At 37.0% G+C, this 56260-nt stretch overlaps 3 protein-coding genes and 1 long non-coding RNA gene across 9 annotated transcripts; 1 reads left to right on the plus strand and 3 right to left on the minus strand.

Annotated features, from left to right (window-relative positions):
* Window positions 1-14107: 14107 nt before the first annotated feature.
* Window positions 14108-20519, minus strand: LOC130718530 (phosphoribosylaminoimidazole carboxylase, chloroplastic). Of its 4 annotated transcripts, XM_057569126.1 has the most exons (16): window positions 20019-20519; window positions 19629-19844; window positions 19417-19528; window positions 19174-19236; window positions 18947-19085; window positions 18690-18745; window positions 18290-18363; window positions 17985-18132; window positions 17653-17826; window positions 17065-17152; window positions 16832-16948; window positions 16246-16343; window positions 16039-16156; window positions 15867-15961; window positions 14814-14920; window positions 14108-14663 (listed from the first exon to the last, which is right to left on the minus strand). In XM_057569126.1, the coding sequence occupies exons 1-16, from the start codon at window positions 20219-20221 to the stop codon at window positions 14567-14569; spliced, it is 1905 nt and encodes a 634-aa protein (XP_057425109.1). In that variant the 5' UTR covers window positions 20222-20519; the 3' UTR covers window positions 14108-14566. The 4 variants fall into 4 exon arrangements, with proteins under 4 accessions (XP_057425109.1, XP_057425110.1, XP_057425111.1 ...); XM_057569127.1 differs by lacking the exons at window positions 19417-19528; window positions 19629-19844; window positions 20019-20519 and having other exon boundaries at window positions 19178-19236; XM_057569128.1 differs by lacking the exons at window positions 19417-19528; window positions 19629-19844; window positions 20019-20519 and having other exon boundaries at window positions 18928-19085.
* A 2993-nt stretch (window positions 20520-23512) lies between these two features.
* On the plus strand, window positions 23513-24961 carry LOC130720143 (uncharacterized). Its single transcript, XM_057570759.1, has one exon. It carries the CDS (start codon window positions 23527-23529, stop codon window positions 24817-24819), a length of 1293 nt encoding a protein of 430 aa, XP_057426742.1. The 5' UTR covers window positions 23513-23526; the 3' UTR covers window positions 24820-24961.
* An 873-nt stretch (window positions 24962-25834) lies between these two features.
* LOC130720612 (auxin-induced in root cultures protein 12) lies at window positions 25835-26720 on the minus strand. The gene has a single exon (XM_057571279.1). The coding sequence runs from the start codon at window positions 26673-26675 to the stop codon at window positions 25932-25934; it is 744 nt and encodes a 247-aa protein (XP_057427262.1). The 5' UTR covers window positions 26676-26720; the 3' UTR covers window positions 25835-25931.
* Window positions 26721-31158: 4438 nt separating this feature from the next.
* LOC130718455 (uncharacterized) lies at window positions 31159-33068 on the minus strand. 3 transcript variants are annotated; one of them, XR_009012635.1, is made up of 4 exons: window positions 32732-33068; window positions 32468-32607; window positions 32182-32279; window positions 31159-31542 (listed from the first exon to the last, which is right to left on the minus strand). It is a non-coding gene; the product is annotated as an uncharacterized LOC130718455 (long non-coding RNA). The 3 variants fall into 3 exon arrangements; XR_009012637.1 differs by lacking the exon at window positions 31159-31542 and adding an exon at window positions 31578-31596; XR_009012636.1 differs by lacking the exon at window positions 31159-31542 and adding an exon at window positions 32062-32084.
* Window positions 33069-56260: the final 23192 nt, after the last annotated feature.

A 56260-nucleotide genomic window follows, 5' to 3' on the forward strand; every position in this document is an offset into this window, starting at 1 on the left:
GACCACGAAATTTTCAGGATCACTTCCATTTTTTTCCTCCCTAAAACATTCATAGGAGGCTGGGCTTCATGGAGGAGAGGTCCTTGGGTCTAGGATTGAAAGATTGAAGCTCCGGAGCGTGGCGGCGACCGCCGAAGGACCGTGACAACCTCTCGGAGGCGATGGAAAGCTTGGGAAAGCTTCCATCGCCGTAGATCCTTCGTCGTTCTTCTGGGTTTCATCTCTTCTTCCTTATCCCTTGTACATGTTGTTTCTATTTTTGTATTTAGATTATTGAAACTTGATTCTTTGATTTGTTATAAACTCTTTTCATGAATGTAAATGATAATCTTTCATGTATGGTGTTTCTTTCTATGCTTCATGCTTCTAACCAATCAATTGATAATCAAAAGAGTTCACTAATTTATAAATAGATCGGAAGGTTGATATGAATTAGTGTATGCTTAGTTCAATGAAGGTAGAACACCTATGTCTTAGGTCACAATTTGTGTGTTAAAGTTTTGCTTTATGTGCTTCAAGTATCAGTGATTTGCGTTAGATTTTCGAGGACTAGCATGAGATCGGGAGATAAATGCAGGTCCGGTTCAAGAGAGAAACCACTCACTGAACCAATTGTCTTAAGGTGAGAATATCTTAGGTAAGAGCAATAGTAGATTTCCACGTGACAGGTGGGGTTCTGAGTTCTAACAGGAGTTTCCGGGTGAGAACGGAGATTCGCAAGCCTAGGATACCTTGTATTAGGATAGATTGGTCATTGGGAATGTCTTTGAGAGAGAACTTGAGTTATATTATTCCTTTTGGGTTTTCTAGATGGTAAGGGATTACGTCTAGGAATTCCAACTGATAGATTCACCTAGGCTAGGGATAGTTAGGTGGATAGCTCTCGACATCATAAGTGAAATGAACCATTACATAAGTGTTTGAGTTGAAAACAATCAAAGGACTAGGTGACGACATATCTAAATACATTTTCTTCTTTGTTACCTCAGTAAACCTTCTTTTACTGTTTTCTTTTATATTCAAAATCACAAAAACAATTTATCAAACATCTTTGTATCCGCTCAGATCAATGTTTAACTGGTGGAACTAATGTTCACACAATCCTTGAGGACGATAAACCCGTATCTGCTTTGCTATGATTGAATCATAAGGGTTTAGTTCCAAAGCAGTACTAACAAGGAAAAAACCTTTATCAAGTTCACAGCTAGATGCCCCTCTCGGTTACACTTGAAGCATCTCCGTCCAATCACTGAGCATTTGTTAGCAAAATGCCCAAACTTTCTGCAACGAAAACATGTCACTCCTTTGTCACCAACTGGCTTCCCCCCCAGTATCAGCAGTCGTCGGTTTGTACTCTCTTGAGATAAGATTTCTTCCCTCGGAACGCTGATATGGTCCCCACTTATGGTAGCTCTTCCTTCCGTTGTAGCCTTGGTAACCTGACCTCATTGGTCCCCCAGCTCCAGTTCGGTTCATTCCTCTTTGTTGATACATTGCTGTCGCCATCAGTCGTTGATGATGCTCACGTGTAGCCTCCGCCATCCGGTTAAGATCCACCATCCTATATCCCATCGAACGTCCGATTAGTACTAACCATACGGTAGCACTAGACAAACCACTCAATCCGATTGAGTAGTAACGCAAGCAATTAGAGCGAAAATCGCTCTGCAGACAATCAATTTTCACTCTTTGCAGAGTCACACAACCTAGCACAGAAGACTTATTCCCCAAAGACTCCCAAAAGACTCGACTAAGCTTTGATACCACAATGTAACACCCCGATTTCCAGGTGTCACTTTAATAACCAAAAATAAACTTTACGCGGAAAACAGGTAATTTTTTTTTTTTGATTGTTTCCTTTTAATAAAAGCAATAAAGAAATAAAGACAAAGCCCAACAACTAAACTAACCGATAAACAACATATACAAAGGTACAGCCTCTGCTGCACTATCCCGTCACGCGCACACGCAGTGACTCCAAGGTAGCGTGCCCGTAGGCGAATATATACAAACCAGAACTGTACGCAAAAGCATCAAATATACCACTATCCAAGAGAAAGTCGGCCTCAAAATGGCCTCAACCCAAGACCCCTATAGTCCGACAGACTCTCTGTGATCCTCAGCAAGAGAACCACACAAAAAGCCATATATCGGGAACCTACCCGGTCCCAAAAGTAAGACGAATCAGAGCTATGACAGTGACAACCAACTCAAAAGACTCTAACCACCCATATCCCACACTACTATTATCGACTCTCCCTCGATCAGCCATGAAGTCCGGGTCCTCGTCGAAAGCTTCAGTAATAGACATTTCGCTCCGGGTCTTTCCCGCACAACGAATCATCACGAACCGGCTGACAGACGCCTGGCAGCAGGCCGACCGCCCAAACACAAACATACAAACAAAGCCAAGGTGCTAGGGTCAACTTACATAATACAATAGATATACAATCAACATGCGATAAAGGGGGTATATATATATGTTGTATATATACATATAAGTTATGTATTGTATCAACTCCCTAATACAATTCAATCATCAAAACACATAACGATGTTTATCAACATCAAATCATCAATATCTCAACAGATATAGTTAGAGTGCATGATATGTCAATGCAACGTCAATAAAGAAGGTTCCGGAAGAAATAGGCTGGGCACGATCGAGTCGGTCCTAGCACTAGCATTGTGCCGACCATAACCCTCGGGTGTCACTTACAACCTTGACATAGTCGGATCAGTCCTAACCCTGCGGGTCGACTTTTCCCTCCAACGAATGCCCGAGTTACCCGAAGGCATGCTGTACCCGAAGGTATATACTGTACCCGAAGGTATATAGATATACTATACCCGAAGGTATATACTGTACCCGAAGGTATATAGATATACTGTACCCGAAGGTATATACTGTACCCGAAGGTATATAGATATACTGTACCCGAAGGTATATGTCGATTCGGCGACAAAAGACAATTATTTATGAAAGGAGTGCGATCACCCTTGATGACTTCTTGAGTCATCTGACTCATCAAATCTCGATGGTCAAAAACTGCTCCGACCCAAACTCAAAACAACCCAAGAGTTAGTGTCGGTCAATACAACACAACTCCACCAACAAGATTACACGAGGGTCTAGTGTCGGTCAATACAACACAGCCCAAACAACAAGAGCACTAGGTGTCGGTCAATACAACACGGCTCCACAACACTCCCCAAGAGTACTAACGTACTCGGTGACTTTCAATCATCACCATAGCTCACCTTAGTAGCTTTCCCAATTCCGATAACTCTCCAAACCCACAACAAAGGTCGACTTTTCCCCGCCTTTCGTAAATATTTTTCCCCTTCAGTTCTCCTATGCTTAAACGTTAATAAAAATGATTTCAATTCAAATTAGTCAAATTATGAGTTTATTTCTCAAAGTCTAAGTTTCCCAAGTCTTTATTTTTCGAAAGCTCTATCATTCTAAGTTTCCGAAAATCAACCACCCAAAATACATTTCCCGGGGAAAGTCTAGGAATTCCAACGAATCCCAACAAATGGCTAAGTCTCAAACCCCACATTCGGACTTGCCTAGGGTTGTTCATCCAACCCGAAATGTCAAAGATCACCAGGTCAATGAACCTCCACTCCGAAGTTGCGTCAAAACGCTCAATTCAACACATCATCAATATCATAAGTTATGAAAACAATCATAACAATAAATCATCATCATAAACAACATCAGATAAAGCATAAGTCGAATTTATCGACGCCTATCATGCAATCATAGCTAAATATAGCAAGTTGCCCTAACCTCGAGCTGTTCCAGCTTCGCAAACAAAGTTCTCCTCAAACAATTGCTCTGAGTATTCCAAAGTTCCTTCAACTGAACCTCGGAGGAAAACAAAGCAGAAACCAAACAAAATCGATTAGTTCGATCGCAAAACAATACATAAACGATAGACAAAGCATTAAAGCTTCAGAATACGACAATCGGGTACGAAAGGACAAGTTTTCGAAAACGAAAAACTCCCCCCCCCTTAGGAAATAGCCCACGGCCATAAGGAGAAAAGGGCTTCGGCTATTTTTCTTCGATCAAATCAATTCACAAGGTAGTTTTAGGGTAAAACTAAGGCAAAGAAACTGTCAGAACAATTTTCGGACAATCGGGCCGAAATACAACTATCCAGGGGCATTTTGGTCCAAAATAAAGGCTCAAAACTTCAAAGTTATCAGTTCTGAAAACAAATTTGACAGCAATGATCCTCATGACATCCGTGACAACAAATCCTAAAGGCACGAAGTCAGATTAAGTCTTTTCGACAATAAAGTTTCGAAATGTGAGACAAAAAGGGTTTTGAAACAGTTTTTCAGATCCTGGACAACTGGATCACAATCAGCGTTTACTGACAGAGATTTTAGACTCAGGGGAACGTAAGGAACATAACCCAACCAAGAAATCGAAGAAATCGAACCATTTTAGAAAAAGCTCAAAACTGTGAGCACAGAAACGACTTTAGAAACGCAACAGAAACAACAATCAGAGGTAGGAATCGTGTTAGTTACCTCGATACCTAGAAGTAGGGACGAACTGCGCGAAGATTGGTCAAGTTTTCGCGAAAATCTCCTCCCCCCTTGCTCTCCACGAAATTCAGCCACAATAGGAAGAAAATGAAGGAATTTTTGCTTTTTGAGCTATTTATAGGCAGGCGAAATCGCGGGAAAATGAAAATTTCGCGATTCCGATTTTTGCAGCACGATCATCGTGGAATTCTAAAAGAGATTCTGGCGTCAGAATTCCAGAACTCAAAACAAATATCTAAGATTTAGGAAAAACGATATCCAAAACGCCAAAAGCGGTGTAAGTTAGTCTGTCCCGAAAAACTACTTTTTGCTGTGATGCTCAGACGACAAAACTTCCAACAGAAGAAAGATTGGAAATGTCGAAACAAGTCTGGCATCGCAGACGGAATCTTCGTTAGAAGTCCCGAATAGAAAAAGTCTTCCTCCTTCGCTCAAAACTAAGGTTTCGAAGCAAAGAAATTAGCGTCGGCGGACATCCGAAAAGTAAATACTATCGTGCGTACAGTCCAGAGTTCCGAAATGAAATGCTGGTCGAAGGAAAAATAAAGAGAATCTTTAAATTTTCCAAGAATTCGAAATATCGCCTAAACATTGCTTTAAAAGCGAAATTAGCCTATTCTGGACATGCTCGCCATAAGGCAGGTGTGCAGACGACTCGCACTAGCTCCGAAAGAAACAACGCCACATTCCTCGAGCAATTCCTGAACTTTCTTCTTCATTAATCTTTCTCAAATATCAAACTCCTGTCACACTTACACTGATTCCACGCGTGAGTCGGAAATTAACTTGTTCCGAAAATCCGGGTCTTACACCCACACTACAGATGGAAAGAAAACAGGAACAAAACAGGGTAGAAAAGTCTTAAAATCACAAATCACAATTCAATCACGCAACGAAGGTAGCAGCAGCCCCGTAGAAGCTTTCCAACGCCCCCACAATGTCCATGATATCGCCACCCACACCAAAACTGAAACCAGAGACAACGACCCAAGCACACCCGATCACTCCTAATCTAAGAAACAGTAGCCAAGCAATCAGCATGGTGATAGAGGTAGGATGAAATGGAACCTCAGATGAGAATGGTGGGGTAAATGGGTAATATGAGTAATGGATATTTTTGTAAATTAACATTTTAATCCTAATCAATCTCAGCTGTTCAATTTTAAAATTAATATATCTAATGGCTACTATTCAACTGCACCACCATGGGACAGTTGGAAACTGTCCCACCGAAGCCAAAACCCGATTTCAACCTAGAGTTTGCAACATTCACGTAAGATAAAGTATGTTGTTTATCACTTCAATTATAGGAGTGAAGAACTTCTGCCATGTCTCTTATAGTGGTCATCCTTTCATTTATATTATTTTTCTTCACTATCTTTTTAACTTGCAAGGTGACATTTCAATTTCTTAGTCAAAATACAAAATATACTCACAAGATTGGGTTACATAGCATGCACTTTTACCATACTAAGTAAAAGAAAACAAAAGTGTTTTTTTTTAAGAAACAAATATTAAAATGAAGGCTAAAAAGCATTTTTGGCCCCTGATGTTTCAAGTTTGTGCAAATTCTGCCCCTACTCTATTTTTGTCGATGTTTCTACCCCTCATGTTTTCAAACAGTGCATCGTCTACCCCTCATGTTTTCAAACAGTGCACCGTCTACCCCTCCGTGAGGGGTAGACGGTGCACTGTTTGAAAACATGAGGGGTGGAAACATCGACAAAAATAGATAGGGGCAGAATGTGCACAAACTTAAAACATCAGGGGCCAAAAATGCTTTTTAGCCGTAATTAAAGTTAAAATAACAAGCGAAACATATTATTTTTCAAAAGGCACGGTCTTGTGCTACAAAATGTTGATGCCCTAGCTATTATCTTATGCTTTGTTTGTTGGGAGAGAAATAAGTGAGAAGGAGGGAGGGGAAAGAGAGATGGAGTGTGGAGAGTAGAACTAAGTCAACTAACCTTGTTTGGTAGATGTATTAAGTGTGACTAAGTCTCACATTGGAAGATAAAAATAACTTTGAGCGGTTTATAAGTGTGACAACTCATAAACCCAATGTCTTAAGGTTTTTTGTGAAAGATGTGGTGTCTAGTCCACTTGTGGTTTGCTCTTTAAAGCTCATTGTGAAGTTTTATCCCCAAATTTTAAACCATATCCTTTGTTTGGTCCAATAGTGGTATCAGAGCCGATACCTCTGAGGTTCCACTTGAGTACAAGCTCAGCTTTCGTTCGAGATAAACTTACATGTGAGGTAAAGATTGTTGTGATATCAAGTGTGAGTAAATACCACATTGGAAGATAAAAATAACTTTGAGCACTTTATAAGTGTGAGGACTCATAAACCTAATACCTTAAAGTTTCTGATGAAAATATAGTGTCTGATCCACTTGTAATTTGCTCTTTAAAGCTTAATGTGAAATTTTATCCCCAAATTTTAAATCATCTCTTTTCTTTAACCCTTTATTTGGCCCAACAAAGAGGAGAGGAGAGATTGAGAAAAAAATGGTGGGCCCTCCCAACTTTTTAAGATCTCCTCAAATTGGAGAGACTGTCCCTTGAGTATATTTTTCTTCTTCTCATTTCTGCCCCTGTTATTGGGGGTTGCAACTTGCAACTACCAGAAATTGCAACAAACTGCTAGGAAATGCACTCAATTGCATAATAAACAAGTTTTAAAATTTATTTTATTTCTCATATTTTTTCCTACTCATCTTCTCTTCTCTACCTCTCTCCTCTATCTCTCTTATAAACCAAACATGCCATGTACCTAACTGCTCAATTTGTGTCTACTATAAATCTCTTTGTGCAGCATCATCAGGTCTTTATTTAGCTACTGATGAAAAATAAATGTTGAAGAGAATGAAAAATAAATGTTGATCACGTTAATGAGCAATGAGATGCAATAGGTCTCTCACATATTAATGATTGATGATGACGTTGTGTAAGAGATTCCACATTTGGAAGAAAATGTGAGGAGGACGTGGGTCTCACACTTATCAATGTATACGTGATGATGACGCCGGAATTGAACTCGAGATTCCCAGTCTTTCTTCCACACATCGCATCACGCACTCCTCCCTAGTCATCCCTCCTTCCCGCTAATTAACCTTGACCTTCGTGCAATTTTTTTTCAAAACTTTTTCCTAGCAATTTCCTTTTACTTTCTTTGACCCCTTCTACATTTTTAAGCTTAATTAATTAAAACAGAATAATTATATCTTCACAATTCATTTTTTAGGTGTGGAGAGGTGGAAGAAGAGAGATAGAAAGAAATGAAAAATAAAGTAAAGATGTGATAAATGATTTAATTGATAGAGAAAAGAGAAATAAATAAAAAAAAAGTGAAAAAAAAGTAAAAAGATGTGTATAAATATCATTGTTCGATTAAAAAATATTTGATGAATACCTAAATGATATAAACACATCAATACATCATATGAGATAAGAAATGAAAATAGATAATAATATCTATATGTTAAGTATGTAGTTGACAATACTATTTGAATTAATCTTTGTGGACACTTACTTCAAAAAAAAAATTTGTTAACACTTTACACTCAGCATTTTTAGATGGGTAGCATATTAAATTTAACGAGAGTCACTCGATCTAGTGTATAGACGTATAGTGTATGTTTGGTTTTTGTGTATTCAAATTTTTAAAATCACAAAAGGAAAAACAAACATGTATTTAACCAACAATAAAATAAAAGATGTAATTTTAATAAGTTGATATAGTGAAGCAAGATAGCGTCTCATATCTTTATTGTAAGTCTTCTTTGAGCAACAATTTTCTCTACATTGAGACACTATCATCTTGGGTGATGTATAAGGTGCAATAGTTGATAGGTCTTGCACCCATGTCATACATGTCAGGGCCAATGGGATGACAACACCTGTCATGGTGGAGAATGAGAAACCTGGATGACCTGTTAAATGGATTGTTTAATTTTTTAAATTTTAATTTGATAATGACACTAAAGCCCCTTATTGTGTGCCTCATCCTTTCTCCCCCAACCTTCTTTGATCTCTTCACCTGCAACTCCGACCAACCACCTCGCGGCTGCCTTAGGATTCTGGCGCGGTGGTCATGTTTCCTCCTCTTCTTTTTGTATTTTCACTCACCCCTTTTCTTTGTTATCCATCAACACAACATTGTATATATCATATTTATGAAACCAAAGGACAAAAGAATATTGAGTTGTAACACATCATTGGATCTGGGATTTTTTTTTTTGTAAGATTACAAGAGACGGATTGCAAACTTTAACCACAACATTATCATTGAAGTCATTTAATTTAACTGGATCAAATCAAGCTGGACAAACCATCAAAATAAAAAAACAGCACACTTAGCACAGAAACAAAAACTCAGAGCAAAAACCCAGAAACCAAAGGTAAACCAAATCGCAGATCTGTGTGCTTTTGGCCAACGGATTTTCAGATTCGGGATGAGCAAGTAGGTCATCCAAATCACACATCACCAAATTGCAGAACCCATAACATAGCCGCACAAGAAGGAATTGCAAGAAACAAATCCAGGGGAAGCAGATCGAACAGATCCAGCAAAAGTATGGTCGAAACCTAAAAATTGAAGGTTTGGTCATGAACTCCATTTATTCTTCTGGTTTCGCAGTGGTTGTCGAAGGGATGCAAGGATCTAGATTATGCGTTTTTCCTGCGCCTGCGATGCGTTTTTTCGGCGTCGATCGCGGTGGTGCAAAGCTACAATCTGTGTTCCTACCTTTCCAGTCTAGGCTGGTGGCTTTGCAAGTTGGGGATGGAAAGGGAAGGGGGAGTGAGCTGGTGATGGAGCCTGAGGAGGGAGAGAAAGGAGATCTGGGTTGTTGCAGAGAGAGAAAGAATGATTTGAAGGGTGTTTTTCGTAATCTTCTATTTTTTATTTTTTTTTAGCAACAGGTCACCTTACCCACTATTATGGGTTATTTCTACTCTTGCATGGTGCAAGACCTAAGGCACACTTGCACCCTAACAGCCACCATCATCTTGCCCTACTTTTTAAACAATAATGTTTTGTTCACCAATCAGTTTCACCTTCACCTTGGAAGGTAGTAAAGAAATTAATGAGAGAGAAATAAGTGATATGATATGTGATGTAATAGGAAATGCAAAGAGAGATAGAAAGAAAAAATGGGATTAAGAAGTGAGGTGTGTATAAATCATTACTTTTTTTTAAATAAAAAGATGTACTCCCTCCGTTCCTAATTATAAAACCTAGTTTCAAAATTTTCATGTTCCTAAATATAAGACCTCTTACAATAATCTAGCAAAAAGTTTTTTACTCTTCCATATTTACCCCTCACATTAATTGTATGTTTTCAATTCCAAAGTTACCATCTACCATTAATTACTACTTATCCAACTAACTATGACTTTTGGTATAAATGCAATGATTATTAGTGAGAGAAAATGACAAAGGATAAAAAGGGAAGAATATATGCATTTTTTAAAAACAATGCACTAATTAGTCACATTAAGTGCTTTATTAATAAGCGCAATTTTTTGGAATAGGTCTTAGACCATATACAATGGTTAAACAAAAAATGTTTTGTTTACCCCTTTCCTACCCCTCTTTTTCTCTTCCCGACACTCCACATCATCTTCTCTCTCTAATTCAACAAACTCTCAACAATTACCCACTCCAAAGGTTTTCATTCAACACCCTACCCCACCACTCACCCTACCCCACCACTTTTTTATTTCATATTTTTATTTAATTTTATATTTTTGTTTTATTATTTACATAAAATTACAATTATTATCTTAAATTAAATTAAAACAATAAACACTTAAAAAATTAATTTTTTTTTTAAATTTAGACAATAATTTATTTTATTTCCTTAACTTAAAGAAAGGCTAATAGAAAGATAATAAGATGGTGAGAGAGATAATAAGATGGTGAAAAACTTGGTTTTTTTCCTGTGTCCAAATCAAACGAACCAAGTCTCTATTTATAGAGGAAAAAAAATCATGAATTTTGGTATAATTTTTTTTTCAGAAAATATTTTTTTTGATGAAATAGTTGAGTTCAAAAAATAAGGGTAAAAGAAATCCGGCGAACCAGTCAGAAATTGACACGTGGCAAAGCAAAAAAAAGTTTCTCTCTCCTGCAGACAAGGCGCGTCACGCGCCTTGTCTGCGCGTGTCGTGCACGCGCCTGACGGTGGCCACTGGCCTCGCGCCACGTGGCACACCGCAGGCAGCTCAACATTGTTGAACATTTTCAACATTTTTCCCCTCTCTCCTCACTCTCAACAACCTTCAACAATCATTCAACAATCTTCAACAATTTTCAACACCCATTTTCATCAACCATTGTAAATGGTCTTATATTTAGGAACGGAGGGAGTATTTGAAAGAAAATGTGCTATAAACCAAATGTGGTGTTAACGGCTCTAATTTACATGCATGCTTTGCTTACACGGATTTCCTTGGGAAGATAACTAGTACAAACCTTTAACCAACCACAGACAGATTAATTATTTTCTTAATTATTTCAACTGGATCATTATAGAACACTGCTTTTCTTCAAATTAAAAATGATATTTTCCCACATTGATGATTCACCTATATCACAAGTTCACAACTTCCTCGTGCTTGCTAATGTGATAGAGAATATATGCATGCATACACGTATTACTTAAATACAAATTGATCACTATGCATGCTAAATCATGAGTCAGCTTGGTGACACAAACTGACCACTAGATCATTAGCAACTTGGTAACGGTGATACATGCTAAAGAACTAGTTGAATTGGGGAATATACTTTAGTTGTTCAAGATGTATAAAGTATTTGAAACTAATCTACATTAACATAAAATAACATGGAAACTGGAAAGGATTTCTTCACTTTCTAGGCCGGCGCAGGCAAATAGTTTATATCTACTTAAGATATTTTAATATTAATAAGTGTAAGCGAATGTTTATTTGGAAAGTCGTAAGTTACAGTCAATAAACTACAACCTTAGATTAATTTTTTTAAGAATTTCTTAATGATATAAAAAATCAATTTGTTCCCATAGCTTTGGCCACATGGGATGTTGATGCAGTAATATACATGGAAGTCGCCCCACGTAATTCGAGAGATGTATGTAATTAGAGGGAGCTGGAACTTGCCTCATATGAAGTGCCTGAGCAATCTAAGTCACATTAATATGAGTCTTCCTTGCAAATTGAAATCGTCTCATATGAGGTTATTCTTGTCTAAATTTTGAACCGATTGATTAAAGCACAACAGTTTATGATACAGAAATAACTTAGGGCGTGACGTGGAACAATTACAATGAAACAGGTGGCATGAATTTTATTTTCAGTTATTTCATTTTTTAATAACAGAAAAAGGAAAAAAAAAAATTAAGTTAACTCAAGGTAAATAAACCATGATTGGGGTAGCAGGTAGTCGGACTTGAATGACCTTTCATCTTTTCACTTTTTCCCAACATTTTCAAACTTATCTTCCCTAGAAGCTTGACGGTTCCCAAACAAAGACTAAGCTCATTGCAACTCCGTCGGTCCTTACTCTTGAACTTCCTCCGACGACCAAGGTACCGCTTAGTTTTTCGTCTCACTCTTTCCCGTTCTCTTCTCTTCCTCCTTTGTCGTTACGTTTTTCAGTTTTCTGTTTTGTCTCTGTTGTCAGTTTCCATTTACTAATCGTTTTAATTGTTTTGGTTTTTGTTTTGTTTCCATGCTTTGGTGTTTGTTGGTGAAGGGTGGAAAAGCACAAACCTGTTGCCGCGTACATCGTCGCTTCGCTTTCATTATCTGACCATTGTTACAAGGTGAATGATTTTCTTTGCTTCTGAGTGGGAAAAGTATATTCTGAGTGTTGATGTTAGGGATCTTAGGAATTTTGTGTTGCATGTTGATATTGTCGCGGTGTTGGGCGATTATTGGGGTGCAAGGGTTTGAGCTTTTCTTTGTTTTTCTGGGGTTAATGCAATCTTTGTTGGTTTGGTGTTAATGATGACCTATTTAACAAAAAAAGATTTCATCGAAATTTTGACATTGTTTGAGGGAAAGGGTTTGTGGTTGGTAATCTCTGTGTTTTTTTTTTTTTCTGTTCTTGATGTTGTTGTTTATAGTTATGAAATATGTGCCCCAATGTGTAGGACCTTGTGGCTTGGTTGATAATTTTTGATTCATAAGTTGTTTGCTTTCTCCATTTTGTTGTTATCTTTTGGGTGATTTAATCTCCCTTTTTTTTTTATTGTGAAGCAATGGTTCCCAGTGGTAGTTGCTCTCGTAGAACTCCCCCAATGTTTTCAATCCCTATAAAATTGGGAGAGTTTCACGTGAAATTATCAACATTTTTTATGAAAAGAAGAAAAATCAAATTAAGAATGAGCTGGAACTGGCTGATCCTAAGGGAAACTGTGTAAAGTTGAAAGTTTTGACGGGAATGTGTGGAGGGATTCTTTATGAGGTTGTTCCTACCTTGGTTTCATCGTAACCAATTACATCATGGATCACACTCATTTATATCATTGAATATACTCCGCTACATTTTTTATAGGCAAATGTTAGTTGTTAGAAATGTTGGTAAATTAGTCCTCCTCAGGGTTCAAACCCTTGACCCTTGACCCTTCATCTCACCTAACCCTTATGTCCCCTAACTCTTACCATTTGAGCTAACCCTCGGGACATTATACTCTTCTACATAATGGGGACAGTTGATTCGGCTGTGACCTTGTTCGATGACATTTTTCACAAGCCCATCTAATTTTGTATGAGTTGACTTGGGACAACCATAATCACGCCCTGTGGACTCATCTGAAATAATGAGACTCAGGTCGTTACCAAACTGGCCACCACTCTGTCGTATATGCATGTATAATATTTTGGACAGTATAAGCCAGGTCCACACATCAATGACCAAACACTTTGAGCTTGATCTTTATTTTGTTCTGAGACAAGGTTCAGCAACATCAATTGCCAATCCATCATATTCCCTTTCAAGAGCAGACAAATGATATTCTCACAAAAGCATTGTCTCAGGCTAATTTTCACGGATATACTATCAAACCTAGAGTTCAAGCTGGTTGACCCTGAATTTGCAGGGGATATAAGGCAGATATCAATATAACAATATTGTAAAGTTAGTTAGGCTAATTGTTAAGCTGTTACAAGTTACAACAGCTACAACAGCTTATAGGTTCTATCTTTTGTGTAAATAACTCTGTAGATTTACCCAACTGTATTCAATGTGATAATTCTGATTCTCTCTCAATTCAGTTACTTCTCATCCTCTTCCCTCTACCTCAGTTCTTATCTCGGTTCTGATACCTTACACAGCACATGCTAGTCGACAGCTACAAAACCCTTTGGACTACATAAATAAGAAATTTATACTGCATGTTTTTCATCTTTTTGCTTTGCGCAATGCTCCCACTCAGTACTCCAAGACAATAATGGCATACAGAACCAAAGTAAAAGCATAAGCAACCGTTAGCACCACCATTGAAGATAAGTCAATTCAATCGCTTTCTGAAGTATGTATCAACATGGCACTACCTTGACAAGCAACCAAATAAGATACAAAAACAACCAACCATCTTTGGCTCATAATTATTTGCTTTCACATCAAAATCAAATGTGATACAAGGCTTTCCTCCTAGATTACATTTTTCTCCTCTCCTGCTCTATGTTAGAAATAGAAAATACACTGATTCGGTTAACAACATATTTTGATCATTGTCTTGCTGTTGCTCCAATGGTTCTCAATCTACTATTGATGACTCAGGCCTAGACGCCCTCTACCAAATCTTCTAGTCTATCAAAATTTTGTAGCAGTCCAAAAATGAGAGAAGACCTAAAAGAATCACCAAATTAAATAGCATGTTTGGATAACTTCTCTTATCACATAATCAATTCTGGCGCTCAGAAGCTATTCATAAAATATCTTTTCCCTCAAAATTGATTTTGAATTTAAAAATTGTAAAAGGATTTCCAAACATGCACTTAATGGATTCAACTAGGTATTCTGTAAGTAGGATTCCCAACCATCTTTTTCTAATTTATCTCCTTTTATTAAGACGCTTTCCTTTTGATCCTCTTGATATTGGCTCATCCTGCATAGTATCAAAATTCAAAAATGTCACATCCCAATTAGTGGAAGAGAGGTAATACTACCTCCACTTCTATACTTTTGTGAACTTGAATTCAACATACAAATTTAACATCACAGATATGCAGAAAGGAAGAGAGGGGGAGGGGCAAACCTTGACAGAAGATTTTCATTGGCAACACCCAACATCCTCACTGCCAGTAATCCAGCATTAGTCGCATTATTAATTGCAACTGTGGCAACAGGGACACCTCTTGGCATCTGCAGAGCCAACAAGATATTTGTTAGTAAGAACTAAGAACAGACTACATGTAATGTATCAGTTTCAATAATTGCAAAAAGGTCACTGGTGGTGCAAGTTCCTATTTCCTAGATCCAACTATTGAGGTAGAGAGCCTAACCCAAATTATAAGATGGTATTAGAGCGTATTCTAGATCCATTTATCCAACATGGGGCGTGAGGGGGTGTGCTGAGAAGTCTCACATTGACTAGAGATATGACCTAATAAGTGTTTATAAAGGGTAGAGCAACCCTCATCTCTAAGCTAGCTTTTGGGGTAGAGTTATGCCTATCCCAAATTTTAAGAATGTGCAATGAGATAAACAAAGGCAAAACAAACGGTAATTCTGAAGAGGGCCAAAGGAAACCAGATTTAACTGATATGTGAAAAGAAATGTGAATCTGTGCATGACACACCTTTAACCCAAAAAAAATTGGCGAATGCAACAAGTATCGGTGAATGAATTTCAGCATTTAACTAACAAGTATAGTGATTGGAAATCTGTCTTCAAATATGAAGGTTAACTGGTAGTCAGAATTAATTCTCAAGTGCTTCAGGTGGTAGCTGAAAGCATCAATAACTGCTACTAGAAACTGTTTACGCTTTTGACAAATTGCTTCTAAAACATAACAAGTTTTCTTTTAAAAGCAAGCATCTAATGTTCATTTTTTTGGACTTTCACAAAAGGCATCCTTTATTTACAGACAACATTTGAACAAAAATTATCATTCATAAGATTGTCAAACTCAGTGATGGAAAAACCTTTTGAATAGCCCAAAATTCGGAAAGAAGCAATAATGCCAACTTTAGAAACATATTACATATAATCTCATTATTTAGAAAGGAAGTCCTAGAAAACAGAAACAGCAATTATGTAGAGCACAGAAAACTGGTAATTTCTTAAAAACTTAATTTGAAAAGTATACCTGGACAATCGACAAGAGTGAATCAAGTCCATCCAGTGAAGATGCACGGACAGGAACACCAATAACAGGCAAGGGCGTAAGAGCAGCAACCATACCTGAGATTTCAAAGCTTAATTTCAATAGACAGTTTCTCTTAAAGAAAATTGTACAAAGCACAGTTAAAGTAATTTACCAGGCAAGTGAGCTGCACCACCAGCACCAGCAATAATAACTTTTACGCCTCGGTCATGAGCAGACGAGGCATAAGAAAACATCAATTCCGGAGTTCGGTGTGCTGAAACTATTCTAACCTGAAATTCGATACATGTATGTGTAGGTAATGATAATCAACTGTATACATAACCCGGCCCCTCCCATAGGGAAATTAAATCAACTTTACCTCATGAGACACACCAAACATCTCCAAGACTTCGGCGGCACTTTTCATAACAGGAAGATCTGAATCAGAACCCATTATGATCCCCACATTTGGAGCAACTACATTTAACAAACAAAAGAAAGCATAGTTAAGAGCTGGAATATCAATTTTTTACCTTCAAATTCTCAAACATAATGCTCTTCTCTATTTTTCTTATAATAGAATTGTAGTTTGAATATTTGCCGAAGAGTCGATAACAAAATAAAGAAAGGACAATCAAAGCAATTTATAGATGAGAAATAACGCCATTTGTGTAGTTATTTTATGCACAAAACTTAGAAACAGTACTACATGCATTGTTTATGTTATTGCCCAATGAGTGACTATAAAAACCTTAGGCAATAGTCGTGAACAAAAATTGTGTTCTTAAGTCAAACTAAATTGGTTATATGGTTGTGAACTTATCATTCTATCTATTAAATTATTGCATATTAAATGATAAAGAAATACAGTTGACCATGAAAATTATCTTTCTTCATTGACTAGCAAGATAAGATAAACAGCTACAAAGATAAAGTTTGAGTGAAGAGAAGTTTGTATCACTAACCTGCAGTCTTGTCATCAAATTTGTTCCGTTCCACTATTGTTGCAAGATTGCTTTCAATATTGCCTAGTGAAGTCCCAACGATAGTTATATGGCCCATCTTCCGTTGCTTTCTCATTTCTGACAAATTGCAATGAAGATGGTGTTATTTACTAGTCATACAAGTGATTGAATAGCAACAATGAAGCAGATTCCGGATTGATCAACTTAAAACTGCTGCTTAACTAGAACTTCACCTGGTTTATCATACCAATGAACAGTTGCTCCAGGGATTGTCAGTGCCCTTTTGATCAATTGACTCGCTAATCGAAAACCAAGCTCCCCCTAAAATCATCAAGCAGGTTTAATGAAGAGTTTGAAAAAATGTTAAGTGAACAGAATCATCTTCTCAAAACAAGTAACAAATGAACTAGAGGGGGCACTTAATAACCTTTCAAGTGCATAGCCATTAGCCATCATCCAACAATGAACCAAAACTAAACCAGGAAAAACTCAATGATTTTATTAGGTTCCTGACAGCAGAAAACTTCCATAAATTCTGGCGAGTGTTCAATTTCCTGCTGGAATTTTTTTTTTCACGTGAATATGACAATCAGCTACTGTTCTCTTTTTACATTTTCATTTTATGTGATGATATGAGAATATATGGTTCATTAGCAACACTCTTTTTCAACCAAGCACCTAATAATAATAATCATAACAATAACAACAACAACAATCAATCTCAAACAAATATAATATAGCATGACTTCAAAAGGGAATCAAGGTCAAGAGAAAATCAGACCAAAGGAAAGGATAATAGAGAAAATTAAATGCTAATATACCTCTTCTTCACCTAATATATTGTACATGATAGCAGCAGGAGTTTTCATCGATGGATCGCCAAGAGGAAGACCAACAACAGCCCGCAAATGTTGCTCGAACTGTGAGGTATAGCAAGCTTCAATAGTGTGATGCCCACTATTGTGAGGTCTGGGAGCTACTTCATTTAATAAAATCTGAAAAGAAATCGAGGCACCGTCACAACGATAAACAAACAAACATGATCCATTTGCAGCAGCAGAAAATTTACTTGCAACAATGAAGTCAATGTAGCATTCTAAGAGGGGGAAAATTTGAGACGTGTCAAAAGTTGATCAAGAAATAAATTCACAACCTGTCCATCCCCTGTCAAGAACAATTCAACTGCAAACACCCCAGCGCCTTCTAGAGAGTTAACAGCATTGAAAGCAACTTCAGTGGCCCGCTCCCTAATCTTCCATTTCACATTAGCCGGAGCCTTTACTATGTGACATATGTTGTCCCTATAACATAAGATAAACCCTTAAGCAGATATATAAGGACTCTGAAATGGTGGATTGCTGATTTATTTAAATTACCATTGTCTAGGTTATGGATTTTTTCTGCGGTAAATATTTATTTAAAATCTTCTATATCAATAGCATGTTTTCTGCATATTACCTGTGAATAGTTTCAACAACAGGATAGCATGAAATCACATTGTCTCTTCCTCTCGCCACAATGACGGCTAGTTCCTGCCATTTTCAGGAGCACAAATGTAAGAAAATCCATAAACCCATAAAACAACATGACAAACTTAGGAAGTTTTAAGATATATAAGACTTTTTGAGAATCAAAAGACTTTGCATATAACACTGTAGGGGTTACATGACAAAACAGAGGGCACTGTTATTTTATTGAGAACCACAGTCAAAAATCGCAACAATCATTTTTCCTCACTCAATACATTGACCTCAATATACAGATTTATTGGCTTAAAATCAGCTATATCACTTTCCGTCATACAAATACTGAATTGGAAAATCAGCAGCAGCAGTCAACATAAAAATTAGATACTGACCTTCACAAAAGGTGCCCATTTTTCAGCATATAAACCACGACTAAATCCTCCAAGAGCTGCAAAGTTGGGGCCAAAAAGTTAAAGAACAAAAAGTAAAAAGAAGGGTGCACATATCAAATCATTTAGCCAGAGCAGAAGGCTGTTTTTCTTTTTCTTTGGGCTTATCAAAGACAACAAGGATGATCTCAAAGATAAGTTTCTCCTGTTCTCACTTTCTCAAAGAAAGAAAAAGCTACACCTGTTAAAAATCTAATTACCATCCACAGCAGAAGGAAGTTCCTCTTCACTTTTAGCAACAGCATTTCCTCGCCCGTCATAAGCCAACCTCCTACTCTTTAACATAAGAGGATAGCCAAAGAGTTCCCCTACTTTTTTAGCACTTTCAAGATCATCTATCTGTTCAATGTATTATTCACATATCTTAAATTAGTGTCCTAAAGATCAATTTTCGAATACTATATTACAAGAGATAAACAGTACAAACCTGCCTAAATTCAGGAAGTGGAATGCCATGCTGAGAGAAGTGAACCTTTTGCTGATACTTATCCTGTTTGAATAGTCATATCAGCGAAGGGAAATCATTCAGGCAACCGCATAATTCTTATCTTGAAATATATTCAAATTAGCCTGTCTATGATGGATGAAAAATATTCTACTACAAAGGCAAAAAAAAACATCTAGTTGTTCATTTTCTCAACTACAAATAAAAAACTAGACGAGATAATACCTGAATAATCCGTATAGTAGATGCTTTGGGGTGGCAGTCAACTCCTTGCTTCTCAAGTTTTTCCAATGTATCAACATCAACATGTTCAATTTCAACAGTCAATACTCCACATCTAAACGCCATATCAAACCATCACATACACATTATTCCCAATGTAAATGACATAGGAAATTACAAACTCAAATCAACATATAATCCATTTAAACTTGAACCTCTTTGCGAATTCCTCCACCGTAGCACTGTCATCAAAGCTTCCAACCATATGATGATAAGAAAGCGAACTCGCTGGGCAGTTCTCCTGCGGATCCAAAACCATGACTTTAATTGCCATTTTAGAAGCAGCTTGACAAAGCATGCGACCCAGTTGACCTCCTCCCAGAACACCAACAATTGTCTCAGACAGTCCATGAACAGGCACCTCATCATTGCTACAAACACATAACAACATCACGGTCAGAACTCAAAAAACATTACTTTTCACTTCCAGAAACCTCAAAACTATAAATTTTCACATCCATATGCCTCAATTCTGAAAAGGGTGAAAAGGGCTATTGTCAAAACAAGTTTTAAACAAACCCCATTATTAAAGATGCAAAATTAACCTTGAGGAGACTGCACCATGCTGGTTTGATGCTTGAATAGTGAGGTGGGGGTGGCGACACTGCTTCAGCTTCAAAGAAGATGAAAGAGGAGGTGGTTGCTCCATGTAGAATCCAAGTGAAGAAGAGGTTTTCTTGGTAGGTTTGAACGCAAAAGGTGAAGTGCTGGTGTGCCCTGACAACACCGTGCGCGCGCTGTGAAGCATGCTCAAACCTCAGTTTTTGCAGCAACAGCTTCCTAGTCAGTGAGAGTGTGACCAAGACCTTGTCTTAGACTCTTAGGTTAGAGTTGTGTCTTCTTAGAGGGAAAGCTGAAAATGGATTCTTCCAAAGAAAAAAAATATAACAAATTAAATAAAAAAAAAAGCTACTTTTTGTTAAAAAAATTCTCAATGAAATATTCTTAAACTTTAACTTTTGGATGCCATTGATGTCTGTGGTTGAGCTTTGAGCTTTGGAAAATCAATGATTCCCTCACTTCTGCTTTAGGGTTTAGCTGTGTTCACCTATTTTCATTTCATCTTCCTTGTACTTCATCTAAAACAATTTAGCAATAAAAAATTGTTACTATTATTCCCCGTCCCCGTCCTTAACACTCTCTTAAAGTAATTACGCTTATTAAAAAAACATGTAAAATGAGATCATTAAAAACTTATACAATCTTCTATGTTTGCCCTTAATTTTTTAAGCCAAATACGACATTTATTCATTACCAAAAACTGCATCTACAAAGCAACTTCATTAGGGGGTCATCCCACCATACATTAGAAGGGTAAGAAACGACTATAGAAGCCAAAACATGTCACACGAAATTTGTTATGTTTACCCTTAATTAATGTATTGGGTAGTGTGAAATAATTAATTATAAGTAGTAATCAAAAATTTAGAATTACAAAAACTAAATAAATACAAGGGGTATGTATGAAAGAAGATAACAAATATTTCAAAAGTTTAATATGAGCTCTTTATAAAGAGACATCAAATATATCTTTAAAGGGTCTTATAAATAAAAAGATATTGAGTATTAATTAGTATTAAAGTTGTAGTTTTTTTTTTGTAATTCAATGTTTCCAAATATTTATTTAATTATTTATTTTAAATTATAATGAAATATATACCTTCTGAAAAAAATTATAATGAAAAAGTTTCTATAATTATTCAAAAAAAAAATTATTCAATAATATGGTATTCTAGCTCATGTGGGTTCCCCATCATACTAGATGAATCACTTCAAATTCTCTTGCAATAACAACTAATGTTTCCCACATCAGACCATCCACAATGGATGGTTGAATTATTTGTTGAAGTGTGTTGAATTGTGTTGAATAGGTTTAATGGTTTGTTGAAATTGGTTGAAAGGGGAGAGAGAGGGTGAATTTGTTGAAGATTTTAAACATGTTGAAAGAGCCTGCGGTGTGCCACGTGGCGCGAGGCCAGTGGCCACCGCAGGCGCGTGTCCTGCACGCCCAGACATGACGCGCCTTGTCTGCAGGGGAGAGAGAAAAAAATTTTCAGCCCCTGCCACGTGGCTGCCTCTGGTTGGTCAGTCCGGATTTCGTTTTTCCTTATCTTTTGAACTCAATTATTTCATCAAAAAAAAATTTCTGGAAAAAAAAAATTATACCAAAATTCATGATTTTTTTTTCTCTATAAATAGAGACTTTGTTCGTTTGATTTGGACACAGAAAAAAAACCAAGTTTTTTCACTCTCTTATTATCTCTCTCACCATCTTATTTATCCATCTATTAGCATTTGTATTGAAATGGATCCCAACAATCCCCATTTCAACACCCAGAATTCTTCAAACAACTCATTTTACAACCAAAACCACAACAACTATGAAGATCCAAATCAAATTTCTTACCAACGTCCTCAAAATCCAACCAATTATCAAGTCCCACATCAATTGTTCAACCAACGTCCTCAAAATCCAAACTATTATCAAGTCCCACATCAAATCTCCAACCAACGTCCTCGAAATCCAAACTATTATCCAGATCCGAATCAATATTCGTACCAACCTCCTCAAAACATACAAAATTTTAACCAGTCATCAATTGTTCCAAACTCTCATCTATCTTATGGATCTGTGAGATATTCATCTCAAACACCTCAGTCTAGTGGTTATATGCAGTGGTTCCTGAAAATTTTCCGAGTGTTGATGTACCGGAATTTCCAGAATTTTCAACACAAGTCAATCTTGGTGGCGGGTCAGCTGATAATGAAGTCAATGAAATCACTCCTAAGAGCAAAAAAGCCCATTTACCCGCATGGAACACTGCACAAAATCTAGTGCTAATCAGTGGGTGGATTAATTGTGGAACAAACAGTGTTGTCGGAAGAAACCAGAAAGGAGAAACATTTTGGAGAGATATTGCTGAGTATTGTAATGAGCATTGCTCATTCGATCCTCCGCGCGATTGGGTTGCCTGCCGAAACCGTTGGAATTATATGAACACAAGACTGGGTAAATGGATTGGCGCTTATGATAGCGCTAAGCGTGAGAACCGAAGCGGTTGGTCGGAGGATGATGTTATCGCAAGAGCGCAGGAATTATACGCAAGTGGGAAGATTGGTCAATTTACTTTGATGGAAGAATGGCGCGTTCTCCGTGATCAACCACGTTTTTGTAGTCAGGTAGGAGGAAATAGTGGCTCGAGAAGTAGTGGATCTAAGAGATCACACGACAGTGATGCAAGTGGCTCAAACTCTATAGGATCAATTCCTCGTCCAATGGGTAGGGAGGCAGCTAAAAAAAAGAGTAAAAAAAAATTAGAGAAGATGCCGACGAGGTGGTGGACAAAGAGTGGGATTCTTATATCCATTTCAAGGAGAAAGAGCTTGAACGATTGGACAAGATAGCATCGGTGCAAGCAGAGACTAACGAATTGATGAAAGAGAAGACTAATGCGATGAAAGAGAAGACTAATGCTAAGAAAGTTAGTATGTATCTAAAGCTAACTTCGGAAGAGCATCTCAGTGACCGTAAGAAAGAGTTGTTAGAGCAGTTGTCCAAAGAGCTATTTGGAAATTAATTTCAAGCGAGTCTTTGTCTGTATTCGGTCAAACTTGTCAGTGGTGTGAAGTCTGTAGTGTTTGCTTTAATAATTTTCAAGTGGTGACAGCTATGTAATGTTTGCTTTAATGTATGGGTAACTGTGTTTGAATATGTACCACTCAATTCGAATCTTGTCCTTTTCCGATAATTAACTCTGGTTGATAACTTATTTCAAATCCACCAGTGGTGTCAAGTCTGTAGTGTTTGCTTTAATAATTTGCCCGTGGTGTTAGGTCAGTAGTGTTTGGCTTTTATAATTCTCGGGTAACTGTGTTTGAATATGTACCACTCAATTCGAATCTTGTCCTTTTCCGATAATTAACTCTGGTTGATAACTTATTTCAAATCCGGCACTCAACCACCATTCAATGTACCTACTTATATGGACTCATAGATCCATTGATGTACCAATATCCTAAATCTCTTCCAATCTACTTCAAATTTCACAAAAAATGGATCCATCTGAGTGTCCTTTTGATCTTGCAGCATACATTCAAAATAGTCAAATTGAAGAAGCTTATGTACTCAACCGATTTAGAGAGCGTCGAAGAAAAATTCGAGAAGATACTGCACCTCGTAGTAGAAAATATCTCGGTAGAGATCATACAGCGGCAAACCAGAGGCTAATTGGCGACTACTTTGCCAATGAGCCTACATATGACGATGCAATGTTTCGTCGTCGGTACCGGATGCAAAAACATCTTTTCCTTCAAATCGTTGATGACCTTTCAAGTAGGGATAACTACTTCACCCAACGCGTTGATGCAGCCAATAAACAAGGTATATCACCCTTAGCAAAATGTACCACAGCAATGCGAATGTTAGCATATGGTGTGGCAGCAGATGCGGTCGATGAGTACATCAAAATTGGAGGTACTACAACATTGGAGTGTTTACGTAGATTCTGTAAAGGAATCATACGATTGTATGAGCAACAGTACCTGAGAGCACCAACCCAAGAAGACCTGCAAAGAATACTACATGCTAATGACATGCGGGGGTTCCCAGGCATGATCGGGAGTATTGACTGCATGCACTGGGAGTGGAAAAATTGTCCTAAAGCATGGGAAGGTCAATTTACTAGAGGGGATAAGGGAACCACAACAGTTATTCTTGAAGCAGTTGCAACTTATGACCTATGGATCTGGCATGCCTTTTTTGGATGTCCTGGAACGTTGAACGACATAAACATTCTAGATCGGTCACCAGTGTTTGATGACGTGGAACAGGGAAAGGCTCCAGCTGTGAATTTCTTTGTGAATCAACGTCCCTATAATATGGCATACTATCTAGCCGATGGTATCTATCCTTCTTATCCAACTTTCGTCAAAACGATTAGACTTCCTCAAAGTGAACCCGATAAGTTATTTGCAAAAGTTCAGGAGGGATGTCGGAAGGACATCGAACGTGCATTTGGAGTTCTTCAAGCTCGTTTTAAAATCATCCGTGAACCAGCTCGCTTGTGGGACATAGATGACTTGAGTATCATTATGAGGTCATGCATCATATTACATAATATGATTGTCGAGGATGAACGAGATTCATATGCTCAACGTTGGACCGATTTTGAGCAATCTGGGGAAGGTGGATCTAGTACACAGCAACCATACTCGACCGAGGTTTTACCCGCTTTTGCAAATCATGTGCGTGCTAGATCCGAGTTGCGTGATTCAAATGTTCATCATGAACTGCAAGCAGATCTAGTGAAGCACATCTGGGCAAAGTTTGGAATGTCTCAGGATTGAAGATGATTTGTATCGTACTATTTACGTTATTTGTGTGTTGTGTGCTTAGTTTTTCCTTGTCTTGCATTTTAAGATATTGTGTGCTTAGTTTGTTGTCTTGCATTTTATTTTAAGAAAATAAAATAAATTCTTGTATGCTTAGTTTGTTGTCTTGCATTTTAAGTTAAGAAAAAAAAATTATAGTCTATATTTTAAAAAAATAAATAAATTGTTAAGTGTTTATTGTTTTAATTTAATTTAAATCGATAATTGTAATTTTATGTAATTATAAAAATAAAAATATAAAATTAAATAAAAATGTGAAATAAAAAAGTGGTGGGGTAGGGTGAGTGGTGAGTGGTGGGGTAGGGTGTTGAGAGTTAAATAAAACCATTGAAGTGGGTAATTGTTGAAAGTTTGTTGAATTGGAGAGAGAAGATGATGTGGAGTGTTGGGAAGAGAAAAAGTAGGGTAGAAAAGGGTTAAACAAAACATTTTTTGTTTAACCATTGTATATGGTCTCATAGCTTCCTTCTTGAGAGATGGTTGCGTTAGAGATATGTTTTCCCCCTACTTGTTCATTTTTTGTGGGGAAGTTATAACAGCGATGTTGAAGAAATCTTTGGTGGATGACTTTATTCATGGGATCAAAGCGGTCCAAAATGTGCCCATTGTACCTCATCTCTTCTTTGCGGATGACAATATCATATTCGTTCGAGGATGACTCTATTCATGGATCAAAGCGGCCCATAAATGTTTTTCGGCCGATTTTAGGGTTAAAGTCGGGTTTAGGTCGATTCTAGGTTTTCAAACTGATTTTATAATTTAAGTCGGGTTTAGAATCAATTTTATGGTTCGAGAATTGAACCGGTTCAAAACCGTTAAATAAACCAAGACACCAGTTCAGTTCGGTTCAGTTTGGATGTTCGTAATTGGTTCAATTCGGTTTTTTTTTAATAAGAATACTTATTCTGGATTCTAAAAGCTCAAAATTACAAATCATCTAACCAAGTCACAAAAGATAAAGAACACAAAATAAAAAGTAAACTACTAGAATAAAAGTTGAGAGATCCTCAGATCCACAAAGCTAGGATAAGAATAATTATTCAAAGGTGAAAAAATAAAAGTCAGAATCACATGGTGAGAAAACTCATGATAACCAAAACCACCCCTAGGTAAAATCCCAGTCCAAATCTCTCACCCATCACATGGACCCCACCACCCTTCTGGCCAGAAGTAGTGGTGTTCCCACTCCCACTGGTAGTGTTTCCACCTCCAACCACTGCTGTCGTGGCCACCACCGACAGCGGCGCCTTGGCCGCAAGGTTCTCCGGTTTGAAGTCGTGCTTGTTTATCTTCCCGGACACAACGGGGCCCACCTGCCAGATCTGACTGATGTTGTCCGCGTTCTCCGGCACCTTCACCGCGGCGAAGATCGTGATAGCGGCGGAGGACTCCTCGGCGGAGAGGTCCCACGTCTCAAAGGAGAAGCTCTTGACCTCGGCGAGTTCAGAGTAGGAGGTGATGTTGTAGAGGTGGACCCCGACAACGTTCTTGTCGCCACCCTTGTAGGCGACGAGGGCCTGAGTACCAGCCATGCCGCCGCCGGCGAGGTTGAGACCCCATGCGACCCAGCCGCCCTTCGGCGGCGCAGCGGAGAAGGCGACGGCGATGGAGCTGTTGGTTTCGTTGTAGGTGAAATGGAGGGTGGCGCCGAGGGAGGAGAGATTGGTGCAGCTGGCGTAGTTGCGGCCCGATGGGAGCTTCTGGGTGGCGCAGTTGATGGCGGAATGAGTGGGTGAGAAGAGAGAGATGAAGATCGAAATGGAGATTGCGAAGATAAGGGTTGAAGAGGGTAGAGAAATGGAAGATGCCATTGTTGATGACAGTGAGAGAGTGAAACTGAAGTGCTTGTACTTGTACTTAAGCCAAACTTGTTAAGGGTAGAATAGATATTGTAAAAATACAGCTAATTTGCATCAAACGCACGTTTTGTTTCAAAAGATACATCACATGGCTATCAAATTATAAATGGGTTTTCTTAACTTATGGAAAGTAGCATGCATTTCTCAAGGAGCAAGTTATCACCCTCTCCACCTTTTTATATGTACTAAAAAACCAGTGTGTTTACTTCTAAGATAATCAAAACTGTTGGGTATAAATGTAATTTTGGGTTTTATCTTATACTATATATTGTTTTCGAAACTAAAAAGTGGCAACTTCGACAAGTGTCACAATCTCATTTTATGTCTTTTTTCATGAGTTTTCTCTCTCATACTATAATTAGTAGATAGATAATATCTTATTTATTTTCAGATTTTTTTGTAATTTAAATATTAAATAATTCTATATTTTAAAAAATAATTAATGTATTAATATTGCATTTAATAGTTATTAATGACATTAAAATAATTAACAAAAGTCAATTTTGACTTTTTCCAAAAATAACTACAGTATTAATTTGACATTTTATGGTTTTTAATGACATTAGAATAATTAATAAAAGTTAATTGTGACTTTTCTACCATTAAGATGTATGCTAACAAAGTCTTTTTTTAATAATTATGGTTATCTTTTATATAAAAAAATGAATGAAATATCTTATGTTCAAAATGATATCAAATACTATGTCATAAAAAATTGATATCAAATAGTTTTAAAATATTTATTTGGAAATTAATTCAAAAAAATTGTATTTTATGTTTTCGTATATACATCTAGAAGGTTAAAATAATTTTGGTATATTGATTCAAAATATCACAAGTTTTTTTTTTAAAATAATTCAAAACATAACATGTTAGAAAACCAGTCGTTGATCCTGGGGAAGGGACCTCTAGGGGATGTTTTTCTCGCCCCTGAGGGAGACCCAGGAAAGGGGTGAGTTCGTCTATGGATTTGGTGCCTGTGAGGTCATCCTCCCCAAGCTCGGGGTAGGGCGTTTTGGATTCTGCAGAGAAATAATTGGTGGTTTTTGATCCTCAGAGGGACAAGGGTCCTTTGAGTGTTATGACGCGTGCGAGAGCGGCGCTGGTCATAGGGGTCGATTAGGTTTGTCTTATTCTTGCCCCGACGACGAGGCTCTCCAAAGCACTGCAGCTAATATCAGCTCTCGTAGGCTTAGTTAGTGGTTTTTAGAGGTTTTTTGGTGGATTGTTTGTGGTTCCTTTTGATTGTGTTGTATACCCTTGTTGGTTTAGGTATTTTTTTGGGCTTTTCTTGGTGTTTCTCTTTGGGGGTTGAGTTTAGTGAGAGGTGATTAGCTTTTTAGTGTACCAATCATCAGTTTCCCCTGTTTTTTCTGAGCTTTGGCCTCAGTTCTTTTGATATATACTAGGATTATACCCGTGCGTTGCACATGGGGTACAAGGTTTTCATTTCGAACATGATTATTTTGATATACACGACTTAATAGTTCGTTCATTGACGAAAAAAGAATGTCGCAAAACCTCATTATATTCATTGGAATGTAGGTAATACAAAATCTAATACTTTTTGTTGTTATTTATAATCACGTTTTATTGTATGCTACTATAAAAAAATTCCAATGAATAACTAATGAAAAAAAATGGGTACGCAATACAAGAGCATTTTGGCGAATAGTGGAAACGTGAATTCGGGACAAGCGACATACCACAAGAGTGAAGTATGACATTACATCTTACTGGAAATCTTAAGACATTTAGTACATGAGTCTAATCTCTTATTTTTGCTTTTTGCAGCTTATACATATGAATTTACTTACATTGGAAATAAACAGGTCAAAATTGTGGTTTCAATAAATCTGAACATTCAAACGTAAAGTAATACATATATTCACTGATGATATGTGGGTGTGCCACAAATAGAGCAGGAGAAACTATTGTCCCATTGTGATATCAAGTATGCTAGATTTTTTTCCTTATAAAAAATGAAAAAAAGTGTAGTCGGTTTGATACCAATCTAAAACTCAATTTAAAACTAAAAAATCCGCCTCATTATTATGGCAGAGATATTTATGATAATTTTTTAAAAAAAAGAAGCATACGTGAGTGTGTGTTTGCTGCACTTGTTATCTCCCCCCTTCTTTACACATATATAGATTATAAATGCGATGCACATATCCTTAATACGTAATCTAATATGGTTTAATAACTCATTGAATTTTATAGGATTAACTGACTAAGCAGCACGCCCAATTTAATACTCCCATCGTCCTTTTTATAAGAAAAACTTTGACAAAATTACACAAACTAAGGAAACTAATATTTTTTATAAAATAAACTACTATACTTAATTCTAATGATGTCTATTCCTTTTCACAAGAACAATCATGCTAGTTACCATAAACGTTGACAATACCAATTGAGTGCTTGCAATTTTCCTCTAAATTTTTGCAAGGGGAATAAGTCTCTTTGCATTGGAATGAATTATTTGACTTAATTTTATAAGAGTGTTTCTTATAAAAAAGACTAAAAAAAAATTTCAATGCGTTTCTTATAAAAAGGACTGAAGGGAGTAATTTATAATTTATTGCAAAGAATTGAAGTAACATATATGAGCTAATAAAAGACACGAAAATAAATCTTCAAATTATTATTACTTTTCATAGATGATGAAGAAAAATTAATGCAAGTTTTAATAAGGTTAGACTTCCTATTAGAGAGAAAAATTAACTAATAAATAAAGAGTCTTGTAAATAAAGAGTCTTGTTATTGTATTAAGCAATTGTTGTGTAAGACTTGAATTCAGGTCTCTTTTCATGGTCTTTTACGCTTTTTAAAAATTACTAAGACATTCTTTATTAATTGGCCAACTTGGTGGAAGTCATCTTTTGTTGTCTTGTTGCTTGGGCTCTATTTAAACACTCAAGTCAATTCATAGAAAAATGAAGTAAAAACTTTAAATAGAAAACCACCTCAGTAATATTAGGCTTATAACTATCAAATAAATCAAAAGATCTTTAATGATACACCATTCTAGACCCAATGAAGTAAAAAAGATGATATAAGGTTATTAATTATTACACTTTGCCCATTTTCAGTAGACCATTTTCCAGGAAATATCTTATATAAGAAATTCATAGCAACAATCTAATATTTCTAAACTAATGTACCAAAAAAAACTAAAATTTCTCAAAAACTTATAAATAATATCCTACCAAACGCCTGCTCAATAAATCTGCCCCAAAACGTATTAAATACTGAAGGTTTGCAGCACTAAATACATCAAGATATAGCTAGGTGGAGTCAAATTATGGACAGAACTAAAGAACTTTCAAAGAGGGCCCCCAAAAACTCAGTAATGACTATGTCCAACACAATCACATAGATTATCTATCTCCTTGTTTGCAGTATTAGCATAAAGCTCCCAGACAGCAAGTAAATAGGTCTAAATTCTGAACATTGAAAATCCTTCTCTAAGTCTCCCACCAATGTAAACTGCATACTTCATGGCAACAATTTTTGTTCCCTGCATGAATCTCCATTCAAGAGATTGTGCACTGATCAACCTGATATCATATGCACCATTCCACCAACTGTCATCACTCTATTGTTCTCTTGCAACTTCTCTAATAAAACTAATATATCTGCTGAGCTGTATGTGGAATCAGACCCTTTGATAACATCCTCAATGTCTGCAATACATATTTGGTCTAAGTGGTTGGCACACATATGCTGACCAAATAGAGAATTAAATTTTTCATCTCAGCAACATAAAACCACAGATTCTCACATCTCAACAATAGACCATTGCTCATGCCATCATCTCTCATGTATCATGCCTTTGTGAGCTAAATGAAGAAGAACTAAGCACCATACAATAAACAGTTCAAGAACATCTATATCATGGATTAGAAATAAATTCACACATTGCACACATTCCCTTAAAAGTTAGAAGATTCAACCTGGCATCTCAAGACCTAATTTGTCTGCCATATACATGTTTCCAAAGCAAAAGATGGAATCTCATGGTAAAGGGCTACCTAACAGTCTTAGGCTGATAATTCAGCCCACTCGTAGCCATAAAATCTTGTATAATGCCAAAATAATTCTGGCTATAAGAAATGATAACACAACCTACAATAATTAGCATTAGCCAATACAGCCTGATCTAGAAACAATCATATACAAAGCTCACCTGATCATCTATGTGCAGGTGCATTTATGTATCTCTAAGAGAAACATATAATTATGAACTTTCATCAATGAAATATAGGGAATTATGCACCTTTAGGGGTGAATCCAAATATATTATATGCACTTTGCTATATTAATTAAAGAATCATGTCATCAACATGTGCTAATGCTACCATTTGCTGAACAAACATACCACTGATATCACTGATAAGCACACAAGATTTAAAACTAAGTAAAAAGCGAATTGCACAAACAAAATTCAGTACTACCATTAGATGCTTAGTAGCCCAAGTACACCATTTTGGAATATTCGACTATATCTGTTCAGTGAAATGTACATTAACACCCTTTAATTCGAGGGGATTGACAATAATTTTTGCGAAGTTGCATGCTTGAGTCTAAATGGAAGGTATGACACTGCCTCCTACAAGCAAGTTCAAGTTGACTCTTTTCGGTATACTGACATGTCCTTGAGTTTTGGAATCTTCTTTCTTCATTACTTGCTGAACACCCTCTTGGTACCCTTCTATAAAACTTTTAAGAGCATCTCTTTATGTAGAAGCTCTGGTCATATACACACGCTGCCAAGCAGGTCTGAGGGTCTCCATTCCCCCTCTAGCAACAAAAACTGTATATTCCCAATAAAAGATACACATGCTTGGTCAAAATCACCATCACAAACCTATTATTAGATTAAAAGTAGAAGGATTTAATCTGGAAACTGAGAATACATCAACCTAACAGAATAAGAGCCAAGGTAATGTGTTTAGAGAACATAAAATCCACATTTGGTTGCAAAAAATGTCAAAGCAGAGATCTGTAAACAGCTAATGGACGTTTTCAACTACTGACATTGATTTTTGACATAATTGTATTTCAAAATGCAGATAGTTTACGGATATAGATTCCCAACGTTATTTTATACGCCTAAAAAGATCCTGAGAATGATGTATCTGATGAATTAAGATTTTGTGTGTTATAATAAAGTAATGAACTTACATGTTCTGTAAGATTACAATATTCTTGAGCATTTATAATAACTAATGCTGGTGCCAAATACACAAATGAGCCCCCTTGAACTAAAGGCAGTCGGGTACCAAAGTAGGAGTGCAGTATGGTTGTGATGCCAGAAAGAAGCAGCATTGTAGGAATTACAGTAGCAGTATTCGTCTGCCATGAGTGGTTAGTGTAAATGTAGATTCAAATATGAAAAACTAAATTTTCTTAAGAGTAAACAGTACATAACACTATAACAGTATATGCTTACATCAGTTCCACCCATGACCGGTACCATGACTAATGAGATCAATACAAGTGAGCCAGCCAATGATAGATAGTGTTGTAAGCCGTAATAGATAAGGGATACTGCAGTCAAAGGTGCTAATGTGTAAGTAAAAATACAGCAACATGATTATGCTAGTTAATCTTCTTGATAATGAGATAATGATTGGTTAAGAAAATGACTTGAAAATGAAGAGAGCAAGGCAGCTTCTACAGATACGAAATTGACAATTAGGAATAAGAAAGGAAATGCAGAAATTGGATTCTTTTACCCAACAAACTCAAAATCAACGCCAGCCGAAGCCCTCGCAGAAACCTTGAACCGCATCTCCACCGGAACTTGACACCAATGTTTCTCTCTTACCGACCCCAAACAAACGGACTCTGGGTAGAGGGATCTGAAAGTTCGAACCTTTGAGACAGGGGAGATAAGGGATCAATTTATAAGCAAAAATATGGGTACATCAAATCAACTCAGATCAGAACAGAACAAAGTTGTAAAGGAAAATGGAGGAGATAGGGGGTAGACAAACAACCTGTAAAGAAGAATTTCCAGCTGGTTTTGGTGGCTTGAAGGTACCTACGGATTGCTACACACGCAAGCTGGTTGAAGGTGGAAAGTACCATTGATTATAGGAACAACTGCAGGAGGATAGACGGTAGATCACCTCCTTAGGGATCGGCCTTCGATGCAACAACACGGCAACAGCTGGCCGGTGGGACGTCAAACCTCCTACATCAGTGTAGAGTGAGCTAGAGCAATAGGTACAGCAGAGTCTCGGTGAAGTAGGAGGGACGAATGAGATGGTAATCAGGGTAAGATGCAAGTTGGGAGAGAGAGCTGCTAGCAGCTAACCCTACTTCCAAAGGCAAATAACTTCCCCCAACACAGCCTATGAAACAAAACGGCCCAAAAGCAACCCTGCTTGGTAACAAAAAAAAAATGGCACGTGTGAACAGTAACAAAGCTTGAAACTTAAGTTAGAAGATATATTTCTCATTCTGCTTTAAAAAAAAACTAGAGTGTTTACTTCTAACATAATCAAAATTGTTGGGTATAAATGTAATTTTGAGTTTTGATATAATGTAACTCAATATCTCTCCGGACACAACTTTAACCTTTTCCTCTTTCTTTTCCCGTTCTCTCTCTCTCACTTTTATTGGAGTGATTAACGGCTCCTGTATTTTTTTCAACTTTATTCTTAGAATAGACACAATTCTCACAAATAAACCACTCGAAATTTTTAAACCATTTCTGAATATAAAATGTGTCCAAAACTACTTCCACCATCATCTCATTTTGAGCTAGCAAACACGTGTGATAAATTCTCTTGTGCGACACGTAGTCTTCCTTCTACTCCATATATATGTGTTTTTTTTTTGAAATTTATACGTGCTTTGTAGATACAAGTGATTCTTATTATTCTTGGCCTTTCCACAATTGTTTGAATAAACTTATATTATTTTTTTTATAGACACATGTTAGTTGTTATAAATGTTAGTAAATTAACCCATCTTCTGGGTTTGAATCCGAGACCCTTCACCCTTTATCTCACCCAACTCTTATACCTCTAGCTCTTTCCACCTAAGCTATCATTCGGGAACATAAACTTATATCCATACCTCTATACAAGATATAAGGCACTTGCACAAAAAATTTGCTATACAAAATTTATCATTAAAAGAATAGAAAAAATAAGCTTGACTAATTAATCACACACAAAACGGATTGTCATGCATCGTACAAAACTACATTGAAGGTAAAATCATTTCTGTTAACAAAGTCACCTTTAAAATGACACTTAGAAGCCTAGATTTCTAGGTAAACATATCAAAGAACTTCAAAAACTAAAAACTAAGTAACTAGTTAGCATAGTATTAACCAAAGACTTGACGTCAAATATGGAACATAACTATAAACATTTGAAAGTATATATAGCACATACCCATTACTATAAGCCATTGCAGATAAGCCAGCAACTTCAAATAAAGCTGACCTCCATTTTTGAATCTTCTCATAATCATTCACAAATTTATTTTTATGTGCAACCATGACTTCTACATAATTATTTTTCTGATATGTTACATCTAATGGTTTCGCTTTGTAAAAGGTTGACCAAACTAATTGATTCTTTATCTTCATATACTCTAGGATCTTGGCAAAACTCCATCTTTGCATCTTCTCGGACTCATTCACAAATCTATTTTCATGTGCAACCATAGCTTCTCCATAACTATTTTTCTGATATCTTACATATGATGGTTCCACCTTGTAAAAGATTGGCCAAACTAATAAATTCTTTGTCTTCATACACTCTAGGATCTTTTCAAGTTCATCAAGACACCATGTGGATCTTGCATAATTTTCAGATAGAACAATAATAGAAATCCTTGATGCTTCAATTGCACTGATAAGAGTTTGTGAAATATTGTCACCACCCTCCAATTCCCCATTGTAACATCCCTAAATCTTGAGGTTCACTTTTTAGTGACATTTTCCAAAAAGGTGGGTGAATTTTTGCCGAATATTAAAACTTTTTTTAAAACAAAGCTTAACAATAAAGAAGTAGTAACATGAGTAAATAGACTGAGTAATTCATTTTATTTGTAAAATCTTTGAAAGCGTACAATGATTCTTTCAAATTAAAACATAATTATCAAACTAGTGTTCGAACGCTCCCGAGCCAACACAACAAGAAAGTTTCAAGGTTAGGTTCGAACCCTATCAACAAACTCGGCTCATCCCCAAGAACAGACTCAATTATCACACTCAATACCCGACTCATAGTTCACATGCTTCCAAGGCCTCCTCCGATGCTTGTATCATATTGTCCTGTATCCTTTGCTCTTGTCGATCCATAGCTGAACCATCAGTCACGAGGTCAATGTCCCATGTAAGACCCAAGTTTTTAAGCTTAGAATAAGTGGAAGAGATTTCCATTTACGATTAGGCTTGATGTATCGTGAAGGGAAACCTGAACAAGAGTCTACCAAATGAAATAAATTTATGAAGGAGAAAGTTCAGGAAAAGTCAAAGGATTGTATCGAAGTCGATCTAAGTTATAGCACGACTAATATTCGTTTTAAACCAAGGACAAGAACCTTAGGAAATCAGACTATGTTCCACCCTTGGAACATTATAGGAATAAAATTTCCAAAGATGTTCCACCCTTGGAACACTGTAGGAATTTAGTCCTAAAATCTTCCGAGAAATGTTAGAACTTCTCTTATTCCATATATAACCATCGTTTCGAGGCGAAACCCTAGAATCTACGAACGTCCGATTCCAACCCTCGGAAGTTTGCCGAAACTGAAACCCTGGTATTTCAAAACCCTAAAATCAACCGACAATGAAGACTTTTTCTATTCGGAACATCAAATGAAGATTCCACACGCGTACACCCATTTCTCTTGATGATTTCAATCTTTCTTCAGAAGGAAGTTTTCTATTCCGACATTCGATGTAAAAAGTAACTTATCGGGTAAAATAGTTTTTACACCGACTTTGCATTAGCCACCTAAAATACAAGGAAACCTCTGTAGAGTTTTGGATTTATGTCGCCAAAACCTATCTTAGAATTCACGGAGAATGAAGCCGGAAAAATCAGATTCGCGAAACTTTCATTTTCCCGCGTTTTGCCAATCTCTATATATAGCATTAAAAACAAGCCTCGAAAACCAAAAATCATACCGATATTTCTTTGAAGAATTAGAAGATTCAGCGGGGAGAATATCGTGTCTAGAATACATTGGAATCAGTAGGAAGAATCGGAAATCACTCATATTTTTATCTTAACTCTATGAGCTAAATCCTCCGATATCTAAACAAATCTGTACCGGTTTACAAAATATCTTTTGAAAATATCTTGACAAAATATCTGTTCATCCTTATCCAATCTTTGATAAATATCTATTCATCCTTATCCAATCTTTGATAAATACCTATTCATCCTTATCCGATCTTTGATATATATCTACTCATTTCTTGGTTAATGGATCATTTTAATTTGCTCAAAGTGATCATAATTTATATTTTACTATTTCATAAAGTTCCTCATAATTTTTAGTATAGTTATATATCCATTATATATTTTTCTCTTAACTTTGTGAGCTAAATTCTTCAGTGTCTAAATCAATTTATACCAGTTTACAAATATCTTTCATAAATATCTAAACCTCCTTATCCTCCCTCACTCACTCTGTCGACATCTCTCTCTCTCATTACACTTTTTCTTCATTTTTCTTCCTTGACCCATTTCCTACTTCTTCTTCTATATATATTATGTCCCTCCTCCTTTTCTTTCTACTTCTTCTTCTGCCTATTTTCCAAAAGCTGCAGCACCCACGCACATCATCAATCTTCTCATCACCATTTTCCTCCTTGCTGCCCACGCACACATGTTTCTTCTTTCTTTCTTTCCTACTCTCATGTTATTTCCTTTCCATTGCAACAAGCCACCACCGTCACTAACCCACCACGTGCAAGCCACCACGTCCTCCCCCTCACGAAGCCACCGTGAGCAGAACGAAGCGAAACCGACGTCGCCGACGCCGTAATCTTCGATCTTCGATTCTAGTGTCATCGGATCTCTGTTCACAGCGAGGTTAGTACCGTTAGAACCCTTGCGACGTCCACAACAAAACCCATATTCCGGATCGCCGTTCCGTCGCCGTCAACCGCCGCCGTTGCTGCCTTCGGGAGCTTTTTCCGGTCAACTCCGCCGACCAATGGAAAAACGGAGTGTACTGCGACGATCCTTGCCGTGAGGAGAGCAAAACCCTATCTTCAATTTCGTATTTGGGTCATTTTATTCGATGACCCCGACAACCACCGTCGACCTTCGGCTGAACTTTCTGGGCAAACCGTCGACTCTTTGGGGAAACGGACAGCGCCGTTGAGTTTCTGGCCGCGAAAGGATGAAGGAACAACCTTCCTTTATGTCTCCGGCGACAGTTCCTCCGTCAACCCCGTGAGCCGCAACTTTGTCTGGCGACTCTTCGCCGACAAGTTTCAGAAACTTGATTTTCGTACGATGAACGGAAGCACCTTGCATCGAAGCTACACAATGGGAGGAATCGAGCCAACATATGCAAATAAAGATGTAATCGGATCGGAGTTGCACCTTAGTATGGAAATTGGCTAAGGTGAGGGTTACTCTCTGAATTTACTAGATAATGCTTTAGGTGTCGACGAATTCGACTTGATTTATGTGTTATGCACTTAATTGCTAAATGTCTGAAATGATTTCTGAGGCTTCGGCCGAGCTTGTTAATTTCATGATGCCTTGATATCGTATGCTAAATGGTTAATCTAGGATGTGCGATATCTGCTATATATGCTAAGTGCTACGTGGTTAATTTAGGATGTGTTGATGCATAGATTTTATTTGTTGTATTGTGCTAATTTAACTATGCTATTGCACATATATCTGTGGAACTGAGGAGTGAGAATAACGGGCAGGTCATGCCGATTTTATTTTGAGAGCTTGAGAAAGTTTGACGGGACGAACGGAGTTCGGGCCTTGTTATGATGTTTATGGATCGAGACATTCTCTGGAGTCATTTGGGGATTAGGAGATCCCGAGAACTTATAGGATTTGCGATAAGACTAAAAGGATAATTATTTTGTAAAGAAAACTCATAAGACATTAAACAACCTCTAAATCTTTAAGTAATGGTAATAATCTCGGAAGGAAGCTTTGGATGCAAATCATAGTTTTGGAAAACGAGAAGTGTCGTCGGATCCCAGCATTGAGAAAGTTGAGAGGCTTCGAGTATGTAGATGTTGTGGTGCTGTTGGAGCAGCGTTTGTTGTTGTGCTGTTGGAGCAGCTATTGTTGTTGTGCTGTTGGAGTAGCTATGTTGTTGGGTGTATCTTCGACTTTGCGGCGCGAATCCGTATGTCCAAACCCGACGGGTTGGGCCGATTCGGCAATAATTGTTGACACGCGCGAATCCGTATATTCAATCCGATGGATTGGATCGATTCGACGGTAGTCACTCAGGCACGCGTGAGTCCGTATGTTCAATCAGAGGGATTGGATCGATTCAGCGATTGCCATTTTACCTCGCGTGAATCCGTATGTTCAATCTGAGGGATTGGATCGATTCAGCGACAACTTTTCGACACGCGCGGATCCGTATGTTCAATCCGATGGATTGGATCGATTCGGCGATAGTCATTGGACACGCGCAACGTCCGTATGTTCGACTCCTTTGAGTGAATCGACTTGGCGTTGTCATTTGTTGCGTGTGCGAGTCCGTATGTCCATCCCGATGGGTTGGATCGACTCGACATGCCTAATTGTGGGAGTTGCGTGTGCGAGTCCGTATGTTCAACCCAAGGGGTTGGATCGACTTGACATGCCTAATTGTTGGGCTATCCTGGGGATAAGTCCGGGAAACCGGTAGTTTCCGAGTATGTGATACTCTTTGCTTGTTGAGCAGTTGTGACCATCGGATTGAGATGAGTCGGATGATCCGGAGATCATCATGAGTTACTATGTTGATGTGAAGAAGTGTCTTTTGTCGCAGAATCGACTTTACCTTAGGGTAAGCTTTTAGAGACTTTAATTTACCTAGAACACGTGGCGACGTGTCGAGTGAGAGTCGGAGACGTTGTTTGACTAATCATCCTGCATTCATGCATACTGATTTAGTTGTCGAGTGTGATTGTTATTTGTTAATCCTATTTGGAACATGTTAATTGTTATTATTGCTGTTAAGTTCATTATGGAATATGCAACCCTAGGATGTTATCCCTAGCTATAAGCCTAAGTGGCTATTCTCTTATCTATATCTCTATTGGTGCTATTATTTATGTAATTCTTTGGAGTTGACCCTCGCGTCTTCTGTGTGTGCTTTGGCGGACAAACGCCCTTTGTCAGATGTCTTTGGCGGACTGGTTCACGACGGTTCACCCTTCGGGGGAAACTAGAGTTGGGATGCTGGAACAGGAGCGCATCGCGATAGCGAGCGGAGGACGGATGGTGTACATAGACTAGGTCGTTCTGGATTTCGAATTCGGACGACGATCACGCTAGCGTGTAGGATTGAGTGTTAGTGTGAGCTCTTCGAGATGGGATCAGTGTAGGAGTAGAGTCTTATCTCTGAACATCATTTGTTTCTTTGGGGACAGGGTAGTTTCCCACCTATAGTTTTTGTGTGGTTTCTCTACGGGAATCACAGAGAGTTGGTTGGACTAGGAGGTCTTGTTTCAGGCCGTTTGGGCTGACTTAAGGGACAGTGTTGCAGACACTTGACCTTTCTTTTGGATTATACCTTTTGCCTTCGGGCGCTACTTTTCTACTTCCCGTCACTGGAGGTTTACTCGTGACGTGGTTAGCTACTTACAGCGGGGGCTGTAATATATATTGCATATTAGTTCTGTTGTCTTTTCGCATTTGGGTTTTATTTAATTCAGTCTTGTCTTAGTTATTATATCGAAAAAAAAAATATTCACGTATTTCCGCATTAAGTTTACTTTTGGTTACTAAAGTGACGCCACCGAAATCGGGGTGTTACATCCCAAGCCTTGTCGTCGTCCACATCAACCAAGTATATGACCGCATCACGACTGATCACACGCATGCTCGTTGTCTATGCGTTAAGCTCCCCAAACAACAAACAAGCAAGGGTCAACTTCTAACACAAACATATCATTAGTAGGGTATGCTACCCTATCAATCACAAGTTCTTCCCTAAGCTAACATTTCACAAATAGGGAAACTATATTAAGTTCTAAGTTTCACAAGTATGGGGAACTATCTCATAGCTCTAAGTCATTGTTAGTCAATGCTCGTGCACATGCATGCAGACGCTTCGGATATCCATAAGTCGATCCCTCATGGAAAGGCAGGACGAAAACGACTCCACAATCAGGGCTGGACCTCTCCAACGCACTCCCGTATCACATTCGTCATTTGTTCAGATCTATCCCTTGAAAGTCACCACCGACTAGCCCAATCCAGGTCACCAGCCGTGGCCAACCAAGCTCAATCCAGGTCACTTGGCCCACAAATGCATGCAATGCAAGTCAGTCATCATCACTAGGCCCTAAGCCTTTCACGTTCATCTCATATGAATAGAATCTCATAACATAATAACTGGCATACGTATCAATAAATGAAGCTACCACCCTAGTCATATAGACATGTTTAACAATAGCTAACATTTATTGCATTAATAATCATATATCATTTCTAGCATAAGCATCCTCAATAACCCTAGTATCATGCTTTCTAACAATCACAATCAATAATTTTAGGTCATAGCCGAAGTGCCCTTACCTTAGTCTCAGCGGGAAATGTCCTAAGACTTTGGATTTGGCGGGAATCACATTTACTACGAACTTTCCTAGTCATGCGGACAGAGTAACGGTACGAATTAGTAATCGTTAGCGACAATATATCCCTTCCCCGTATTTTCGAAAATATCATCTTAAAACCGTGAAAAATCAAAATTTTCTCTTTCATAAGATCAAAACCTCCTTTCTAAAATCTTTGTTTGAATATCATAAGAACATCATAAGAACATTAAGAAATTCTTTAAGAAAACTCTCATATTCACAAACATCTCTAAGCAACTCGATTAAAATCATTCTCTTATGAATTTGGTAGATCAGCAGAAGCTCCAACCACATAACATATTGAGACTTGATTGCCTGGACTCTACTATTATAAAGACATCAGTGGAGAGACAAAACTTGAAATCATAGATAAAGAACACTATTGCTTGTGAGAGAGCTGATAGAAAGAAAAGGCATGGGAAACTTGAGAAATGGTTAATATACATAATTGAGAATTTATATGATATATTAAGTATCTTTAAGTCCCTAAATGATTTTCGCCTTAAACCCCCAAATGTCTATACACGACCCTACTTTCACTCTCCACTCTTCCAGCTCATTCCAGTGTTGGTTATTGCAGTTATGAATAGAACTGAGATTCAGAAGAATCTGGAAATAGACATGTGAATTACAATTTATGAGCGAAGATTGTACAAAATAAAGCAACTTTCTAACTCTTACTGAGTGAACTGTGTGGCATGTGTCAATTCCTTCTCTGTCAATGCATCTCCTAAAGCCCCATGTTGATTCAGAAAATAGTGGCTATCCCTACAGCAGATAAGAAAACAATTATTCTCTTTTTTAAACTTGTATTTATGACCATATCGCTGCAACATATCTATTCTCATATTGAAGCTCAAATGTCCCTTCACAAACCCAGCCAATTCAAGCCTTCTTATCCATTTCTCAAGTTTCCCATGCCTCTTCTTTGTATCAACTCTCTCACAAGCAATAGTGTTCTTTATCTATGATCTCAAGTTTTTGTCTCTCCACAGTCCACTGATGTAGTAGAGTCCAGGCAGTCAAGTAGTGCATTGTATAAATACAATGAGCATTTAATTCTTTTCATTAAATTAGACCGATTTAGATTTGATTCTTACTCAATAATCACCATCAATTTTGTAATGTATTCTTGAATCATGGTAACAAATTTCATGTTTGACAAATCAGAGTGCTTGGAAAAGTTGACCAAAAAATAATTTTTTCATTTTTCACGATCTCTTCTTCATCTTATTGAGCTTTCAGTATAAATCTAAGCCATATAAATTAAGCCTCAAATTTTATGGCTGAGAAATCTCAAATCTAGAACATGACAGATTGACAGATTATTTTGTTTGACATGAGAATTTTGAACTTATGCAATTTTTCTCGAAACCAAGCCATCTTTCATGCTGAAAATGCTCGTCCCTGCCCCCAAATAAGTTGGAGGAAACGATGTCTTCGAGGCGAATCTGTGGGAGGGCCCTCTCCTTTTTCTGCCGGAGCAGCCGGCAGTAAAGTTGTCGTGGTGGGCGTGGCGCCTCTTCTTTGATGTTGCAACCCTTTGATATGAAACAATGATAGATTTTGCAACTGTTTGATATCAATGCAAGGTAGAAACAATAAAAACTCTTTTTTTGAGAGGAGAAACAATGAGTAAAGAGGAAACTTATACTATAGATATATTAGTTACTCTATAAAAAAACTAACAATTATGAGTAAGCACAAATTAATTTTCAATTTTAAGTGTAAAAATAAATTTGTTAATACAAAACAAAAAACTACAACTACTAAATTTTTAGAGACCTAAGGTAATTGAGGAGCTTAAGAGCATCTCCAATGGAGCTCTAAAATTAAGATCTTAAAATAAGATCCTGATCTTATATATTACCATTGGAGACAGTGTTATCAGACTCGGACCGGTGATCGACTCGGTCGAGGTACTGGGTCAATGAGTCAATGGTTCAACCACTGGGTCACTGGTTGAACCGTTTAACTCGGTCGATACTAAAAAAAATTAAAAAAATTCATAATACCATAATAAAATGTCACAAAATACCATACACACAAAAGCAATAAGGAATTTTTTACCACAACAAAATGTCACAACTCACAAATAACTGAAATAAGTTTTAAACATCATCAAGCAACATCGATTTTACGCTTTAATCACAACAAAAAGCGTAGAAACAAGTTTAAAACAAAATAAACAACTAAGATCTTGTACATTATAAGCTAACAAATGATATATGCACATGAAACAACTTGTATATAATCCAGTTTCTGATTCAGGCTAGCTAAAAAGATTTTCAATTTTTCAATTTTTTACAACACCAAAGCTTGTTATTCATATTCTTTAATTTGTCCTCAAAGAAACGACAAGAAGACTTTGCAAAGAAATTATATACAGAACAACTTGACTCATTCTATATTAAAAAAATAAAAGAATTAATAATACTAACAAACATTAATTAATAACTTCATAATAAAAACACACAAATAATTATTTTAACTTATTGTTAAATAAAGTTTAGAAATAGTTATTGTTAAATATATATATATATATATATATAAGTAATTATTATAATGGTTGGGTTGTGTTTTAGTTATTTTGTGTAATAACACTAATCTTTACTTTCGTTCAAAAAAAAAACTAATGTTTACTTGTCAAAGATTTGTATAGTATTATTTTTATTTATATAAATACATATAAATGCAAGCTAGACACTTTTCCAAAATTTTTCTAGCCTAGTGGTAAGGTTCACAGCATTGAATCTTGAGGGAATGGGTTCGAATCCAAGCTAGACACTTTTCCAAATTTTTTTCGCAACTAATAAATGCTAAGAAAAAAAAAGTGCTCTGTTAAAAAAAAAGGCCGGTTCTAAGGAAAAAAAAGTTCTCTTTTCAAAAAAAAATGCAGGGAAAAAAAAGGCCCGTTCTAAGAAAAAAAAAATTTCTGTTAAAAAAAAAAAGGCCGGTTCAACCGAGACCGGCCGAGTCTCCGGTTTAATCATAAAAACCGGCCGAGTTGACCGGTTCACACCGGGCGGCTTGCATGGCCGATCCGATGCTCGGCTCGAACCGGTCTAGGGTCCGGTTCCCGGCTCAACCGGTCGAACCGGCCGGTTCGAGCCGAGTTTTATAACTATGATTGGAGGTATTCTACATGGCATGAGATCTTAGCAAATGTTAAGATCCGTGCCTTAACTTGCTACTCTTAAAAGTGAGATCTTAAATAAAATAACATTTGTTTCTCTCTCATTCAATACTAGAATCAAAATAAATAATGTAAATATATTGTGTATTGCGGGTCCAACCAAAAGCAAAGTAAGATCTCAAATCATTGAAGCGAAATGTGCATTGTAACTTTATGAGTGCCTTAAATCCTGTGTGGTAAGATGAACCCACAAAAAATAAATTAAGTTCCAAAATAAGATACCCTTATTCAAGATACTCTAAGGCAAGGCCATGGACGACCCTGAGTTGTGATTATCTTAAAACTAAACACTCTGGTTTTTTAGTCCATATAAAAAAGGGGAGGGTGATAACTTGCTCCTTCAGAAATGCTACTAGCGGTAAGTTAAGAAAACCCATTATAAATTATGTAAACTATTATATAAGAGGGGATGATTTCATAGGAAGCTTCGTGAAACAGGTAACAAAACTTTGAACCTATGATGCATGGGTACTCCAAAAATCGCATTGTACCCGTACCGGGTACGTACCCGGTACGGGTACGTCATGGGTACGTACCAGGTACGTACCCAAGTCCACCAAAAAAAAAAAAACTGGGGTACGTTTTTGGGTACGCCACGGGTAGGTTTGGGTACGCTCGTGGGTACTCCGGATACTTTTTAAAAAAAAAAATTTATTCAAAACTACCTCGTTTTTGTTCACTGATGATGGAGAAGGGAATGGAGACACCATTACTGTTTGAGAGAGCTTTGATTTTGTACTGTTGGTTGTTGAACAATCTATCGTTTAATTGTTTTGTTGTGTTGAACAATCGTATTGTCTCTTTTGCGCTATTTTAATTTGTGTTACTGTCTATGTTGAACAATCTTATGTTATGTCTCTTCAATGTTACTCAATCTTATGTTATGTTTCTTCAATCTTAAGATTATCTATGACGGTATGTGTTTGGAGATATATGTTAAGGTATTACATATTCTTTTGATGATTTTCATTAGGTTGTGATGGTTTTTATGTTGGTCTTTCATATAAGTATTGACCATTAGGAGATTTGATATTTTTAATTAATAATATTGTGGTAGAAAACATTTTATTTATTTATATATATATATATATATATATATATATATATATATATATATATAACTGGCGTACCCGTACCCTGATTTTTCAAAAAATGCCGTACCCCGTACCCGTACCCGTACCCGGTATCGGTACCGTACCCGTATCCATGCAACATAGCTTTGAACTAAAAAAAAATTAAGAACCAGTCATCAGTCAACAACCTTCCAAGTATAGATAAGACAAGGTTTGCAGTATTTTAATACATTTCGTTGACATCAAGAATTGCCTTAATTTCTTAAGGTCAAAACTCATGTTTGTCTGGAAAATAATCTGAATCTGAACTCTGAAGATGGCTAACCGAGTAAAAGGTTAACCTTAGAGAAACCAACCACGGTAAAGAGAGGAGTCTGAAAATTAATTAAAGCTTGTTAGTTTGAATAAAGACTTAATTGCACTTTTGGTCCCTCACGAATAATAAATGTGCATTTTTGGGCCTAAATGTTTGAAAATAGCAGAATCAATCCCACACGTTTGTCTCCGTTAGCGTTTTTGGTCCCTCCGTTAAAATTCTAACAGAAGTTACTTATTGCACCCCCATTTTACTATTCTCACCTCACCCCTCACTAGGACTAGAAATGCACATTTATCATTCGTGGGGGACCAAAAGTGCAATTAAGTTTAAAAAATAAAAAAACCAAGAAACCCATCAACCACTTCTTCTTATTCTTTAGGCTTAATTGCATTTTTGATCCCCACGAATGATAAATGTGCATTTATAGTCCCAGTGAGGGGTGAGAATAGTAAAATGGGGTACAATAAGTAACTTCTGTTAGAATTTTAACGGAGGGGACTAAAAACGCTAACGGAGACAAACGTGTGAGACTGATTCTGCTATTTTTAAACGTTTAGGACAAAAAATACACATTTATCATTTGTGGGGGACCAAAAATGCAATTAAGCCTTGAACAAAAACCAAAATAACTAGTGATGGATAACTCACATGAAAACTTACTGTGAATGGTGATTAACACAGAAAATTGTTGATTTTTTTTTACCTTAAATAATAAATAGGGTTTAATGTTTGCAGAAATATAAAACCACACGTACGTTCTATGATATCTAGAATGTAAAATGTCCTATGCAAACAAAAAAAGTTATGCAATCACACGTCAGTGGTCACAAATTTGATGTATGGGTACATCATGAAAGGCCTGATCCTACTCATGGCTACAAAAGATTTGGTGAAAGGAAAAAATCTCAAAAAGATCTGGTTGTTAGTGTGGTTTACCATTCTTTGTTCCCTATGCCTGCAGAGGGTTGAATCTATATTTATGCAGGGAAAATATGATGAAGTCTGGTTCTCAGCAAAAATAGGATGTTCTTTTTCTGATTGTTGCAATTATCCTCTACAGACTACAATGTATCACGCAGACCTGTTTAATAGCTGTAGGATGGTATTGTTGCAAAATATGAGGATGAGCAACGCAAACACAAACAATATCTGATAGAGCAGTACTAAGTAGAAGATTGTAGACTAAGTCATGAATTAGATTCACTGTCCTCAAGAGTTTTATCCGGGTATCATCCCCCGAATACGTCCCCAAGTCTAATCAGTCCCTTTCGATGATAAACTGGGTAACAGAGCTAGTGAGATCAAATCAACAAGGAAGTAAAGAGAAGAGAAAAGGTTGCTGATATGTGTGTCTCCTCATGAGAATTAGAATTAGCATATGCAAGCAATGACTCTGTGAATAACAAATATTGAGAGATAAATGTTGGGCGGCAGAAATTAAATACTAGGTGGCAAGCCTGAAGGAGGCAGCATACTAAACAAGGGTCAATCTATGTGGACTGTTGCATTTATTGTGAACGGTAGCACTAGCACATATGTATAAAATGTGTTTGAACTTTTGAAATACTCACTATTTTTCCCATATGATTGATGATTAATCACATGTGGCAGCAAACTAGTTCGTTGACATTTAATTTGTTTACTGATTCAGATCTCTTGGTACAATTAATTATACCAGTGGTTTCTGTGTACAGATAAAATTATGGTTCAGATAGTGTAGTGATTAGTCCCTAGGAGTGGAGAAACGCTTACCCTCTGTTCAAAGGCACCCACTAGCTTGATAAATGCAGTTTTAATTTGTAACACTATGCATATCTTTTACCTGTACCCATATTGAAGAGCATTACATAGTGTAAGAACTGAAAATTATTGAATAAGTTATTACGAAATAAGTATATTTTTATAATATATGAATTGGTTGATCCTTGTCTGTTGTATGTTTTCCGTAAATGGATTTCTTTGATTTGTTTACTGTTGTCATGATTATGGGAATATGTGTATGTCATGTATACATGGTAACGTCTCATAGGACAACCCCACCTTGTTGTTGGTATGGTTGTTGTGGTTGCTGTCGAAAAATAACATAAGTTTTGTCTTGGTAGTTAGTCGTCAGTAAACGACAGAAATGCATAATATTTAGAAATAGACTTAGGCTAATTATTTAATTAATCTTAGGAGTCATTTAAATAAAAATAAAATTGATATTATAGGGATAAATTTCGTGGTTTCCAATATTAATGACTAGGAGAGAGAAAATTGGGTTGAAAGTCTAATTTGGAGTTGTTTAAGGGCTTTTTCATAAAAATGGAATAAATATTTTAAAAATTGAAAAGGTGATAAAATATTTTAATAAAATTAAGATTAGGTCTGAGCTGACTCAAAAATAATTATTTTATTAAAAAATAAATTATTTTCATAAATAATTCGAAATTGTTTAAATTAATGATATTAAGGTAATTTAAAGACTATATCATTAAAATATCTTAGAAAAATTTGAAATTTGGGTTAGTAAAAATAGTAGATAATATCTGAAGATAACCAAAATTGTTTTGGAGTGGAAAATTGATTAATTTCGGAAATTTTTTATTTTTAGTGATTAATTCATTAATTAAACCTTGTTTTGACTTAAAACTTAACCAAAATAAGAGATAATGATTTGAAAATTTTTAGAGATAATGATTTGAAAATTTTTAGAGGACTTCTAGAAGGTGAGGGGAACATGGTAGAATGAATGTGATCAACTTTTGGGGTTAATAAAATTTATTTTCGGAATTTACCCTTTTATTTTAATTAATTTCTTCAAATTAAGGTTTAGTAGCTTGAAGGGCAAGCAAGCTAGGTTGACTTGACTCTAGAACTTTGGAGAAGCTTCTAGAGAAGTGAAACAACCTTAGAAAACTAAATGGAGTTCAGTTCTATCTAGAGGTTATTTAATTAATTAATTAGGGAATATTCTAGGCATAAGTTGTTGGGTTCTATCTACAAATTCAAAGGAAATGAGGAAGGAAATGAACCAAGACTAAGGTTTAGGGAAAGGGGACTTAAAAACAGAAAAAAAAAAACACCCTCAAATGATGGGCTGGTCGAGCTCCTTAAGGGGGATTGGTTGGTGAACCTCTCCTATAGATAGAGCATTAACTGAAGGTAAAAGTCACAACACCACAGTAGCTGATACCTTCACTCAAAAACCAAAAACACTTGAGACTTCTAGGACCTTAGAGCTCTCCCCCTTTGGCTGAAACTCTCCTCTCACCTTGGCATATTCATATCAACTTCATCCTTGTCCAAGGTTAGTAGTTTGTCTCCTAAGTTTTGATCTTTCGTAAGGTTGGGATTAAACATTGTAACACCCCGATTTCGGTGGCGTCACTTTAGTAACCAAAAAGAAAATAAAGCGGAAAAACGTGAATATTTTTTTTCGAGATATTTGTTTTAAGTAAATAAAAGACTTGTCGAAATAAAGACTCATCGACGAAAGATAACCACAACTAATGTACAATATATTTACAGCCCCCGCTGTAAGTAGTAAGTAGAGAACCACGTCACGAGTAACCTCCAGTGACGGGAAAGTAGTCGAAAGTAGTGCCCTTAGGCAATATGTACAATACCAAGTGAAAGGTCAAGTGTTCACAATACAGTCCTCCAAAATGAAAGTAGGTCAGCCCCAAACGGCCTAAATAAGACCTCCTAGTCCAACCAACTCTCTGTGATTTCCATAAAGAAAACCACACAAAAAGCTAACGGTCGGGAACCTACCTTGCCCCAAAATGAGAAACTGAAGACCAGAGCTATAACTCTACTCCTACCCTAATCCTGTCCAGAGGAGTTCACCCCAACACTCACAACAACATGCTAGCATGATCATCGTCTGAATCAGAATCCAGGACGACTAGGTCAATGTCTGTGACCATCCCTCCTCTCGCTGCTGCTACAAGCTCCTGTGCTGGTCTCTCGGGTCTAGAACCCGAACCAAGGTCAGCAGCGACGACAACAGTAGGTGAACTAGAGCCCAAAGAAGTCCCTCCCACAGGCTCCTCCTCCGAGGGGTCCTCATCGTCAGAAGACGACGGTGGTGGTGGTGCTCCTACTCCGGGTCCGCAGTGTACGCCAGGTGGCAGGTTGAAGCTGACGGTGTAATGCCTCAGAACTCCCTCCGTCAAGTGTCCCAGACTGTCGACACGATCTTCCATTATTCTCCCCGAGTAGGTCGCTCTGTGGCCAGCGGGGTCGACCACCCAAGAGTCGGGGATCTCCTGATCTAACATCTCAAATCTAGTCCCCCCGAAGGGTGGACCATCGTGAACTAATCCGGCATGAACATCTGACAAAAGGCGTAGTCCGCCCAAACACACACAGAAGGCGCGAGGGTCAACTCCAAAGAATTACATAAGTAATACACCCAGTAGGTAAAGATTAAGGAATAACTACTTAGGCTTAGAAGTTTGTGATAGCATTATAAATTGTATAATTTCCAATGAATATAAATAACAAATAATAACAATTAGCATGTATCAAATAAGATTAACAAGTAACAATCACACTCGGCAACTAAGTCAGTATGCATGGTGCATGAATGCAATGCTAAGGAACAAGATGCAATCCGGAAGGATGGGCACCATCGAGTCAGCCGTAACACCGGCCAAGGTGGGACCATTTCTGCTCGGGCGTCTCTTATACCAAACAAAATGTAGTCAGATCAGCAGTGAACCCGTAGGTCTGCCATTTCCGTCTGCTACTAAGAATCACCGTAGTGTTCTCATATGGAAATCCGGGTCTTAGGACCATTTTGGAATCCATCGAGGTCCGACTTCCTGCCGTATATTAACCTCAAAATGTGTGAATGTATGCAACGTGATTAGCCAAACAACGTCTCCGACCTCACTCGTCACGTCGTCACGTGTTCTAGCTAACTTATTGTCTCTAAAAGAATACCCTAAGGTAAAAGTCGATTCTGCGACAAAAGACATTAAATATAAAAAGAGTGCAATCACTCGTGATAACTTCTCGAGTTATCTGACTCATCTCCATCCGATGGTCAAAAACTGCTCAGCGAGCAAAGAGTACCAATGTAATTGGAAACTTATAGTTCCCGGACTTATCCTTTAGATAGTCAAATAAATAAACTGCTCATCGAGCAAAGAGTATTAAATACTCAGAAACTTATTAGTTTTCCTAAATCTTGGATTCGGCGGCACTTCTCATTTTCCAAAACTAATATTCAAACCCTAAGCTTTCGTCTGAGATTGTTGTCATTATTTAAAGGGTTCAGAGGTTGTTTAGTGTCTTATGAATTTTTCCTTGTAAAATAGTTTCCATTTAGTTTTATCTCTAATCTTATGAGTTTAAAAGATCCCATAATCCCAAGTAATTCACAGAGAAGGCCTCGATCCATTAAAACAATAACAAAGGCCCGAACCTCTGTTCGTCCCGTCAAACTTTCCCAAAATCTCATGATAAGTTCTGGCATAACTGCCCGTTATTCTCACTCTGACGTACAACAGATATATGTGTAATTGCATAATCAAAGTAACACAATCCAACAGTCATGGCACATATATCAACACATCCTAGATTAACCATTTAGCACATAGTATGTAGATCAATATCAACACATCCTAGATTAACCATTTAGCACATAACATGTGAATCAATATCAAAGACAATTCAAGCGATAAATGATTATCAATTGTCAGTCGTAGCCTCAGAAAACATTTTTCCCAGTCAAACACAATCAAGTGCATAAACAGTAAATAGTGTCGAATTCGTCGACACCTAAATCATTATCTAGTATTCAGTGAGAAGCCCTCACCTGTAATTCCTCCAGGGTGTTCCTCAAGTTCTCCTTCATAACCTTCCTCTCCGACTCCACAGAGTTCCTCAAACGAACCTTAAAGTAAATTCACAGAAATCAATCACAATGAGTCAGAAACTCAGCAAACAATATGTACTAGGGTTACACGAAGCATTATAAACTCCGAAGTACGATAATCTAACGCGTTAAGACAAGTTTTCGAAAAACAAAATTTTCCTCCCCCCTCGGAGTGCTCTCGGCCACACATCATAATTGTGTGCGCCGATTTTTCTTCGTTCAAACTTGGTTCCTAGGTTATCATTAGTGGTAACTAAGGCGAATCTAAGCTCAGAAAAATTTTCGGATCGAAAACTGTCGCAGGGGTATTTTGGTCAATATTTTTAGCTCAGAATTTCAAAATTGGAATTTCGAAAAACAAATTGGATGGGGACGTTACCAACGACGTTTATGACAACTAATCCTACTAGCGCTAAGCTAAGTCGAGAGTTTTCAGCTTAAAGGATGAAACTTTGTCCCAAAATGGGGTTTTCAAGTAGAATTGGAATTCGGCGACATTTCGGCGACATTCGGCAAAATGTAATCCGCTAGAAGTACTCTTGGGTACGTAGGGAATTTGTTTAGACACTAAAATCAAGTTATTTGGACAGTTTTACAAAAAACTCAAAACTTTGAGCACAGAAAGACATAGAGAAAAACGACGGAATTGACGATCAGAAGTGAGAGATAGTATCTATACCTCGATGTCTTCGAATAGCAACGAAAGGTGAAGCAATCGGGCAAGAAACGGCGAAAATCACTTCCTCCCTCCTTCTCCTTCAAGCTCGCGGGTTTGGGGTTTCAAAGGGGTGAATGTTGTGAAAAATTTTCATTTTCTTGCAATTTATAGGTTTTGGAAAATGCGGAAAATGAAAATTTTGCGATTTCGATTTTTCCTACGTATTCCTCTGTGAATTCTAAGATAGGTTTTGGCGACAGAATTCCAGAACTCAAAACAGGTTTCTTGGAATTAAATCAAACGATCCAAAATCGGTGTAAATCGATTTTACCCGAAAAGTTACTTTTTGCAGTAGATGTTGGATGAGAAAACTTCGTTCTTAAGAAAGATTGGAAATATCAAGAGAAATGGGCGTAAGCGTGTGGAATCTTCATTTGAAGCTCCGAATAGAAAAAGTCTTCATCGTCGGTTGATTTTAGGTTTCTTGAACTATTAGTGATTTAGTTTCGGCAAACTTCCGAGTATTGGAATTTGACATTCGTACATTCCAGGGTTTCGTATCGAAACGCTTGTTATGGAAGAATTAAGAGAAGTTATAACATTTCTCTAAAGATTTTTGGAATTAATTTCCATCGTTTCTTTAAGTGCAAATTAGCTATTTATTAGCACTCTTGCCCTAGGTTTAAGCGAATACTAATCGTGCTATAACTTTTATCGACTTTGATACAATCCTTAGCCTTTTCCTGAACTTTCTCCTTCATAAATTATTTCCATTCGATAAACTTGTTCAGGTTTTCCTTCACGATACATCAAAACTAATCGTGAATATGAATTTTATTCAGTTTATTCTAAACTTAAAAACTTGGGTCTCACAAACATGTCTCGTATGATCTTTTACTAAAAATGAAACTTAGAGAGGATTAATCTCTCTATTTTTTTTTTTACTCAAGAGGTTAAAAGATCATAACGTTTTAAAAAGAGACGTTTTGGGTTCATTAAGGGGCTAGGGTTTTGAAATCGGATTTGCAAACAAAAAGAAGAATTTTTTTCCCTCCTTCCTTGTAGTAGTCGTGGGTTGGGGTATTAGGGAGGGGTAATTACTCGAATGAGAACCTTTATTAACGATGTTAATATTCTTTTGGTAGGTTGTCATCACATGCAATACAACTTGAGAAGGTAAGGGTAGTCTTTTTACTAGTGCGTGAGTCTGCATGTTTTTACTTTTTGCATGTATATGAGATGAAGGTGTTGAGGCGTTTGTTAATGTTTGCATGCTATGCTATTGTATTGTTTGATGTATGCCTATGACATAAAATTTGTTGGATATATGTTAAGATGTCGAATTTGGAAAATTGTCGAATTGTTGAATGGAAATTTGGAAATACGACATCCCTTGTTGATATATGTGACCATGGGTCACGAAATTTGTTGTTGACTAACTTGAGCATTAGGACTTGAATTTGAAGTGGCAACATGGTGGTAATTGTCCCACCTTTCGAGGTATTTTGAATTACTTGACGACGAAGTCGTCTAGCCTTGTGAGGCTTGATCGATCCATGTTGGTAGTAGCATATAGGCATTAAGACTAACCTTATAAGTTTTGAATGGTTGATAAGTTGTTAATTGTCTATCCTTAAAATTTAAATTATGAAGTTTGTTGTTATTGATAAGGATAAGACTTTTAATTTGTTGTTATCTCTTCTTTAATTTTGAATTTGAAATTTGTTATCTTTAATTTTGAATTTGAAATGTGTTATCTTATCTTTAATTTTTGAATTTGAAATTTGTTGTCTTATCTTTAATTTTTGAATTCGAAATTGTTATCTTGTTTGATTTTGAATTTTTGAGACTAACCCTTAATGATTGTTACTTGAATATGTGGGCGCTTAACGCCAGATGAGCCGTCGGACAGCGGGGTTTGAGCGACGAGTTGGGTGTAAATTGTTGACGTGGCGACACAAAAGATCGACACTTTCGTGAGGAGTTTTTCGGACTGATTGGTTGAAGGACATAACTTTTATTTATGGATTTCGTTTTAAACCAGGGTTTTTATTTTTATCGTACGTCGATATTTTTATTTGGAATTTACGCTAGCGGGTTTTTAATTAGGTTTTATTCGGTTACTTTATTATTATCATAACTATTCCGTTTAAAGTTTTGAATGTCGTTGTTGGATAAGTTTTTGAAAAGGACCAAATGATAAGGTTTTTGAATCGACTAAGATAAAAACAAACGACGAGTTTTTGAACTTGAGGATAATGAATCAGTTGTGAAAATGATTTTGAAAATAAGATTGAAAAACCCCATTTGAGTTCAAGAAAGAACTCGGGTTGTTCTGTCTTGGTAAGGAGTGCTTTCAATGAGGCATTGTGCCCGGCCAACTTACCTGGGAACTTCTCGGGTCATTACTTGGGTGATAGTGGACTTTGTGTTTTCAAAAAATCATCACCTTTTGGAAAAGAAAAAAAAACGAGTTAGTTGCCATATTTGTTTGGGTTACTAATGTGATCCCCGATTTAAAAATTGGTGCGTTACACATAGTAGGTAACTATGGAATGATAAACACAATTAAGAAGGGGGAAAGACGAAATTGGGGAAAATCCTCTTAAGTCATAATATAAGATTTACCATAAACATAAGTACATAACCAAGGATTTCACTGCCTGTTCAGATAAGAATCCAAAATACAAGTGAAATCCTCTAAACTGGATTTATCTATCATATGAAAGAGGAAGCCAAGATTAACAGCTCCTGGATTATAGTCAACTTTATTCTTAGAATAGACACAATTCTCCCAAATAAACCACTCGAAATTTTTAAAACCATTTCTGAATATAAAATGTGTCCAAAACTACTTCCTCCTACTTAACACACAATAGAACCACCATCCCATTTTGAGCTAGCAAACACTTGCGATAAATTCTCTTGTGCAACACTTAGTCTTCCTTCTACTCCATATATGTGCTTCGTAGATACAAGCGATTCTTATTATTCTTGGCCCTTTCCACAATTGTTTGAATAAACTTATATTCATACCTGCAATGCAAGATACAAGGCACTTTAAATCACGTATGCACAAAATTTTCATTATACAGATTTATATCATTTAAAAGAATATGAAAACAATAAGCTTGACTAATTAATCACACACAAAACGGATTGTCATGCATCATACAAAACTACATTGAAACTAAAATCATTCCTGTTAACAAAGTCACCTTTAAAATGACACTTAGAAGCCTACATTTCTTGGTAAACATAACAAAGAACTTCAAAAACTAAAAGTAACTAATTAGCATAGTATTAACCACTAGTGCTAGTAGACTAGACGTCAAATATGAAACATAACTAAAAACATTAAAAGTATAGCACATACCCATTACTATAAGTCATTCCAGATAAGCCAGCAACTTCAAACAAAGCTGACCTCCATCTTTGAATCTTCTCAGAATCATTCACAAATCTATTTTCACATAAAAACTATAACCTCTTTGCGAATTCCTCCACAGTAGCACTGTCATCAAAGCTTCCAACCCTATGCTGATAAGAAAGCGAACTCGCTGGGCAGTTCTCCTGTGGATCCAAAACCATAACTTTAATTGCCATCTTAGAAGCAGCTTGACAAAGCATGCGACCCAGTTGACCTCCTCCCAGAACCCCAACAACCGCTTCAGACAGTCCATGAACAGGTACCTCATCATTGCTACAACACATAACAACAACATGGTCAGAACTCAAAAGACATTACTTTTCACTTCCAGAAACCTCAAAACTATAAATTTTCACATCCATATGCCTCAATTCTCAAAAGGGTGTGAAGGGCTATTGTCAAAACAAGTTTTAAACAAACCCCATTAATAAAGATGCAAAACTTAACCTTGAGGAAACTGCACCCTGCTGGTTTGATGCTTGAATAGTGAGGTGAGGGTGGCGACACTGCTTCAGCTTCAAAGAAGATGAAAGGTGAGGTGGTTGGTCCATGTAGAATCCGAGTGAAGAAGAGGCTTTGTTTGTAGACGGATGACAAGGTTTGAACGCAAAAGCTGAAGTGCTGGTGTGCCCAGACAACACCGTGCGCGCACTGTGAAGCATGCTCAAACCTCAGCTTTTGCAACAACAGCTTCCTGGTCAGTGAGAGTGTGCCCAAGACCTTGTCTTAGGTTAGAGTTGTGTCTTCTTTTTCATATAGACATATACACACTGAACAAAAATCCAATTTGGAAAGCTGAAAATGGATTCTTCCAAAGGAAAAAAATTAACAAATTAAAAAAAAAAGGTTCTTTTTGTTAAAAAATTCTCAATGTAATTTTTCGATGTATCAAAATAAAAATTTCAATGTAATACTCTTTTTTTTTTGAAAGGCAAAAAAGAATATATTAAGATGAAGTACAAGGGTACTTCAACCCAATACAAAGAGAGAGACAAAAGAAAAGAGGAATAATCGATGACTAACAGTATAGTAGACAAAGATCCATCTACTACTAAGATACCCCCACCTCTCCTTGAAGAAAAATCTTAGAGAACAAGCCTCATTAAAACCTTACTAGGACAAAACCCCCTTGGGAAAACCTAGTAAGGAAAAAGAGTACAAGTTCTCTAAGAT

This window comes from Lotus japonicus, chromosome 5 (assembly GCF_012489685.1).
Source record: "Lotus japonicus ecotype B-129 chromosome 5, LjGifu_v1.2".
Taxonomy (NCBI): Eukaryota; Viridiplantae; Streptophyta; class Magnoliopsida; order Fabales; family Fabaceae; genus Lotus; species Lotus japonicus.

Coding starts and splice junctions, on each gene's coding strand:
- LOC130718530 (XM_057569126.1), bottom strand. CDS start 20,221: ATGCTTCACAGCGCGCGCACGGTGTTGTCAGGGCACACCAGCACTTCA. Junction 18,364..18,689: donor AATGGGCACCTTTTGTGAAG/GTCAGTATCTAA, acceptor TGAAAATGGCAG/GAACTAGCCGTCATTGTGGC. Junction 18,133..18,289: donor GTTGTTGAAACTATTCACAG/GTAATATGCAGA, acceptor CTTATGTTATAG/GGACAACATATGTCACATAG.
- LOC130720143 (XM_057570759.1), top strand. CDS start 23,527: ATGGATCCATCTGAGTGTCCTTTTGATCTTGCAGCATACATTCAAAAT.
- LOC130720612 (XM_057571279.1), bottom strand. CDS start 26,675: ATGGCATCTTCCATTTCTCTACCCTCTTCAACCCTTATCTTCGCAATC.